Here is a 70,459-nt window from a genome sequence, read left to right on the forward strand (position 1 = left end):
CTATCATGCTTTAGTTACTGGAATATGTAAAACTTATAAGTTGAGTGTACTTAGCTCGAGAGGTGTGTGTTTTCTTCCTTCCTCAGCGTGGTTTTCCCATGTCTCAACTTCCCTTCGCTCTCCTTAGATAGCTTGCCTTTGTACGAACTTTATAGGTCTTAACCGCCTCCTAATTAAGGTCTTAATGTCTTCCCCACATAGAACTTTAAAGGACTTATGGTCGCCTTGGGTAGGGTCTTCAAAATGTTGGGCGACGAAATCTCAGTTCCATTTGGTCTTGCGAGTCATTGGACATTGATCTCGCCTTAACTGTGTTAGTATTCTTACCTCCTCAGGTTATTTCTGCGAAAATATACCAGGCCTAGATACTCCCGTGAGTAAAAAGCACCAACACATTGCCGTCTTTGACACAATTTAGCTCGGAAGATGTCGTCCATTTATATTCTCCCTGAATCGCCCCTTCAAGGAAGTCACCCCTAACCATTTCAGTTGGGCTCCTCCCATCCAGTTATTCAACGACCAGTATTGTCGCAACCCCATGCTTTTCGCCTAAGTGGCTTAATAGGCATGAGATCACACCCTAGGTGGGGTTTCTTTGGACCGAGTGTATCACATTCCAGGCCATCTTCTTCCCCACTGGTCTGCTTTTACACCCCATACCGGAGATCTTATTCGCTGAGTGGTTCGTTCTCAGTGGCCTCTAGTGGATGGGCTTTTCTTTCACCCCAATAAGTAACTTTCCCAGGATACACCAGCTATGACGCGCGTTAGGGCTTAAGGGTCGCCTCTTACACACTGTGCAGTCCTCCAGTCGCACATTAGTGCGAACTAAGTTGACACACCACAACTGTAATCCCATCCCCCCTATGTAGAGGTTTTAATAGTATCTTGCTGCCCCCTGTTGAGGTCTTACGAAAATTTTTGTAACTTTGTCGCATTGTTTTCGTTTCGCCTTTGGTTTGCTTGCTTGCTTATCAAAAGAACTTGCTTCATATTGAGTTTCTTTGAGTTGATACATAGCCTGCCTTCTTCATCGCACTGTGGTGCTTAATAACTTATTTTATCGCCTCCATCTTCAGTTGTTTGCCCCAGCACTAGTCTCGGTTTCTTGTAGTTGCCTAATGATTTCTCCCCTGTTTTCACGATTATCGGGCTTGTCTTCGCAATCATCAAAGTGTTCGTTATCAGTGCGGCACATATACTCATCGTATTGTATCCTCTACCTTGATACCAATTTTTTTAGGCTTTCACCCAGTTCTCTTCTTAGATTGAAGAGAATCCCCGTTCTTAGCAATCCGAGCTGTGCATGGTATTCAAAGAGATTGGTTATTTAGGCCTCGAATTTTGTCCAATTTCAATACGATTGTAGGATCAGAATCTCGCAGCAATAATGCCTCAGCGAAATTATCAACAACACAACACAACAGTGTCGCAGAACAATTTCAGAAATGACATAATAAACGACGTCAGCTAAAATCATGATAAAAATGTGATGGTCCTGCGAAAATTAGAGAGTTTGCGAGATTAACATTTGTAAGGTTGCGAGAATGTCGCAAGACATATCCGAAAATAAAGGACAGATTAGATGTCATCCACTATGTACTTCCCTATAAATAGTCGTTCAGTTGTAAAGGAAAGGGAGAGATCTTTTTCTGAGTGAGAAACAAGTAAATAGGAGAGAGAAAATCTAGAGCAGTGGTTATTCTTGATTTCTTTATATTTTCTTGTAAGATTGTTCAGAGATTGATCAATAAAATTAAGATTGTTAATCTAAAATGAGTTGAATATTAATGAAATCTTGTGAGGGGTGTAGTGTATGATTTCCTGCAACTACATAATGGCGCTAGAAACAGGGAAGCTGAAGATCGAAAGTTGAAGGTTTTTGTTGAGATTGTTCAAATGAAGAAAGTGATTAAATAAATCAGTGAACCAGTTAAAAGAAAAATGATTAGAGTCAATGAAGATGACAAAAGATTGGAGTGTAATATGATAACAAAAACAATGGTTAATGAATTCCATGAAAACATCAAAGGAAGAATATATAAACTAAATTTTGAAGGAAGGAAGGTTATGGCGGTAGAAAAGACATCACCCTTGAAATATTGGGAAAAGCAAAAAATCACATTCATAGCGGCAGAAATATCAAAAGAAAATTTGAACCACACATCCTCATTGGTTATTACAGTGCCTATTACGCGAAAAGAGAAGGGGACAACAACAAAATCCACGGAAGAATGGATATTGAACAGAACTTTAGTCGATACAGGAAGTTTAGTGGATATAATATTTTATCATGCGTTCAGGGGAATGGGATTTAAAAATGAAGAAATGTACAGTTCAACATATTTTGATCATGGCTTTGAAAAATCCACAATAAAACCTAAAGGAGAAATAGTGGTACGAATTCCACTAGGAGAGATCGAAACACACGTGACATTATGCGTGGTGGATATGGAATCGCCATATAATATGTTGCTAGGAAGACCATGTATACATGCGATAAAAGCTGTAGTATGAACGTTGCATCAATGTATTAAATTCCCCACACCAAATGGAATAGGTGAAATCAAAGGAGATGTTGACAATGCGAAATTATGTCATCAAGTTGAAGTAAAGCATTATGAAGGACAAGCAAAAAGGAAACAATTTCGCAGAAAGTTGGCAAAGGAGGCAAAAAAAAAAGAAGAAGAAGAATTTAGAGTATACATGATAAGGGCAAAAGAAGGCAGGGGAATACCCAGCGAAATTTCGGAAGAAGGAGAAGGACCTGTGAAAACAATAAAAGAACCAACACCAATGGGAGAACCCAAGTCCAGTTACACTGCCGTAGAACCAACAAAAGAATTAAACATTGGGACTATAGAATAACCTCTAATATTGAGAATTGGAACCAAGATGGATGTAGAAGAAGAAGAAAGAACTGTTAACATTTTGCGAGAATATAAAGACGTTTTCGCAGGGAGCATGGATGAGATACGGGGAATAGATCCATCAATTGCATGTCACAAGTTGGAGATTAACAAGAATGTGAGACCATTTAAACAAAGAATAAGAAAAATCGCAACAGCTTACCATTCCCAAATAGAAGAAGAACTACATAAAATGCTTGATGCAGGAATCATAAGAGAAGCTAAATACCCAGAGTGGATAGCGAATATGGTCATTGTCCCAAAGAAAAACAAAGGAATAAGGATTTGCATAGATTTCACTGATTTAAACAAAGCTTGCCCTAAAGATAGTTTTCCGTTACCAGATATTCCTCAAATGGTGGAATCCGCAGGGGAAATGATAGGGTATCGTCTTTAGATGGGTACAAAGGATATAACCAAATCCCTCTCGCTGAAGAAGATCAAGAGCATACTGCTTTCTTCGCCCCTAGAGGTTTATATTGTTACACGAAAATGCCATTTTGGTTTGCGAAATGCGGGAGCGACATACCAAAGAATGGTAGAGAAGGTGTTCGCGAAATGGATACACAAAACATTAGAAGTATACATGGACGACATGTTAGTAAAGAGTAAAGAAGCCAAAGACCATGTACAGGACCTGAGGGAGATTTTTGAACAAATGAGGCAGTATAACATTAAATTGAATCCCGAGAAGTGTACTATTGGAGTTGCTCGGGAAAAATTTTAGGCTACATTGTATCAAAGGAAGGAATACAGGTTGATCCATAAAAAGTGCAAGCAGTTCATGACATGCCAACACCAGCAACAATAAAAGATGTACATAAGTTGAATGGACTTTTAGCTTCGCTGGGGAGATTCATTTCGCGATCATCATACAAATGCAAATATTTTTTCGATATGCTCAAGAAGGGTGCGAAATTCAAATGGAATGATGAATGCGAAAAAGCTTTTCAAGGGATCAAAGAACATCTTATGAATACAACTATTTTACAAAAAGAAGAATCAGGAGAAGAATTATTGATCTATCTTGCGACGACTTCGCATGCATTAAGTGTCGTGTTATTGCGAATAGACGCAGGAGTGGAGAAACCCATCTATTACATTAGCAAAAATTTTAATACTGCCGAGAAGAATTACTCAAAGATTGAGAAGATAATATTAGCAATAGTTTATGCATCATTTAAGCTCCGCATATATTTTCAAGCGCACAAGATAAAGGTATTAACAAAAGTACCAATTGAATAAGTGATGAAGAATTCAAAAAGATCAGGAAGAGTGGAGATATGGAATGCACAAGTCGGCCACCTTGATATTAAATATGAAATTTTGTCTTCACCAAAATCACAAGTTGTTGCAGATTTCTTGGCAGAATTTCCTTTAGAAGAAGATGAAGCGGTAGAAGAAATGATGGATATAGAAGAAGAACACGGAGATCCAAAAGACTTATTAACAGAACCAAATAGATGGGAGATATTGGTAGATGGATCATCAAATGGAGAAGGCAATGGAGTTGGAATTGTTTTAATTTCGCCAGAAGGAGTGAAGATGGCTTTTTCATTCAGATTGGAATTCGCATCCACTAATAACGAAACGGAATATGAAGCTGTGATACATGCCTTAAAATTCGCAATAGAAATTAAACTAGACAATGCCAGGATCACTGGTGATTCACAGCTAGTTATTCGCCAAATAAAGGGAGAGTACACTACAAATGAACCATCCTTGAAGAAATACAAGAAGCTCGTTGAAGAATTGTCAGAGAAAATACCAAAAGTAAAATGGAGGCACATTTCAAGGAAGGATAACAGACTCGCAGACGCTTTTGCTTTCATCTCAAGCATGATGACAGATCCAACTGCGAGATGAATAAAAATACAAACACTTATGTCACCATCAACCAATAAAGAAGAAGAAGAAGTGAACGTGATGATAATAGACGGTGAAGAAGAAGACAAACGAACAATATCGCAGATTGGAGAACATAACTTCATGCATATTTGGCGAAAGGAGAAACACCAAGAAATAGATTGGAAGCACACAAGTTAAAAAGATGCGCAACGAATTATGAATTAAAAGATGGGCTGCTATACAAAAAATCTTTTAATGGACCATCACTCAGATGTTTGACACGAGAGGAAGGAGAAAAAGTGCTAAAAATATTACATAGTGGGGATGCTGGCAATCATAGCGGGGGAAGATCTTTGGCACATAGAGCAAAAAATGCAAGGCTATTACTGGCCATACATGAACGAAGATGCAAAACAAATATCAAGACGTTGCGAAGATTGTCCGCGGCATGGAAAGAAAATACATGCACCTGGAGTACCATTGTCATCTTCAACCAGTGTGTGGCCTTTTGGAAAGTGGGGCTTAGATATTGTGGGGCCATTTTTACCAGCGTCTGGACAAAGAAGATACTTAATAGTCGCAAAAGATTATTTCACATAATGGACAGAAGTGAAGGAAGTACAGCATATTCGCGACAAAGATATCTTTACATTCATATTCGAAAATATCATTTGCAGATTCAGAATTCCTGCGCAGTTGGTATCTGATAATGGGAAACAGTTTGAAGGACAGAACATAGAAATGTTACTTAATGCATTTAAGATAAAATGTGGAAAGTCTACTCCTTTGTATCCACAAGCTAATGGCAGGTAGAGGCAACAAACAAAATAATTGCAGATATATTAAAGAAGAAATTGGAAGGACATCATAGAGCATGGTGCTAACAAGTACATAATGCAGTATGGGCTTATAATACAACTAGAAGAGAAGCTACTGGAATGTCACCTTTTTGTTTAACATACGGAGTTGAAGCGGTGTTACCAACAGAAGTTGTTATTCCGACAACAAAGAGAGAAGCTTGGGAGAAAAATCTTAGTGCGGGTGTGATCTTAAACAAACTTGATGAATTAGAAGAAAAAAGAGAAACATCTTTACAACATATGGAGAATTATCGGCGAAGATTATCCCGAGAATATAATAAACGTGTCAAAGTACGCGAATTCCAACCAGGAGATTTAGTTCTGCGAGAGACACCAATATATCAGCGAGAAAATGGTGGAAAATTAGCGAAAAAATGGGATGGACCTTACATCATTAAGGAGATAGTTGGAACAAGAGCTTATAAATTAATGGATCCAGAACGTAGAGATGTTGGTCATAGACTTGACAGACCATGGAACAGGTTGTACTTAAAAAGATATTATCCGGTAAGAAGCTTTGAGAAGTTACGGATTCTGAAAGAATAATTGTGAGATTATTCATATCAAAACAAGATCATGATGTGCGAAACTTTCGCAGAGATAATCAAAGAAAAATGACATAAAAGAAAGGGGCGAACCTTTATGGCGTACATCCTAGTTCGCGAATAAAATTTCGCAAGAGGAAAATGTAAGACCTAAAGTACGTCATATAAGGGGGTACCTGTTGCATGGCTCAGGGAAAGGCTACACCGCCACCGGAACCTGAGTCATGGAGATTTGGGGTCAATAAAGCCCATCCGGGAGAGGCACCTTGGATTCTCAGCTTAAGCATATGACTTAAGTTGGGCGACTAAGGTAATAAGGACTCTCCCAAGGAGTGCAGAATATGATCAAGGCGCTGAGGTACACGGTTGAGTCAAGAGTGCCGGGGGCGTTTGAAGCGTACCTTGCCATTCTTGACAAGTCTTGGCTTATACTGCACTCGGCCCGAAGAAAACCCCACTTAGGGTGCAGTCTCTTAACCATAAGTCCTATAGGTAAAAGGGATAAGAGGCTGCGAAAACAACTGGTTGTTGTTAAGACTGGATGGGAGAAGCTAACCTTTTATGGTAGAAGTACGCCTCCTTTAAGGGGCAACCAGGGGGGAGATAAGGGCGGCACCCTCCATTAGGGAGATGATAAGTGTCTTAAGACGCAAATGTCATGAGGCTTTTTACTCGCAAGGGTATTAAGGCTTGTCATATTTATGCAACAATCCTGAAGAGGCGATAATACAAAAGAAAAAGATAAGACGAGATCAATTGGTTTTCGCATGAAAGTGCGAAGACGTCCTGCGATTTCGTCTCAAGACGGCAATGTCATGGGGATTTCTTTTCGCAAAAATATTTAGGCCTGTCATATTGTCGCAACATTCCTGAAGAGATCAATTGGTTCTTGCATGAAAGTGCAAGAACGTCCTGCGATTTTGTCGCAATGACAAGAGGTGGCATAATAAGATCTTTAATTAGGAAGGCAAAATAAGACCACATGACAAAACAAAATATTTATAAGTATTCATAACAGATCATTTCTCGCAAGAAAGATAATGAGAGGCAAGTATGGGAATTAATAAACAAGAGGCATTATCTTTCTCACCAGCAAAATACTAAAAGGAAAAATTGATTCCAAAGTTGGTTGAAGAATATTGTTCGCAAAAAATAATAAAGATGAGACAATTCAAGAAGATAGAACTAGATAAGAAGCTCATGCTTCAGTATTAATTCCAGTAGAAGGAGATAATAGACGTTCTTCGCCAATGTTCTCATTATCGCCAACCTCTCCTTCATTTCGATTCTGATCTTCACCTTGATTATCCCCAGCAATTACTTCTTCAGAAGAGATTTCTTTTTCATTTTCATCTTGATTAACACCAGCAGTTGCTTCCTTAGAAGGAATCTTTCTCATCTTCCAAAATATCCTCTGCACCACTTTCATAATCATAATCACTATCAGCAGGACGAGGAACTTCATCATCATCTACTTCCAAAGGTTCGATTGATGTAGGAGGAAGAGATTTAGACAATAAAATATCATTTACAAGGACTTCAGCCCGGAGATGAACTTGACGAAGAAGTGCTCTCTGATGATTCCTATCTTGAATATCCTTAAAATAAGCAAGATAATCAAGTCTTCTTTCTGCTCGGTCGCGAGAACCAGTAAGGACAGAGACGAGTAATGCATTTTCTTTGCGAATTTTGGCATATTTAGCCTCCAAAACAGAAATGGAGGAATGAAGATTTTCTCAGACTCTGCGAAAGGTAGAATACAAAATTTCAATAAGATGAAGAACTCAAAAAGATATGACAAAGAAAAGATAGTTAAGGCAGTCAAACTATTATGACTACCTTCCTTTTGCGAAATAAGGTGTTGAATCAAGGAGACAACTATTCTCCCAACGGTCCATTGCGCATCTCAAATTTATCTCCAACTAAACCTTTAAGTCGAGACTGAAGATTTTTCTCTTTAGAAATAAGAAAGGCATTTTTCTTCGCAAGAGAAAAAGATTCTTCTAATTTGGAATATTGTTCTTTAAGTTGATTCGCCTTTACACTTAAAGCTATTCTACCTTGAATGAGTGTATCTCTTTCAGCGATAGATGACTCTGTTACTTCTTTAAGTTCATTTCTCAAAGAGCGAAGAGATTGCTCTTGGTCATCACATACTTTCTGAAGAATGCTAAGTTGTTGCGAAGATATCGCCATCTTGTTTAAACAAGTTCGCTTCTCTTGAGATAAGGTTTTATTCTCATCTGATAAAGTTTCCATCCCTAAATTAGCTTTAGTTAAAGAATAAGAAAGAGATATTCATTACTTAATAAATCTTGCCTCCGAACTAATTGGGTATTTTCATTGGTAAGATTATTTATATGATCAACAGAGTATGAATAGAGGTTATCTAATTGGTTATATTGATCCATCAAAATCTCTTTATCAACACGGGCATCTTCAACAACAAATTCAAATTGATATCTCTCCATTATTCGTTTCTGGTTTAAGGCTTAACATGCGAAAGAGGGATTTCATGGATAATTAAATATGGAAAGGATAAAATCATTAGAAAGGCAAATTGAAGACACAGAGAATGAAATCATGCCTATCAGTTCATCATTCTTCTTGCGAAGGTTGTCACGATCCAGCGAAACATTCTGAAGCTTTTGATTTTCGAGACGAAGAGCATTACACTCTTTTTCCAAAGCTGTTTGCGAAGCAGCTCTGTCAGAACCGAAATACTTACTCAGAATTTCGCAAATACCAGACTTGACAGATCAATGGGAGACTTCTTGCCATCATCCAGGACTTCAGAAAAAACTTTGAAAGCAATATATATTCCTTCCACGGTTTCTTTCGTAAAGGGAAGAGGCTCATGTAGAGAACTGGCAATGATAAAAGGTTGAGAAACATTATCAATAGGAGGAGAAGAAGTTTCATTCACAGAAGGATCAATAATGGGGTTTCAATCATTGAAAGGTCAGTTGAAAAAATGAAATCTGAGGCAGCTTTTTCGCGAATTGGAGATAATGGTTTAACTTGCGAAGATGTCGCAGGAGATTTATAAGAGATAAGTAAGTGGAATGGAACAGAGGTTTCAACGGTTTTAAGGTGGCGAGATTTCTTGAGAGGTTTATTGACATCCTTATCACCATGCGAATTACAATCCAGCTAAGAAACATAGGCAACAATATTGTTATTAGAAAAGAATAATGTTTCTTACTACCTTCTGATTCACAGACTTTCTTTTGTGTACAACAATCTTATGATGCGGTTTAGGAATATTAGGGTTCCGAACCGTAAATTTGGTGTTCGAGGCGTTTTTGCTGAAATAACAACAATGTGGGAATCACATAAGAAACATCATTAAATAAAGCAGTAAACAAGATCAATTTCAGCAAAACCCATAAGAAAGAAAAAAGAAAACTAACCTCGACGAATCCATGGAAAACACCAGCAGGAAAATTAATTCGTAAAAATTAAGAAAGTTACTAACAGTGAAGATCTTTAGAGAGAACAATATGGAGATGAAGAAGAAAATACAAAGAGTAAAAGAAGAAGAAAGAAGAGAAGTTGCAATGGAAGAATTTACGGAAGAATAATAGAGTTGCAGAGATGAGAGAATAAAAAGAGAAGAGAAAGTAAAAAGAAAATGGAAAGAAGAGTAAGAAGAATATATATATAGAGGATTTTCTACTCGAAGAAATAAACACCATTAATACGAAAAGACGTGAGCGGTTAAAAAGCAACGGTTACAGAAGACGTGTCAAGAAATAGATGGAAAAAAGGATACGTGTGATAAATGCAGAATATGAAGAAATGACAGTTGCGGCATTTCTCACATCGTTCTCTACTTCGCAGAGAAGATATGAGAAGAGGCAAGATGTAGGATCAGAATCTCGCAGCAATAATGCCTCAGCGAAATTATCAACAACACAACACGATAGTGTCGCAAAACAATTTCAGAAATGACATAATAAACGACGTCATCTAAAATCATTAGAAAAATGTGATGGTCCTGCGAAAATTAGAGAGTTTGCGAGATTAACATTTGTAAGGTTGCGAGAATGTCGCAAGCCATATCCGAAAATAAAGCACAGATTAGCTGTCATCCACTATGTACTTCCCTATAAATAGTCGTTCAGTTGTAAAGGAAAGGGAGAGATCTTTTTCTGAGTAAGAAACAAGTAAATAGGAGAGAGAAAATCTAGAGCAGTGGTTATTCTTGATTTCTTTATCTTTTCTTGTAAGATTGTTCAGAGATTGATCAATAAAATTAAGATTGTTAATCTAAAATGAGTTGAATGTTAATGAAATCTTGTGAGGGGTATAGTGTAGGATTTCCTGCAACTACAACGATGGATTATGGCTGGTTGGGGTTGTGATGGTGCCCTTGGTAGCTCACTTTCTTCCAGGTATTGGTTCAACTTTCCTTTCTCGATTAGATCTAGTATGAACTTTCACACATTTCTATAGTTGGCGGTAGTATGACCGTGAAATCGATGGTATGTGCAGAATTCGCCAGTTCTTGCTCCGTGTATGGGTTCGTGCCCGAGATTAAATGGCACTGGTATTTATTGAGTTAATATAACCGCTTCCCATACCTTTTCTACCGGGGCGTTTAACTTGGGAAGCATTACGTCATCAAATAAGGGGTACTTTGGTCTTCGCTCAAATCTTGGGTTATGGTTATATCCAGCTCTTCGGTCATTGTTGAACCGACCTCCTTGATTATCATATTTTCTTACTGGATAGTTGTACCCGTGAAGTCTATCCTCGTATTCCCTATGAAACCATTCTTCATCCTAGCTTGATAGAGCTACTTTTTTCGCGGTTCCCTCTATGACTTGCTTTCTTTGTCCAGCATTAGGAGTATTGTTGATATTATTTGTTATTCGCGGTATTAGTGTCACACTTTCTCCTTTCACGGCTGTGATAGCTTTCAAGTTGGTGTTCATCTCTCTCTGTTTTTCTTCTAATGTTATAAATTCCTCCTGGTATTAACTTAACTCTTGCATATCAATCTCGTGTCTGATTCGGAATATCTCCACATATAAGAGATCGGTTGGGTACAAAGCGTTGACGAAGGCGAGGATTAAGTGTCGCTCCGATACTTCTCCTGCTGACTCGCTGCACATGGTCCTCCATCGCGCAACTAGGCTTCGCAAACTTTCTCCATGCGTTTTCTTTAGGGTGAACACATTTTCGATCCCTGCCTTAGTGTGATTACTGGCTATGTAATTCCCTAAGAATAATCTTTGCAGTTGTGCGAAAGAAGTTATAGATCCTTCGCTCAGATTATCGAACCATAGTGATGCCTCGCTTGTTAGACTTGCCGGGAAGTACTTGCATAATACCGCCTGGTGTTGGGCCCATGACATCAACGTCAGGTTGTACGCCTTCATATGTTGTACTGCATTGCCAGTCCCGTCAAAGATGCTGGAGAATATGGGTAAGGCACACTTCGCTGGGATGGGATCTTGTAATATATAACGCGAGAATGAAGATCGTGTTGCTTCCTCAATCGCCTCTGCCAGCTTCATTTTTCCTCCTCCTCGTCTATTATTATTCTTCATGGTCATTTTGAGCTCCTCAAGCTGTTGCAATATGGTCTGATTTGCGTTAGCTTGTTCTCTTTCTCTTTGTGCAACTGCCTCTAGTGTTATTTGTTCTATTGCACTTCTTTCTATAGTTATTCTAGTTTCCCGTTCTGAACTAGTTTATCTTATGCACCTTTGGCTCTCGCACTCTGAGATACTTCCCCTTCTCCCGTCATATCTCTCTGGTTTTAGGATCTCTTTCCTTCCACAATTCCTTTTCCTATCTCTTCGTTCTTTCACCATTCTTTCTAGGTCGCGTGCATATTCTCTCTCGTGTTCTCTTTTGCGTACCTCGCGTTAGTATTCATCATGATTGTTTTGTATTTCTCTCTCCTCACTATGACGTCTTCTCCTTCTTCTCGATGAACTTCTACTCGTTTGGGTTTCGGTTTCTCCAGTCTGAGTTCGCGTTTGTATGTTTTCATTGAGTCGGTGGTTTTCTTCCATTAACAAGGCGTTTTGTCTTGGTAAGTTTGCTCGCTCTTCTGCCAACTCTGTATCTCTTGCTCTACTTCGTTCTAACCCTTGCCTCAGTTCTCTTTCGATTCGCCTATCTTGTGCGAGGCGCTCTCTCAGATGTTGGATGGTTAGGTTATCTTCATTGCCAGGGTTTTCACTTCCTTCTTGTGTCGCCTGTTCTTCATCCTCCATAGTGTCAAGATCAGTTGTATGCATACTTCCTTCTTCATACATAGTTCTTTCTCCATGGTCGTTTTGTTGTACCAGATCTTGAGGAATGGTATCATTATTCTGCCGATCTGTTTTTATGATGGAGCGTAGATTGCGATTGCGATTCTGTCGCTCTACCCCTCGTCTCTCCCCATCATCTGAATTTTCAGCTTCACCTCTAGCTCTTCTTCTGTCTGCCACTCTGTTACTTCTTCGAGTAGCGATGACGCGGGCTGCTCTTGACGCGATTCACACCATCTTGTTAATCAGAGATGCTGGTAGGCAGGATTTTTTCAGAAACTTGACAGGGGTTTGATTGTTGTTTTAGCTTATCAGAGCTTTCTCTCCAAATGTTTCAGTGATTCTCAAGTTAGTGCTTTTTCAAACTAGACTGTGGTGTATCTGTTGAGACTTCATGATGATGAGGTTATTTCGATGTGATATCTCTGCTGAGAATGGTAAACTGTTTTTAGAGTTGGTGGTTTCCTAGCTAGTAGGTGAGGATAATGCTCCCTTTTTCTAGCGCCAAAATGTAGTTACGGAAAATCCCACAACTACACACAATGAAATTATAAGAACACGAAGCTTAAGTCATGGGGATAAACTTAAACATTAATGATATTATACACCTCTTGACGTTAGATATGATCTTCAAATGAGCTCTTGTATTGAAAGTATGGTGTTCTTACAAATATTACAAAGATTCAAACACATAACAATGGAAATGATAAGAAATAAGTGAAACTCTAATGACTCCTTTTCTCTCTTCTAGGAAGGGTTTAGCTCTGTTGCTTGACTGAATTCTTCTTCAACTTGCCTCTCTCTTCACTATCTGAATCCTTATATAGGAAAATACCATGGTAGAAGACAACCGGGTTCACGTGCAAAATCTCTGCTGATTGATTTCTGTTCATTCTGTCGTATTCGCCAGGCTTTGGGGAGATGTCGTTGTCTTTCGCGTTGTTGCTTCGCGCTCTTCTCGAGTGATATCGTGTTGTGCCTGTCGTACGGTTGTTCTTCGTGCTTCTTTCTCTTTGTCGCATAATTAGTCTTCGCTTAATTTCTCTCTTCTTCGTATTAACGATCGTCTTAACCAGGGCGAGGTTGTAATTTAGCTTTGTGCGATATTTCGCCCCTACATATGATAGGCCGGCATTTGGCTATAAACGAAGAGTTTAAAACTTTCAGTTTTCTTACATCTCCATAAAGAGCTGAACCAATTCCACCAAAATGCTGATGAGCAACACCACAGATAAGATAACCACCTTTGGGGAGAACCACGCTTGTCTTCTTGTTTTCTACGCAGATAACATTTCTATCTACACCGGTACTATTACACGCCTCGATTTCATATTCTACCTGTTATGAGAATTGCAATTTTGTATCAACGTACCCCAAATGCTAGTCTAATAAACAAGGACGACTGTGTTACCGTGTTAAAGTCGCATATACATACCTTACAGACTGCTTCTGAATTGTTCCCTTTGATCGCCGTGTAGGTGATATCAAAAATGTAAATCCTAACAGGAAAAATGCTCTCTTCCCAGTTCACCCACTTCACAGTATATCTCAGGTAGAACCCTCTCTTGTTGCTTGTGAAGCCTTCTCTTAACCTGCACGTGGTCTCATCATAGCAGCACTGCAGACCCCCAGCGTAACCCGGCGGCAGTGGTCGGCCGTACTCATCCTTTGTAACATTAAACAGATTACACCTGCACTCTGTGCATCCTAGCCGATCCTCCACACCGCGTGTATCAATTGCGTGTACATTAAGTAACCATCTCTCCTCGTACCCGTCTGGGATCTCCGCAGGATTACCAACCTCTATCCCGTAAGGATCTGGCACATGTAACGTGTTTTTGCGTGATTCTGACGGAGGTCCGAAGTACTGGCCGATATTATTACACACACCGCTGTTTTTCACGATAATGAGAGGAAGCTGGCCAGAATCATTTTCCTCGGGAATTTCTGCATCCTTGAGAGCATAGTATCTCACTGCTACCCAGTGGTGAAGATAAGTTTCATATAAAGGAACAGAATTTCCAGACTCGTCAACTACTTCAGCGCTGAAACCCTTAATAGCAATATGACCTCTTGGAAAATCGACATTAAAGTAATATTTGAAATTCACAGATCCTGGTCCTAGTACAAACTTAGGAGACAAGACGACAGCGGATATTTCCTCGTTCACTTTTCTGAACTCAAGTTGTGAAGCTTGAACATGCAGAATAAGTGTGAGTAACACACCAAGCGAAAGTAGCAGCGACATGAAATGCCGCGTCATTTTTTACTATCAGCAGTGCCTAAGAAATTATTCTGACTACAACAAGCAAGAAACTAGTAAGATTAAAACGCTAATTTTGGGAGATAAATAAGAAAATGATGAATTTCGTCATGGTTTCCATACCTGATTTGTTTTCCTCAGCTTCCTTCATTCATTCCTTGCTGCTGTGCCACTCCTTAAATAAGACCAGCTAACTTATCACAGGCAGACTAGGCCCAAAAAATCATGCACCCGGACAAGAACGTGTAACCATGTGCCAAAGATGGAATTGATAGTACTCCACTTTTTTTCCTGTAAAATCAAAGGTTTCTATAAATTTCTCTGACAGATATCATGCACCCAACTCCTCAAAGGAGATTAAAGTATAAAGGTGGGGGGTATTTGTACCCTTCTACTCATCCATTTTGAGTAATTCTACATTGTACATACACTGAGAAAATAGACTTATGATAAAGCGAGAGATACGCTATTTTAACGCACGACTCTACAGATACCGGGGATAAGTATATTCCTCTTTTTTATATGCTTCATACGGCCGGATACCCCTTAACCTAGGTAAACAACAAGCTAGGCACAAACTATTTCTTGTTAGCAGTTTTTCGGATAACTCATGCATGAAACGTACGGTACTGACCCAGAAACCCGATGAATGAAATTTCTCTACCAATGGCGACACTTGCCATATATATAGCTAGCTTTTATACGATTTCTCTGAGCTAAAAGAGAGGAAAAGCAAACCCTAGTTATTTTGTCTCTCAAAGCAGAAGGAGAGCAACCAGCAATGTCTACGCTTCCAAAAGAGCTCTACCATGACATCTTTTTAAGGCTACCAGTGAAATCTTTACTCAAATGTAAGTATGTTTCCAAGACTTGGTTTCAATTAATATCCGATCCTAGTTTTGTTAAATCCCACCTTAATCTCACTATTCAGAAAAACGACTTTAGTCTCATATTCGGATATTATGATAATAGGAAAGGTTAGGCAATCTGCTCCAAGAGTTATCGTTCATTAATATCATCATCGCATACAGAAAGTATGTATGATAATTCTGTTGAAGTGGAGCAACCGTTCAGGTTCGAACTGTTTTAAGTTCAACTCTGTTCAAGAAATTTGGTTGAGGGGTTCTTGTAACGGTTTGGTTTGCTTATGGTATAATAGTGTTTGTGAGTTAGTTCTTTGGAACCCAGCTACTGCAGAGTATAAAACAGTACCTGCTCCACCAAATAAGCAGGCTGGTGGTGTCCCTATTTTTGGTTATGATTATAAGATTGACGATTACATTTTTGTATTAATAAGCTATGAACGTCTTGTGATGGCTGTCTATACGTTAAGATCTAATTCATGGAAAAGCATTGAAGTCGGCCCTGGGGATGGGGTATTTGTCAATGGAACTTGTCATTGGTTAGTTGGAACTCGAGACAATTCCAAAGTTATAGTCTCTTTAGATATCAGCAACGAGAAATTTGTAGAATTGCAACTACCAAAAGAACCTTTGGAGAATAACCATTTGCTTAGGAATGTGTGGGTGTTGGAAGGGTGTCTTAGTGTTGTGAATGCAATTGGGGTTCATTCAGAAATATGGGTAATGCAGACTTATGGAGTTCGAGAATCATGGACTAAACGTTGTGTCATTACCCATTCCAGAATTATAAAAGAAATGTATTACTTGAGGTCGATGTGGGATTTCAAGAATGGTGAGATTTTATTAATGTCGGGCAGTAATTTAGTTTTATTTGATGCAATTTCTGGGGAGCCAAGACGTCTAGGGAAAATGCTTAAAGGAATAGAGAATTATGTCGAAAGCCTAGTTTCACTCAACTCTGGTACGTATGTGAAGAAAAGAGTAAACACCAAAAGAAAAATTAATGGTAGAACCATATAAATACGAAGAAGAAGATATTGATGATGCCTAAGAGTTGAACAACAAGGTATAAAATACTCTCAAGATACATTGTTAGGAAGACAGCTTTCCTTTGGTATTAGACTTCTAAACACCATCGTTTATGGGGTATTATGCTATCAGGTATCAAAATTGGCATTACAAATGGGATTTAGTAGTTAATAGGCATTAGTAAGTTTTTGTTTGATAGGTGTAGGATCTTGGGGTCTATTAACAAGATCAGCTACCAACAAAATTTGATTTGTTCTTTATTTCTTATGTTGGATTTTGCAGAATATATGTTGGTTACTCTATTTGGTGGTGCATGCCTGTCTTCTTATTTTCTAGCTAGTTTTGTCAAATCGCACCTTAATCTCACAGTACATGTCTATGTGAAAGCATACTCCCAATGGATTCATTTCATGGTTCTAAATATAAGTACTAGGAAATAAAGATTTATTGTTGGGATCTTGTTCATAGGAATGAATATGATGTGCACACTTGTGTCAACAAATTAACTGTGCACTCTTAATTGTGCATAGTAAAATAGCTTGGATGGTTCATGGATCGTACATAATGTAGTCCTTTGCTTGTCTAAACCACATATATTTTGTCTTTAGTAGTAGTGGGGTGATAACTGATTAGCTTGCGAAAATGACTACTCCATGCAAGTGACATCTGAACAGGAAAAAACAAGTAATATGGAGCGACTGTCTGAAGGCAAAAGACTGGAAGGGAATTTGAGCCCCAACTGCCAACTTGCAAATGAACACAATGAAAAGTAACGAAATTTTTTGGCTGTTTTCATGCCTGCATGATGCTTATTAAAATCTAAGAGGAGGTTATATTTATCGCATCGTTGAAAATTTTCTCAAATGCGTTTTCCATGCACGTGTTGAATAATTTGTGATTGATCAACTCTTTCTCTGCTCCCACAGCAATCCTCAGCTTTCCCATATAGCTCACCGCAGTTATAGTAAGGTTCTGCGATTATGTTTATGGCATACGAACAAAAACTATAGTCAGAAACTGTAATTTTCGCTTATAAAAAACCAAGCTGTAAGATGTGATTTCGATTAGGATATATACCTGAGGAACATTTACCACCATGAAGTAAAGGCCTTTAACTGGATAATCTGCCAAAGAAACTCGTTCCACTGGACCTATCACATTCGTAATCACCATGCTCGTCTTTCGTGATACACCGTGGATATACCTAGCTACTACCTGCAATGCTAAACAAAGACGCGTTATAACTTTTAAGCACTATTTTGCAGTAAATGTGGCATGAAGGTGTAAATCGAAATAACTTTCAGAGTTAAGAGTTTGCCTCTGAATCTCTAAATCTTCTCATCATCTCTAGTAAACTCCCAGTAAGAGAAACGGCAAGTGAGCTCTTCTTTTCTGTAAATATTTTCGTAGCTTCTAATACAAACTCTATTGGATCATCTGTCTCTGCGTTAATCATCTCAGGAATCGGCACATGTATAAAGCCAAAATTATTACCCCATGGAGCTTTAGAATCTGGTTTTGCCATCTCTTGAACTGTTTGATAAGTAGTTATTTCTCTAGTGTTGAATAACACTAACGCCGTTGAACGTGCATTCCCCGAACCCTTGCTTGATGCTTTCATGTATTGTCTAGTTCCATAAAATACAATACTGACGATCACATCAGTAATTGTCTGCGAGGAAGAAGAAAGTCGTATTATACATCGAAAACATATGTAACGGAACCGATAAGCTTGAGCGTACTTACCCCGCCGAGTTTTGCTTTGATTTGCTTGATTCGATCGAGCGAGAACGTAACAGTAGTGATTGAAACAGGTTTGAACTCGGCGCCCGAAGTACCTGATCTAATAGGGGTGACATCATCCTCCCAAACACTACTCTTCGCAAGACTCCATGTGAAATCTTTCACAGTATTCATGAAAACCGAGAAAAGCCTACCAACAGTACTATTATTCCTCTTCATGTAGCCTGCAGGTGACCTAATCTTCGGGAAAGTTAATGGAAGAGGAGTCGTCTGTTCTTTTCAAGCAACTAAACAATGCACCCATGAGTGAGTATCCATCGCCTAAGGCATGATGAAGTTTGAAAACTACTGTCCCAGCTGCATTTGTTGTTGGATATTTGAAAATATGAATCTCCCATAATGGCCTGCACTGTGGTAACGGTTCCAAAGCTAATTGGGTTAAGTATTCTTGAAAGTATTCATCGTGAGATTCTAACGGTAGGTCGTTCGGGATAACTGGAACTTTGACGTGATCTTCAAGTTTAATGTTAACCTTCTTCCAGTACTTCCCGCCATTTTCATTTGTGACCTGATGAATTCACCATTGATTAGTTAATTAATAGGTAACCATACTACTAGAAAATTAACAGACACATGCACAAACACGTATATATATGAGAGAGGGTGAGAGCGAACCATGATGGAGGAGAAACGTGGGTGAATGGGGAGAAAAACACTCTTGAGTAAAGGTAAAGCTGAAGAATCATCAACGGGAACTTCAGATTCTAAAACAGCAACAATGCTTATACAAAGAGCTTTACTATTGTAATATTGTCCGGTTGGCGAAGCTGGTTGGATTTCTTCTTCTTGTTGTTGTTGTTCTTCATCACAGATTGAGCTTTCGTGTTTAAGTTCCTCCATCGAAGTATTTGGTATAGAGATTTTGTTTAATCTTTATAAAATTATTGTACTATGGGATATTTTGACTTTGGGTCCCATAAAATGGTATACCTTTGCATTTGGAGCCTAACTTTGTCCAGCTTTGAGTTTGGGTCCCAGTCAAAGGTTGACTATTCTTGACCATCCAACAATCAGTTAAATATGGGTTATTTTAACGAAAATATTACTTTTTATTTATTTACTAACTCTACCAAGTTATCCAAGACAGTGAAATGACTAACGAAAACGTTTTATTTTTGTTAAAATATCTCATATTTAACTGATTGTTGGATGGTCGAGAATAGTCAATCTTTGACCGGGACCCAAACTCAAAGCTGGACAAAGTTAGGCTCCAAATGCAAAGGTATACCATTTTATGGGACCCAAAGTCAAAATGTCCCTTGTACTATTTATAGACCCACCAAAAGATACCACAAACTTTATAAATTCTTCATTCTTCGTTTTATTCATGCATGTTTCATTCCTTAGCATAATATCTATAAAATAAGTGGTTCCAAATGGAGCCACAATTAAATTAGAAATCCGTTCATATGGACCGTAATTAAAACCCATTCAATGTTAGTACTTAGTACCATTAGTGGTGCATTACCATCTCCGGCTCCACGATAGCTGCCTTGTTGGGACCAAAATGAACACATTCAATTCACATACATTTCTGCTAATTATAAAAACAAGTAACTGTCAGAATCACAACAACTTCGCGAGCACGTTATTTCCCGAGCACCGGCCAAAATAACATCATTGTATATATTTTCCTAAATTGATTGAATTCTTATCTCAAGCATTCCCCTTGAACAAAAAGAAGAGAGAATGTTTCATTTTAGAAACTTGACGGACAGATTGAATCATTCAAGAAGTAGCATGTGTATATACCTGATTTCTTTTCCGCTGCTTCCTTAATCCACTTCTTGCTGCTATTATATGCCCCTCCTTAATAAGGCCAGCTAGCTTATCACAAGCAGAGTTGGTCCCAAAAAATTTATGTACCCAGACAAGAAGATAACTATGCGCAGAAGATGGAATTGATGGTACTCCACCTTTTTATCGTAAAATCAAAGGTTTCTATAACAATTAATTTTGTTGTCGATATCAATAGTGATGCCATCCCTGACATCATCTATCTGTGACAGATATCATGCAGCTAACTCCTCAAAGGAGATTATTATATAGTCTAAAGGTGGGTATTTGTACCCTTTCACTCATTAATTCCATTTGGAGTAATTCTACATAGTACATAACTACATATACATAAAGAAAATAGACCTATGATAAACCGAAAATGATTTACAACCCGGGGACCCAATCCCGCGGTTGTACCGATGTGATATAAGGGGGCGGGACCCACACTAAACCCACCCCTATTTCAGATCAATGCAAGACTCCACAAATATTCGAGCATATAGTGTTACATATTTTCAATAATATCAATAAGTTACCAAGTTGTTTGTTTTATAAAATAGCCGGACCTTTTTTTTATCGGACAATTTCTGTTATGAAAGGTGGGACCTTCTTACTAGACAGTTTCTTTTATAAAATGGGTGGACTTGATTTGAATTTAAAATGGATTGAATTCCAACTGAAGGGTTCTTTCCCAAAGGCCACCGTTGATACGGATTGGAAGTACCTGTTGGTGATGAACAATCATCTTGAAAAGATGCAAATACCCTATAAATAGTGGTGATTGTTTTCCTTTTCATATCATTTGAAACAACATCAAATCTCTTTCTCTCTAAACATCTTCAGAATCAATTATTGTGTGTCCTTGGTTGGGTCAAGGGAGTACAACCTTTGAATCCAACAACGTTGTTAGGGCTTGTACTCGTCAATTATTTGGAAAGGTTGAAATAATTATTGAAAAGCATCGCAAGGCCTCGAAGCTCCAGTCATACAACATTCTTTTCTATTCTATGATTTCGTCCTCAAAATACCCATTTTCCAACATATAAGTGTTGTAATGAATGCAACAAAAGTTCGAAATCCATCCATGTTCTAAAAAAGAAAATAAAGGGCACAATCGACGGAAAACTAAGTGGACGATACATAGATTATTGTTGTGACATGCATGCTTCGAATTCATATGCGTTACAAGGCTGCATGATACAAAGATCCCATATATTGAATATAATCTCGTGCGTTTGCACAGATACAACACCTGTAGTTACTTAAATACAAACTGACATGAAATAAAACAGCGAACTCGCAGAACTGACACTACAAATACGTATATTTTATATATATCACAGTTTCACAAACCGTTCTTCCACACCGAGTAACGTAACTTATTTCCCCAGCACCCCGATAATATTAGCTATATATTTTCCTGAATCAATTGAATTTGGAACAGAGCTTTCTAATTTCTCCTTGAGTTCCAGTTTTCACTTCGATACTACTCATTTTGACCATGGCTTTTCGGAACTCCAAGTCGAATCTTATCCCCAGCAATCCCCTAAAAGTACCAGCATACTTCTGAACTATAGCACGAGTAGCATTATCACCCCAAAGTCTTTGATCCGATTCCAAAACTCCCTTTCCATCTCGAACATTTTTGAAGAAATTCACATCGAATTTGCTTGGGCTACCGTTGTCTAGTGCAACACGTTTATTACCATCACCATTAGCAGGGCATAGAGTCTGGAGTGTAGAAGTGAATGCTTGGTTTATTGTTGGGTCTGAATTTCCTGTTGTTGTAAAATTGTATAGACGGTATCTGAAAAATAAGCAATCTGTTTGCCCGATAGTATGCGCTCCTGAAAACAATTTTGGCATTTAATATTTATTTACACCATGTTACGAAATAGCAAAAAAAAAAAGCTAAAGAGAAGAATGAGATTGCAAATTTGCTTACCAACTAGAGTGACAAGATCTTGATCATCTAAACCTTTAGCTGCAAATTTCTGCCTCTGAACTGAAATGGCATCGGCCGGAGAAGGCAAATTTGAGGCTTCTGACGACGATGAAACTCTGCCATCACGTCTTCCCATGGGTACTGTCCAGGTCGGGCCGTCGCTCTACAAAATTTTGAACAATCAATTAGTTATCCCAAAAAATAAAATAAATTGTATGCTAAAAAGATGATTTCCATACTCTTCATGTACTTGCAAGTGCATATGCATGTAACTACTGACCAGGTCAACAGAATCACGAGCTGCCAAGGCCAATATATCAGCACAAGACACAACACCAGGACACTGACTCTCGAGTCGTTTTTTCGCATCCTCAATCACTTCAAAACCTCTCAACCCAAGGTTTGGCAGCGCATTCCTTTCCGCGGAAGATCCAGTTATCAGAACTGAACCATCACAACCCTGGTACAAGGATCAATAAAGACATTAATTAAGGAAAGCTCATGCATGATACCGATTAAGGGAAACCCACGAATGTTGATTATATGTATACCTGAACGAAGCAGTCGTGGAAATGCAACCTAAGCAAAGCAGGTGCAATGGTAGGATCAGACTTGAAATGAGTTTCAACACTAGACCTGACTATTGACTCAACTTTCGGACAACTAGTAGAGTAAAAATCTGATTTCAAGTCTCCTTGAGCTTGTACTAACAAACCCACCATCATTAGAGATAAAACCACCACAATGGATGCCATTGCCATGAAAAAAACCTTATTAATTCTTGCTTGAACTATTTTTTTTTTCTATCTTTTCAGTAGCAGTTGTAGTGTTGTAGTGTAATAAGCACTTGTACTTTGTCTGTTATTTATACTTGAGTTTTTCAGTATGAATTCGGTTTGACTCCACTGCAATATGGATACTGAGTTGAGTGGAGATGTGAAGCCATATTTTTTTGACTTTCATGTTTGAGTGCAATGAGTTATGCTTTTTTAAATCATTATATTCTTTTTTTTCTTTTCTTTTTGATGAATTTGAGGTGGATTTCACTTTGAATTTTAAAATATTTATTATCAGTACTTGTGTTTGTATTTGAAATGAACTTTGCACGAATTGTGAATAATGGCAACCACAATGGAAGTATCCAGTGTGTCTTTCATTTATTCCTTTCTTTTATCTTTCCCTTTACTCCACTAGTTTTTTCTTTTTTCATTTTTTTTCTTTTTTGATGTTCTTTTGTTCCACTGGCTTCTACGCGTCAAATTGTACTCATGTCTATGCTAAGTAGCTTTGTCTAAGGGCGGATCCAAATACAGTCGGTTGCCCCCACTTCTTAACTGATTTCAAGTTTTTTCCGGCTATACTTGGAAACTTCTCCTTACTTATAAATTTACATTTTCATCTTCTCTTTTCTGTACCCCTTGTACATATAATCCTGATTTCGACACTGGCACTCTGGCACCCTCAAGTGCACTTATGGTCAAAGGAAATTGACCATACCAATGGCTTCTGTCTCATTGTTTTGCCTAGCCATTTTTGCAAGATGCCTGATGATTAGATTATGAGTCATGGCAATGTGAAGTGTGAACAGAAGAAAAATCAGAAAAGCTACCCCGCGTGAGCTCCACTTGGACACCCCAAAAGAGATCATAGGTGCAAACAGCGAAGGAACTTCTTTTTATCACGTTTTTAATATCCAAATATCTAAGAGAAAGAATAAAGAAATTGTGAAGAAAAAAAATCACCAAATCTTTGGTTTTTACTTAAAGTTCAAGCAAGTGCAGAGTTGGTGACTTCTGAGAGCATGAGCAAAAAACACTATATTAAGAACTTAAAACGTTTCTAACCTAATTTAGTCCCACTAATCCACCACCAACTATATTTTGATCTATCAGTGGAAACTACTATAGTACTACTAATATACCCTGTGTTTAGGTACCAACTTAAAAGTAAAAAGTAACTCAAATTAAAGGATGTCTCTATTTCTTGTGAATTTTTACCAACAAGTAAAACCTGCATAGTAATATGCATGATGTCGACACGATGTGTTTGGGCAATTTCTATGACCTGACGGACAAATTTTAATTCAATCAATTAGCTGCAGACAGTAAAAACATGATAGGTTCGTGCTGATTTTTGAAGCATAATTAGGTACACACAGTTCACCATTAACAACAACGCAAAGGTTTTTAAATATCGATAAAATCAACAACAAAATTGCCTTTCTTTTTTGAGCGAGAATTAGCAAAGTTCACTAAAAGTCCAACCATTTCTTGAAGTAAACACAAGTGGTGGGAGAGATGATTCCATCAGGTGTGCACTCGTTCAGACGAGGACAAACTCCACATGGAATTGAAGCCAACGCCCCTGTTTTTGGAAGCGCTCTTTTATTTGAGCATTGGTAGCATTCTTCTCCCATTGGAATTTTTGCGAAGACCCCTTTACCAGTACTTTTTGACTCCACAATCTTCTTGTCCAAAATCAGACCCTGCAAAAGATCCTCGATTTGCTTACCAGTAAACTTAACATCCTCCTTGAATACTCCAGAGTTGTTGACAGCTTCAGTAATCTCCCCAACTGTTGCAATCTTCATTCTAGAGATATACAGCAAACACACAGCTTTTCCCTCCTCAATGAGTTCTGTCTCTAGTTTCCCATCCTTACCATACCATGCACCACCCGTGAGGTCATCCGAGGGTTCGAAGTCAGAACCCATTAACATTTTTTTTCCTTTGTTCTGTATGTTAACAACCTCTTTTATCAGTTGTTTGTCCTTGAGAGATTTGATAGACTTGTTAACAACGGTGTCAGGAATTACTTTGATTTTATACTTTATGTCCCTCGTCCATATTCCCGTATCTTCGGTACTTATGATAAGGTCATAGATTGTGCGCTCAGCCTCACTGAGCTTCGGAGTATCAGCTCGTTTTCTTTTGAGAGACAGTGAACTTTCTGCTACTCGTCCCATTTCTGTTAAAAGAAACACGTCCTAATAATTATTATTTGTTACAGCACGCAATTAAAAAGTGATTTTTATAAATACAGCAAAAAACTGCAAATGAATGATATTTCATTTAGTAATGCAAATATAAAAATTTCTCACTTCAACTATAATCCTGCTTGGTATGCAGTTCATGTTTGAATTCTGCAAACCTCGCAGTTACAATTTAACACCAACTACATGGAAGTGATAAGGGAAGTATCTAAAGGAAAATCTTGCTGACTCTGAACACAGCCTCATTCCAGAATAACCAATCAGACAAAAAAGAAACAGAAGTACCAAATTATCACTTATATGGGGATCAATTATTTCTAGAAGATATCTAGTTATTCTGCCTCCAGATTACGACCACGAACTCTACATTCAATTTGATGAAATTCCCAAAATATAAACTTCAAGTTCTTAATTCTGCAAATACACGAGTATGAACTACGAACCACATGTATGTTGAGATAACTTAGATTTCATACACGTTGTATATATGTAAAACTTACTTACTAAAACAACAATGACTGAATTTTTAGCCATGTCATGAATTCCCAATTTTTCACATTTTAATATGCCAACCATAATGGTAGTTTTGTGCAAAAAATGGCAACTCAAGTAGACAACCCGACACCTTAATACCAGACGCACATTCTAATCAGAAAATTTAAAAGATAAAAGTTCACTTATAGTTTCTTTCATAAGAACCATAAACAGTTCATAAGAGTAACGTAGATGGCTAGAGAAAAGATCAATGCAAATAGAACTTATAAACTTTTGCCATCATTTAGAGGCAAACGGATGGATGCATGGCCACAATCATCTGCAAATGTCATATCAAGCAACAGGGCCTAAGTGTATTCTAATGTCATAAAGAAGGATCAGTTTTGGCAAGTACGGATAAAATTTATGCACATTTGAGCTGGGTTTGGGTAGTTACTATAAACCTTTTTATGGGTTTATGCAGGTTTCCTGATTCTCATCTCCCTACAAATCTAATCATACAAGTGGACCAGATCAGCTTTTATGTGCACAAGGTATTGTTGGTTCTGGAAGTAGATTTAATTATGACCATTTTAACTGCAATATCAGCATATTTAACCCTGACTATCACATAGACCGAAAGTATGCAGCCGCTGGATGCTTAGCTGAACCTAACTGGCTATTCAATGTTCTACATCCACTATGAACGATTTATTTGATACACTATGATGAATCATAAATGTTATTTAGACACAAAATTGATAGTTTAACCATGGTGTTTAACCAGAGAATGAAACTATACAGAAAAGTTCACAACAGTTACATCAAGCTGTCATTGAATTCATAGTTGTTAGGAAAATATTAAGTCATTCAGTATTGTTTAGTGTGCAGTATACCCTGATATCCCAATGTGAGTACTTGAGTCAGATCAACATTCAGACTCCAGACTCAGATTTCAGCTATGATCTAAAGCTTGATAACTTCCCTGGTGGATCAGATACGTTCGAGACTGTTCCAAAGTTTTGTTATGGTCTCCCTCTAGAACTAACTCCGACAAATCTAGCTCCATCAAGATGTGCATCTGAAAAGTACGACAAAGGAAACTTAATCTCAAAATCAGAAGCTTGTCACAATTGTAGTTCTATCTCCCTGGAAAGACACAATAACAGTTCCAAAATCCTGTGAATTTCAGCTCTGACCTAAAGCTTGATATTTCCCTGGTGGATCAGATACGTTCGAGACTGTTCTAAGGTTTTGTTATGGTCTCCCTCTAGAACTAACTCCGACAAATCTAGCTCCATTAAGATGTGCATCTGAAAAGTATGACGAAGTATACTTAATCTCAAAAACAGAAGCATTTGTCACATTTGAAGTTCTATCTCCCTGGAAAGATACAATAACAGTTCTGAAATCCTGTGAATTTCAGCTATGACCTAAAGCTTGATATCCCTGGTGGATCAGACATCGTTCTAGACTGTTCTAAAGTTTTGTCATGGTCTCCCTCTAGAATTAACTCCGACAAATCTAGCTCCATTAAAATGTGCATCTGAAAAGTACGACTAAGGAAACTTAATCTCAAAAACAGAAGCTTTTGTCACATTTGAAGTTCTATCTCCCTGGAAAGACACAATAACAGTTCTGAAATGCTGTGAATTTCTTTCTCCATCTTTCTCCATGAGTGGTGGTTGACGATGTTTTGACTCTTCCAATTGAACATTTTGTTCGTACTATAACAGGAACCAGGGTAAAAGGACTGGAAGCAGAATTCTAAATAACCCAAAAGGTCCAGTACCAAAATAGGAGTCCGTAGTTTACAATGTTACCATTGTAGGATCTGGCATAGAGAGAGGGCAGAGAGGATCGAACAATGAAAACACAGAGAGACTACATTGTGTAAACTTACTTGACAATTTTCATTAATGTAAACAGTGCCTTTAAATAGGCTGCAATATACAAGATTTGTTCTACTGAAACTCCACTAATCGCTACACGATGGCACAACTGACTCCTAGATAATAGGCATTACAACCATGACTGGTACTCTCCTAAAGACTAGGACTTATAGTTACCTACTAAAACATACTCTATAAACAGCAATAGGTGGGTGCAGCACCTGCACACCATTAACCCAAGATCAAGTCCTACGACCCCTGTCAGCCAATGTAGTTTGAGTTTAGTTAAAACTCCAACATCCTCCCTTAAACTCAAACTGCAAACAAACCATTTTTCCAGTGTCCCGTATCTTGAACATACTTAACCTATTAAATTGCTTAACTGCAACACTTCGAGCATCTGGTTGATATTGCTTTACTATTACTCCTGGCTTCAACTGATCTTTAAACTCCACCTGAAAGACATACTGATACTGCGGATCAAACTGTATGTCCCATAGAAACCGAATCTATCTCCATAGACTCTGAATAGTATCCTAAGCCAATGTCAACACCTCGATTAACGACGAAATACCTGGTTGAACTTACTTCACTGTTACTCCTACCCTTCTAACTCTCTACCCGAGAAACATACTGATACTGCTGATCAAACTGTATGCGCCACACAAGCCGAACCTATTTATAGATCCCTAACAGTTTCCTAAATAAGCTTCAACACCTCGTCTTTCACCAACGACTCACAAAACTCTTGTAAGTCATACTTGAACACAACTGGATCTACACTGCCGCATCTAACCACTACTAGGTTTGCAATAAATCCATCTATCATGAACAAGAAAGAAGGGATAAAATTAATTACCCACATGAAAACCCACCAATACCGAACTTCTCCACTTTCGTGACTTCGGGTACTAGTAAAACGGCATACACAACTTGCACACCTAAGTTAACAAATTCACTTGACCACTACTCCTGGATCAATGCTAACACAGTTCTGATCATCAAATGATCTTCACATCTGAATATTTAACTGATGAAGTTAAGACCCCACATCCAACTCTTCATTGGAGTTTGAACAGCGCAGAAACATTACTTCAGAACTTGATGTAAAACCATCAAGGAACTAAACCATTAACAGCCATGTATAAAACCATGCTACACAAAAAATTTGGGCCACCAGATATCATACAGTTTCGGCTTGGGAACATCACCGCTATGTGAAGGAGACCTTGCAAACACTGTGAAACATCACTGTACCAATGGTACTGTACCACACCCAATCATTTTTAACACCACATGTATAACCACAATCCAGTGGTTATAATAAGTAATCAGACCTCCCAGAATATTGATTTGGCTTTCCCACTTCTAAACCCAAAAAAAGAACTCCAACGAAAAACAACGAATTTTAACAAGAAGAATGGAGAAATCTAAACAACTTCTATGAAACTTTCCTCCAACAGGAAATAGTAACTAGAAAAACCAAATGAAGCAAACAAATCTCTATCTCTACCTTCACTTTGCAGGCATACTGGACAGTAAATAACCTTGAAGAAATAGCTACTGTAACCAATACCTTTACTGAGAACCATCATAATACCTCATGATGTTACATATACAAGACAATGCATTCACCTTGTGTAAATCCCATGATAAATTAATACTACGCAGAATTAAGAACCATGAAAATAAGCCTTCTCAGTAACTAACCTAGCATTCTGATGGAGGTGGAAATATCCATCACTGAGATCATTCCGGCTAGACTGTTATAGAGACTACTGTGGATCAATTTAGTGACTCGAATCAACCAAGTAGTGATCAAACTCTAACTACTGATCAACAAGACATCCACAACTTTTGGTGCAACCAATTCATTAACCCTAAATATTAGAATAGAATAAATAAAAAATGCAACCAATTCATTTTTTTCTTACCCCACAACTGCAACGAGTTTGGTTTCTTTCACAGAGTCTAAAGCCCCAACAGACAGACCTTTAACCTTGGCCTTCCTGTGATATACATGTATGTATATATCACAAAATCTCTTTGTCACAAGCTAGAGCTCCGGCTCATACCATGCTTGTCAGAGAAATTACGAAACCACATCAAAGCAATCCTACTTTACTCATAGGAATACCTTCACACAGTTGTAAGCAATTCTGAAAGGGGGAAAAAAAAACCCTTGTTTCTGTCGGGCTTTTCATCGAATGCCTTTTCGGCACCACTCCAAACCTCCAACTCTGCCGGAATACTTCACTAGCATATCACCATCAGCTCTTGATGCTAAGATTAGCAAAACTCCGAATCAAACCAGCAATGTCTGATTTAAACCAATTACCATATACAACTCTCACTATTTTTTTTATCCTCTCTTTCACTATAACCTCTCTCCCTCTACCCTAGCTCTGATACCAAATGTAGGATCTGGCATAGAGAGAGAGAGCAGAGAGGATCGAACAATGAAAACACAGAGAGACTACATTGTGTAAACTTACTTGACAATTTTCATTAATGTAAACGATGCCTTTATATAGGCAGACTCCACTAAACGCTGCACGATGGCATTACAACCATGACTGGTACTCTCCTAAAGACTAGGACTAATAGAAAACATACTCGGAAAACAGTAATAGGTGGGCATTAACCCAAGATCAAATCCTACGACCCCTGTCAGCCAATGTAGTTTGAGTTTAGTTTAAACTCCAACAACCATGATTTGCAACTTGTATCCAGTCCTACTGATATGTGACATAAGGAATTTCAAAGTTATGTTATTGGTATTTGTTAGTTGCTAATTTGATCATGGCTATGTGTATTATTGATTATAATTTGATACAACAGTTCAGGTAGGTGAAAATCAACCAGTGGCACAAAAAGTTCTCATTCAGGAATTCCATCAAACACAATCAAAACCAAAAAAAAAAAAACAATTCTTAAAACATATCTAACCTGACTGTGAAAACCCTAACCATGTCTAAGAAATTGTAATAAGAAAACAGAATCATACCTTTAGAATCCTTCGTATCACCGATCAGAAGAGAAAATGAAGCGCCTTTGGAAGTCTAGTGAAGTGAAAGATGCGGGAGGAGGAAGAAGTTTGGGGGGTTTTGTTTCTAGAGGAGACAGTAAAAATGGGTTTCGAATGTTGTCTGGTGTTTCTATCGGGCGCCGGCTAAGAAGGGTTTGTTTTAGTTAAGTGGTGTTTGGATGCACCACTTAAAAAAAATATTTAAGTGATGATGCTGTAAAACTATTTGGCGACTGCTTGAATATGTACCAGTCCCATATGCTGCATGAAAACCAAAATAGAGAGGCTAGGGAATATATCAGTGGATGTCGAAATCCCAAGGAAGAGGTCCAATATGTCTGAAATGAGGTGGACGAGAAGCCCGAGCACTGAGTTTTCTAGGACAGATCTAATCAAATTTCGAGATATAAGATAGCCGCGAGATCAACATCTTTGTTGAACAAGAGATGATCTAAACCGGAGTTATTAGCAGTATCTTTAAAAGGAAAGGGCATGCATATACTGCATTGATGTAGAAAGGTTAATGGGATTTCTCATCTTAACTGCAGAGTTCAATGTACTGTATAGGAACTTAAAATAATCATGTTTTTATGACAAAAATCTGAGATAGGATGTAAAGTCTAAAAAGTTACTACTACTTTACATTGCTACTCATATCCTATGTTATTACTACACAATGGGGTTTTGTCAAATCATAAAAATTAGAAAACACTAAAAGTCCAACCATTTCTTGAAGTAAACACAAGTGGTGGGAGAGATGATTCCATCAGGTGTGCACTCATTCATACGAGGACAAACTCCACATGGAATTGAAGCCAAGGCCCCTGTTTTTGGAAGCCCTCTTCTATTTGTACATCGGTAGCATTGTTCGTCCGGCGAAATTTTGGCAAAGTCCCCTTTACCAGTACTTATTTCCTGCATAATCTTCTTGTCCAAAACCAAACTCTGCACAAGTTCTTCAATTTGCCTACCAGTAAACTTAACAGTAAATACTGGCATATTGTTGAGAGCTTCAGCAATCTCCGCAACTGTTGCAACCTTCGATCTAGAGAGAAACTGCAAACACCGTTCTTGTGCCAACTCAATAAGCGCTGTATCTAATCTCCCTTCCGAATACCAGTCACCACCAGTGAGTTCAACCGAGGGTTGGAAGTCAGAACCCATTAACATTTTTTTTCCTTTGTTCTGAATGCTAACAACCTCTTTTATCAGTAATTTCTCCTTGAGAGATTTGATAGACTTGTTAACAACGGTGTCAGGAATTACTTTGATTTTAAACTTTATTTCCCTCGTCCATATTCCCATATCTTCTGTACTTATGATAAGGTCATAGATTGTGCGCTCAGCCTCACTGAGCTTCGGAGTATCAGCTCGTTTTCTTTTGAGAGCCGGTGAACTTTCTGCTACTCGGCCCATTTCTGTTAAAAGAAACACGTCCTAATAATTATTATTTGTTACAGCACGCAATTAAAAAGTGTTTCTTATAAATACAGCAAAAAACTGCAAATGAATGATGTTTCTTTTGGTAATGCAAATAAAAAAAAAATCTGACTTCAACTAAAATCCTGCTTGGTATGCAGTTCATGTTTAAAGTCTGCAAACCTTGCAGCTACAATTAACACCAAACACATAAAAGTGATAAGGGAAGTATCTAAAGGAAAATCTTGCTGACTCTGAACACAGCCTCATTCCCAAGTCACCAATCAAACAAAAAAGAAGCAGAAGTACCAAATTATCACTTATATGGGGGATCAATTATTTCTAGAAGATATACTACTTAATCTGCCTCCAGATTACGACCACGAACTCCAAATTCAATTTGTTGGAATGCCCAAATATGAACCTTAAGGTCTTAATTCAAGAGTATGAACTATGAAACACGTATGTTGAGATATATCTGAAGCTAACTTTGATTTCATACACGTTGACCAATGAAAACTTACTAAAACAACACAAACGACTGAATTTTTAGCAATGTAGTGAGTTCCCAATTTTACACATTTTAATATGTGAACCTCGTGTACTTTTGTGTGAACCAGACATACAATATAATCAGAAAATCTAAAAGAGAAAAGTTCACTTATAATTTCTTTAATAAGAACCAATTGAAGCTGAATGATCCGAATTACTATCTTTTTGAAATTAACCCATCTTTTTCTTCTGCAATAATAATGTCAAAATCCAAAATTACTTTTTGCTTCTAGTTTCTACTATAAATCAATCACGTTTGAGAGATTCGTTTAACCCTCGTATACCATTCGGAGAGACAAATCCTCGAGTTAATCAGATTATAAAGGATAATGAAAACCTAAATAGTTTATAATAAGAGTAACGTAGATGGCTAGATAAAGAACTCGGGAAGAAAAAACAAGGAGAACAGAATTTTCAAAGTTTTGACATCACTTCGACTTCGGGGCAAACGGATTTATGACCACAATAATTTGCAAATGGCGTACCAAGCAGCGGCGGCTAATTGTATTCTAATGGAACAAGATAACATCAAAAGAAACAAATAGCAAAACAACCCAAAATCTGAAGTACCAAAATGGTTGTAATTAGGGTTTACAATCTTTGCCCAGCTTAGAAACAACAGCAATAACAAAAATTACAGTTTCATTTAATCACAAACATGAAATATGTTACCATGGTTTGCAATTTATATAGGGACCATATATGTGATAAAGAGATTTCCAAGCAAGGTTATCTTCGTTAGCTGCTAACTTGATCATGGCAATTTGGGTATTTGATTATAATTTATTACGACTACTCATGTAGGTGAAAATCAAGGAGTGGCACAAAAAGTTCTCATTCAGGAGTTTCATCAAACACAATCAAAACAAAATCAATTCTTAATATATCTAACGAAAACCCTAACCATGTCTAAGAAATTGTAATAAGAAAAAAAAATCATACCTTTGGAATCTTTCGTATCACCGGAAAGATGGAAGAGCTTTTGGAATTTTGGAAGTCTAGAAAAGAACTGAAAGCCGCTGAGAAGAAGAAGAAGAAGTTGGGGGTTTTGACAGTAAAAATAGGTATCGCATGTTGTTGTCTGGACGGACTCTGGTCTTTCTGTCGAGCGTTTGGCTAAAAGGGTCCGATTGTTTAAAGAGAGTGTTTGGATTTGGGATCACGGGACGCATAGATTTGACTAAAGGTTTGAACAAAATTTCTTAACCGTCCATCTCTATCTATCCAACGGTTGTTAATTCAGATGAGAAAGAAGACTTTGCATCGGAGAATACAGATAAGAGCATCTCCAACGGGAGATGTTACGCTCCTTTTTTTATGGCTTGTGCTATTTTTTCCTATAAATCATCTCCAATTGGAATGTGAAGAGATATCGTGAAGATGATTTAGCAGGTATTTAGATTAACATCCTCTAACAGAATTTTTGGTTTCAGACGATCACCTAAAGGATGTGAAGATATCTTTCCAGATTTTAAAAGGTAAAATTAGTTATTTGTTCCCAAAATATATTTTTCAAATTAAAAGAATATGTTGGTAGCCAATAAAATTGTCCCAACTAGATTCCCATATAAAACTAGACTCCATATCAATTGGAGATGATTTTCTTGAACGTCATGTATCTAAGGAAATTCTCAACACAAATCAGCAAATGATGTATACTTTATCCTTTCATATACATAGGACAAGGGTGTGTCATTGGAGATGATGTTCCCTGCGAATAAAAGTGTCGTTTAAATAACTACAAGTGGTGTTTTGGAGGGAAAAACAACTCTCAATCGAAATTAACCTCCAGTATTGAACCTTTAATTCCAAGGAGATGGGTTTTACTTACTCAGGCAGCCCAAGCGGGTAGATACAATTCACAGACTGGAATCGGCCCTTCCGTCTTAATCTGAAAAGTTTGATCTTTTTTCTTTTTACTTACGAAAATGCTATATTACCAGCTTAATCTAACGGCTAGTTGACCGCATATCGGACGTGGAGGGCTAATTTGTCTTTTAAAATCCATGATTGATGATGTGGCTACTCCAGCCTGTATAATATGACAAACAATCAAATAGAAACGAAAATTGAAGTTCGCATTTTCCTCACCCTGGGAACTGAAGTTACCGGCACCTTATTCCTATATGGCTATATACTATTGTTGATTTGGTTCTTTTGAATAGATTTTCCTTATTCATCCTCTTATTTATACTAATTATCTCGTCATTAAAAATTTATCTTTTGAACTAAAGCTTCTCTGATTATCGATCTTGCTGGTTTGGTTTGGTTCGATATTAAAGTTGAATCAATAGATAAAGTTTCAGAAGCTTCGTCAACCTGTAACTGAATTACGTTAGCAAGTTCTCAAATAACCAAACCATTTCTATGATTTAAATACTAAATAGTTTGGAAATTAAGGACCTTAGACGTTTCATAGAGATCAATGATCCACTTTAAAACATGTATGTGATGTTTGCAGGGTGGATTCAATATCTTATATCTATCCAGTTCACCTTGCTAGTCTTCTTTCTTCTTCTTTTAGTTCGATTACATGAAAACTTAAAAAGTTTACCTCTCACCTACATGTACTCTCCACGTATGCAAAGCTGTAGCTGTTACGCAGCTGGTCATGTAGCAGAATCGACTTACTTCTTTACCCGAAACCAACCGAACAAGCTACAACGGGAGGAGAAAGAGAGGGATGATGGAAAGGGGAAATGGTAAAGCAGAAAAACCGGAACAAGAGTAAAGAGATCCGGGGGAGGTGGGAATTGGGAGTCACTACTGGCTCTGGGAGATGACATCGAACTGACAGAACACTTGCTGGCTGGTTAAAACTTTAAAATACGGAACATTAAATTATTAGGGACTAACCCCATTATTTATGTAAATTTTGCAAGTACAACTGCTTGCTTAGGCCTATTTCTATGTCCATGTCAAGCAGTTGATTTTGACTTGATTTTTGTCATTTTAACGCCCGCTGTGGGTATGCCAAAGTGCAAAACATATATGCCTATGTGCCAGGAATAGCAGTTAGGCATACATGACAAAGTTTCTAACAAGCGACAGAGTTTCCATCGCCATATGGTCACAATATCGCTCGTTGGTCATTCTAGCGCCAGCGACAGTCATGTTGTTGCTCGCTGGTTTGATCATCGCTCATCGGTTCCTCATCCAACGGCTACAATTTCCCCTCTCTATAAAACCCCAATTTCAAACTCATTTCAACGCACAACAAATTTTTTAAATCTCTCTAGCTTCTTAATCTTCTTCAGATCTAAAACATTCTTTCTGCAGTACTACGACTTCACAAACTATCACACGTCCTTGAATAGCAGTTGGAATCTAGGTATTCTTTCAGGTGGAAGAGGGCAACCCACAATCAGTTTACCTTTCATAGCCCCCCTAAATATTGCCTGCACAAATAACAAATTATCTGAAAATATCAACCTATCTGGAAAAAGAAAACAATATCAAACTATCTGAAAATTCTAGCCAAGGTCAAAGTAATTCTAGTCACGGTGCTGTCTAGTTAACGAATGTGTGGTGACTATGCACAATAAAGAGCACTTATATCCACAGTAGAGTACTATCACTAAAGCAACATACCTCAACAACATCAATGAAGTCTTGTTTCCTATGGAATTCCCCTATCCATTTTGTATGATCTGCAGTCCTGTATAAACGAAGCCATATCAGTCTCGGTCAGAATGCTGATTTAGTTAAGACATGGAATAAGATTTCCAACTCAATGCTAATCTACTTTAACGAGAAACGACATCAATCGTCAGTCCTATTGAAGTTGAAACAGTATAAAGAACAACACAACCTAAACAATCAAAGACATATTATTTGGGTGGAGAAAAAGCCGTAGATACCCTGAATCCATCTTCATATGATGGGCATTAAAGAAAAAAATGGTTGACGGTACCAAAGTAATATCAAAATATTTGACATAAACTTGAATCTCTTCTGCTTCAGTATCAACCAAAGCTATGGTACAAAACTTGGAAACTTCCCCAGCTGATTTCGCAAGCTGATACAAACAAGTGGAAAAGGGAAGTGAATTCAATTGATTATGAATATCAATTCAGCTGTGCATATACTAAGTTATTTCAAAGCACTCACAATATCATCGAGTTGCAGACATTTGGCATCGGAAGCTTTCCCAAAACGAAGGACAAGAACTTTGTCAATAGTGTCTCTAATAATCGAGTCCACTTCTCGCTTCTTTGTCAGCGTTGTTAATAAGTAACTCATCTTCTCTTCCTAATTGATCCAAGAAAAAAACATAAACCTGTTGGAAACCCTAGAAACAAATAAATTCAGGGTGTGTACGAGAGATGGGTTTTACTTACTCAGGCAGCTCAAGCGGGTAGATACAATTTACAGACTGGAATCGGCCCTTCGGTCTTAATCTGAAAAGTTTGATCTTTTTTCTTTTTACTTCTTTACCCGAAACCAACCGAACAAGCTACAACGTGAGGAGAAAGAGAGGGATGACGGAAAGGGGAAATGGTAAAGCAGAAAAACCGGAACAAGAGTAAAGAGATCCGGGGGAGGTGGGAATTGGGAGTCACTACTGGCTCTGCAAACCTCGCAGTTACAATTTAACACCAACTACATGGAAGTGATAAAGGAAGTATCTAAAGGAAAATCTTGTTGACTCTGGACACAGCCTCATTCCCGAGTCACCAATCAAACAAAAAATAAGCAGAAGTACCAATTTATCACTTATATGGGGATCAGTTATTTCTAGAAGATATACTAGTTAACCTGCCTCCAGATTACGACCACGAACTCCAAATTCAATTTGTTGGAATGCCCTAAGTATGAACTTTAAGGTCTTAATTCAAGAGTATGAACTATGAAACATTGGGATATATCTGAAGCTAACTTTGATTTCATACACGTTGTATATATGACCAATGAAAACTTACTAAAACAACACAAACGACTGAATTTAGCAATGTAGTGAGTTCCAATTTTACACATTTTATGTGAACCTCGTGTACTTTTGTGCGAACCAGACATACAATATAATCAGAAACTCTAAAAGAGAAAAGTTAACTTATAATTTCTTTAATAAGAACCAGTTGAAGCTGAATGATCCAAATTACTATCTTTTTGAAATTAACACATCTTTTTCTTCTGCCATAATAATGTCGAAGTCCGAAATTACTTTTTTGCTTTTTCTTCTATAAATCAATCACGTTTGAGAGGTTCATTTAACCCTCGTATACCACTAGGAAAGACAAATCCTCGAGTTAATCAGATTAAAAAGGATAAAGAAAACCTAAATAGTTCATGAGTAAAGTAGATGGCTAGATAAAGAACTCAGAAAAGATCAATGAGAATAGAATTTACAAACTTAGAGGCAAACGGATTTATGACCACAATAATTTGCAAATGGCATACCAAGCAGCAGGGGCTACAGTGATAACAAAAACTAGAGTTTCATTTAATCACAAACATGAAATATGTTACCACGGATTGCAATTTGTATACCATACATGTGATAAAGAGATTTACAAGTAATGTTATTTGTTAGCTGATCATAGCTATGTGTAATATTGATTATAATTTGTTTTGATTTTTCAGGTAGGTGAATATCAATCAAGGGAGTGGCACAAAAAGTTCTCACTTAGGAAATTCATCAAACACACTCGAGACAAAAAAACAATTTCTTAATATATCTAATCTGACTGTGAAAACCCTAACCATATCTCAGAAATTGTAATAATAAAACAGAATCATACCTTTGGAACCTTTCGTATCAAACCGAAAAGATGAGAAAAATGAAGCGCTTTTATAAGTATGTCTTGTGAAGTGAAAGATGCGGGAGGAAGAAGAAGAAGTTTGGGGTTTTTGTTTTCTCAAGTAGACAGTAAAAATGGGTTTCCAATGCTGTCTGGTGTTTCTGTCGGGCGTCGGCTAATAAGGGTTTGTTTAGTTAACTCAAAAGTGGTCTGAAAGGCTTACAAAAAGATGGAGTGACCGAACTTACTCTCAAAATTTTGCAACCTTTCTCTAAATCTGTATATTAGATTTAGAGAGCTCAATCTCTAAATCTAATAACCTTATTGATAAGGTTATTAGATTCATACCCCTGGAATTTGAGAGGCTGGTTCATGCAGTCACTTCAGCGGACACCAGTGTTTGTTATTTTCTGTTCTGAGAGAGCTCAATCTCTACAGAAGACAGATTTGAGACACTACAGAAATTGGTTAAGCAATTCTACAGAACAAATTTTCTTGATAGAGAACACAATTTTCTGTTTTGCAATTTCAGTTGCCAGGAACATTGTACACCGTTAACCAACCAACTAATGGGCAAAAACGGCTTTTTATAGCTCAAGACCAATGCACTGGCAATTCATCCACACAACAAATTACAGTGGAAAACTACAGATAGGAACATAGAAAAGTTGAATTCAGCAGAGACAATCTCATAATAATCAAAGAACGAACAAACTGTAAAACACAAACGGTACTCCATTTTCTGCAACAATATCTATCCAGTAATCTGTGCAAGAGTTACAAGAAACCCAATACCAACAAACAGAATGCTTATTTGCAATTTCAAGCCATATGAAACAAGAAGTTCTATAATAACCTTATCAATAACAGGACCACAGAGAACTTGATCTTTAGTTTTTGTTGTTGCGAAACTTCGGATACTAATAGGAGTGACACTCGAATCTGCTTTAATATGCCATCCAAAACTCGTCCCCCAAACCTTTCCATTTCTTTCTATTGTGAAATTCTGAACTGTTGATCCTGCTTGAACACCCACTTCGAAATCACCAATACATGCTTCATTATTTTCATAAATGGAAACATCCAAGATATATGTGAAACCTTTTTCTAGTGTAACTGTTGTTTGTACTCCACTTAATTTCCCCGACACAAGCTCGATTGCAGCAACTCCTTCAGGAACAGAATAGTTTTTGTTTGTGGTTATGTATTTCACCGTTCCAAATATTTCCCACCGGTTTAATGACGATTGAGTTGAATTTGATTCCGCACCAATAAGAACGCCACCAAAGGAGTTGTTGGGAAATGCTGGCCCAACTTCGAACCCGCCATTTAGCACCAGGTTTTTCTTTTGTCTGTTGATTACTGGCCCATTATCAAACTCATCCAACATGTTATAACCTGTGTAGATCAAAGTTTTGAGTGAAATGTTGATAAATGAGGTACTATAATCCTAAACTACTACAGAAAAAAAGGAAATCGAGGAAGTTTATTTTGTACATACCATAACTTACAGGATTTGGGATTAGCTTGAGAATGAATGAATCCAAAATCACACCACATTTAGTGGTGTTAGTACTTTGATTTTCAATCATAAGTTTAATCAACTCTTTATTTCCATGAACACCCAAATAACAAGCATGAGTTTGCCAACTACTTGAATTCCCAAATTTCTTGTCGAATGAGACAACAACTGATCTATTTGGGACAGAAATGGTAACACTAGTAGGACTAGTACAATTTGGTTGAGCTGGTTTAAGACTAAATGTCAGCAAATAATCATAATTTAGATCATCTTTAAATGTTTGATTACCATTTTGATTAATCTTTCCATTTTGGCCCAAGTATATTGCATTTCCTCCCTGACCTGAGGAAATGACATACTGTACAGTGCCTTGGTATGACCATCCTGGCAGGGTATTGATCGTTGAATTCAGTGGTATAAATTGGTTTGTTGAGTTTTTTGGTATGTTTGTTGGTGGTGTTTCAAAGTCAAGGTTTTGAAGATCTGCGGCTCATTCAATAAGAGAAGAAGGAAAAATTGTTAGTTTTTGGAACTTGTAAATTTTGGGAGAAGAATTAATGAGAGAAACTTAAGTTTTTGTTTCCATTACCTGCTGCAAATGCACTTGCTAGTAAGAGCTGAAGGAGTAGTAGTCCTGCAGCTTCTGCTTGCCATATCCCCATTAATCTTTTTGTCTGAAAGAGATTGAAGTTACTTGTAAAGAGGCAAATGGTTGACTTTGAATACAGCAACTCAGTAAGTTGACTCTGAGTATGGAAGGAAGTTCCCACCCTATCCCTTCTCCAAAATGTAGGAAAATGGCCAACCATAGGGAAACATCAGAATTTTTTTGCTGAGCTACCCTGTGTAAATGACAAACATGCAGTAGACAGACGGTGGATTGACACTTTCTAGCCCACAAAACACCACATTTTAAGTCAGAGGCACACTTATTTCTGTTTCAAGATCTTTCATTAAAAGTCCTGTGTGTATGGATTTTACCTTTCACCATGAGTTATCGTTCTCGGCATTCCGCCACCAAAGAAGATATTCCTGAAAATCTGTTCAGCATCAATATCAGCTTCACAGAAAACCATTAAAACCTTGATGATTATAAGAAAGTAGAAAGAAATTCCTGAAAATCTCTTCAGCGTCAATATCAGTTTCACAGAAAACCATTAAAACCTTGATGATTATAAGTAAGTAGAAAGAAATTCCTGAAAATCTCTTCAGCGTCAATATCAGCTTCACAGAAAACCATTAAAACCTTGATGATTATAAGAAAGTAGAACTCGTAAAGTAAGCCAAAATATGGTAAAGCTATAAGAAAGTAGAACTCTTGCTCAGAATTTCATAGAGTTAACTCTTAAATTTACCTGTACCTTACTGGTCCTGCTGAAGCATAAAGCAAGCTATATGCCTATACCAGGCAAACAAACCAGAAGATTACAGAAAGCTGAAACTCGTATCAGTGCCTTGCGAATACAATGTGGAAACTATTATAACTTTTTAGGAAATGGAGAACCAATACCTTACTGAACACAGATTGTAATACGCCTTAAGCAAATATACTACAAGTTGTGTATCTCAACCGTGCACAGTGTCATACCCCCTATATAGGCTAACATACGGCAACAGCAACTTCCCTAGATTTAAACATAACTTTTAAGTTAAAAGCAATGAACAGCCTAAGTGAGACGTGACATTCTCAGTTCCTAAGGCTACAGATAAGCTTGTAAATAATCACATTCTATATATTCTGCAATTGTGATTGCTATCATCCAAATAAGCAATGTGAACAGAATCAAAAACCTGTTTAAGCATATTGGCAATTGCAGTGTCAATTCAGTCTTCAATATAGATCTTCAAGAAATTAATATACAGATAAGCAATATGTAAAATAAAAAAATAGTAGTCTGAATAGAAAAAATTAGTAGTCTGAATAGAAAAACTGAAATAGCACCAAAAAAAAATACTAAAAGAAAGAATAAAAAGTATGTTTTTTTCTTCCCGTAGTCAGCCGTCCTGTCGTTAGGTTGTAATCAAAAGGGAGCATCAGCTCATCAGGACGATCAGATTCACTAATTTTAGCTTCTTTGGGAATGAAGGTTTTCAGAGAAACGATGTTCTCCACTTGTGGGTGTAAATTGACCTCGCAGTGCGGATAAGGTGCTCTTCATGTACAAGTTCAAACAAAATTGTCCGTTTTTTTTTTCTCTTTTTTTTCGTTTTTTTGAGTAAGAACTAGCAAAGTTTACTAAAAGTCTAACCATTTCTTGAAGTAAACACAAGTGGTGGGAGAGATGATTCCATCAGGCGTGCACTCATTCAGACAAGGACAGACTCCACAAGGAATTGAACCCAAGGCCCCTGTTTTTGGAAGCCCTCTTCTATTTGTACATCGGTAGCATTGTTCGCCCAGCGAAATTTTTGCAAAGTCCCCTTTACCAGTACTTATTTCCTGCATAATCTTTTTGTCCAAAACCAAACTCTGCACAAGTTCTTCAATTTGCCTACCAGTAAACTTAACAGTAAATACTGGCATATTGTTGAGAGCTTCAGCAATCTCCGCAACTGTTGCAACCTTCGATCTAGAGAGAAACTGCAAACACCGTTCTTGTGCCAACTCAATAAGCGCTGTATCTAATCTCCCTTCCGAATACCAGTCACCACCAGTGAGTTCAACCGAGGGTTGGAAGTCGGAACCCATTAACATTTTTTTTCCTTTGTTCTGAATGCTAACAACCTCTTTTATCAGTCTTTTGTCCTTGAGAGATTTGATAGACTTGTTAACAACGGTGTCAGGAATTACTTTGATTTTAAACTTTATTTCCCTCGTCCATATTCCCATATCTTCTGTACTTATGATAAGGTCATAGATTGTGCGCTCAGCCTCACTGAGCTTCGGAGTATCAGCTCGTTATCTTTTGAGAGCCGGTGAACTTTCTGCTACTCGGCCCATTTCTGTTAAAAGAAACACGTCCTAATAATTATTTATTTGTTACAGCACGCAATCAAAAAGTGTTTCTTACAAATACAGCAAAAAACTGCAAATGAATGATGTTTCTTTTGGTAATGCAAATAAAAAAAAAATCTGACTTCAACTGAAATCCTGCTTGGTATGCAGTTCGTGTTTAAAGTCTGCAAACCTTGCAGCTACAATTAACACCAAATACATGAAAGTGATAAGGGAAGTATCTAAAGGAAAATCTTGCTGACTCTGAACACAGCCTCATTCCCAAGTCACCAATCAAACAAAAAAGAAGCAGAAGTACCAAATCATCACTTATATGGGGGATCAATTATTTCTAGAAGATATACTAGTTAATCTGCCTCCAGATTACGACCACGAACTCCAAATTCAATTAGTTGGAATGCCCTAACTATGAACTTTAAGGTCTTAATTCAAGAGTATGAACTATGAAACACGTATGTTGAGATATATCTGAAGCTTAACTTTGATTTCATACACGTTGACCAATGAAAACTTACTAAAACAACACAAACGACTGAATTTTTAGCAATGTATTCCCAATTTTACACATTTTAATATGTGAACCTCGTTTACTTTTGTGTGAACCAGACATACAATATAATCAGAAAATCTAAAAGAGAAAAGTTCACTTATAATTTCTTTAATAAGAACCAGTTGAAGCTGAATGATCCTAATTACTATCTTTTTGAAATTAACCCATCTTCTTCTTCTGCCATAATAATGTCAAAGTCCAAAATTACTTTTTGCTTCTAGTTTCTACTATAAATCAATCACGTTTGAGAGATTCATTTAACCCTCGTATACCAGTAGGAGAGACAAATCCTCGAGTTAATCCGATTATAAAGGATAATGAAAACCTAAATAGTTTATAATTAGAGTAACGTAGATGGCTAGATAAAGAAATAGAGAAAAAACAACAAGAACAGAATTTGTAAACTTTTGACATCACTTCGACTACGGGGCAAACGGATTTATGACTGCAATGGTTTACAAATGGCATATCAAATAGCAGTGGATGATTGTATTCTAACGGACCAAGATAACATCACAAGAAACAAATAGCAAGAAAACCCAAAATCTCCAGCACCAAAATGGTTGTAATTAAGGTTTACAATCTTTGCGCAGCTTAGAAACAAGAGCAATAACAAAAATTACAGTTTCAATTTAATCACAAACATGAAATATGTTACCATGGTCTGCAATTTATATACCATATATGTGATGAAGAGATTTCCAAGCAAGGTTATTTGTTAGCTGCTAACTTGATCATGGCAATTTGGGTATTTGATTATAATTCGTTACGACTACTCATGTAGGTGAAAATCAAGGAGTGGCACAAAAAGTTGTCATTCGGGAATTTCATCAAACACAATAAAAACAAAATCAATTCTTAATATATCTAATGAAAACCCTAACCATGTCTAAGAAATTGTAATAAGATAACAAAATCATACCTTTGGAATCTTTCGTATCACCGAAAAGATGAAAAAAAGGAAGAGCCTTTGGAAGTCTAGAGAACGCTGGAAGAAGAAGAAGTTGGGGGGTTTTGTTTTTGACGGTAAAAATAGGTTTCGAAGTCTGGACTCTGGTCTTTCTGTCGGGCGTCTGGCTAAAAGGGTCGGAGGTTTATTCTTCCACATATGCCCCTCCGTGTTTTTGTTGGGCGCTCAACGTATTTCCGTAGATTTGGTAAACACGAAGAGCAATGACAAAATCTTTGTGAAGAACAATTCGAGGTAATGGCAATTATTTTTGAAGCCTATTATTGGGGTCATATTTCATTCGAGGGGCGTCACCTAATATGACAAAAACGGATCACCCATAAGTAATATCAAAAATCCCTTATCTCAAATAATTTTATAATGACTAAACAACCTTTATTTAGTTAATTTTAATTTAATTTAATTAGATAAAAATTAAATTAATGAATTTTGTTGTATACTTGGTGATTCTGGGACAAAGTTTTTGTGGGAAGAAAAACTGGCCGTAAAATAAACTTCTACGGTTGGAAATAATCCAAATCTAGACGAAAAATAACTTCTATGGTTGGAAATATTCCAAACCTGGACATAAAATCACTTCTACGGTTAGAATTAAAAGGAACCTGGACGTAAAATGAGCTTCTATGGTTGGAACTAATTCAAACCTGGACGTAAAACTACATGTAAAAAAAAATTTACGATTGGAATTAATCCAAAACTGGACGTAAAGTCGGACTCTACGGTTGGAATTAAAAGAAAAATGGACGTAAAATCGGATTCTACGGTTGGAATTAAAAGAAACCTGGACGTAAAATGAGCTTCTACTGTTGGAATTAATCCAAACCTGGACATAAAATCACTTCTAGTTAAAGGATAATCTAGACATTTTGTATATGTGTTAGGATATCCCATAACCACTGTTTTGGACATTAAGAATCCAAATAAAACCCTTCTATTGGAGTGTGACGCCCCAATAATAGCGCTCTTATTTTTTGAGTTTTGTATTTTACTTCTTATCCTTATCATGTAAATTTAGTTTTTGGTGTGATCTCCACATTTTTTACACTATTCCTGATATGAGTCTTAGTTGGACTGCTAAACCCTATTAGTTTCTCCAATGTTGAAGCTTGAAAGGGTAATCTATGTTTTAACTTGCTCATTACAGAGTGAATTTTATATGGAAATTTGAATTTGTGTTTATATAATGTAATTTTTATGGTTAAATTAAATGTTTAACTACAAATTTTGTGTTGGAATATTTTCAACGCCGCTAACCAAAGGGGGGTCCTGGGGGGCATCGCCCCCCAGGCTGTGGTCGACCTGACAGGTCAGGTCGTGGGGGTCCAGGGGAGACCGCCCCTGGTGGGGGTTTCAAGGGGGCAACTCCCCCGGAAGAATTTTTTGAACTGAAGGTTTTATTTGGCCGATAAAAGCCTGTTCGAAAATTTCGAATCCAAAAGACACCATTGATGTCTGTTGATGAAGGAACCTGACGTTTCGTGAATAGAAACCTGTTGGCGAATAAAAAACCTATTCCCAACAGGTGCAAAACCCTTTATAAATAGCTTCTCCCAGTTTCGTTTAACATATAAGAAAAATCAATCTATTTTCTCTATTTTAAAAAAAAGCATCATCAGAAATCAGAAATCTCTTTGTGTGTTCTTGATTGAATCAAGGGGTACAAACCTTGAATTCAGTTTTCGTTGCAGGGCTTTCATTGTATCCTGAAGGCAATATTTCGCATACCTGTTGTAATCGCCAATTGTTATTGGGAGGGTAGAAATATTTGTCTAAAAGAAATTTATACAAGCCTTGAAAGTTTTGGAGTGCAACAATTTCTTCTCTGTGTCATTCATCCTTCGTGAAACCCATTTATTTTCCAACATTTTGAATTCACAAGTTCCAACTGTTATTGATGGTTTGTTTTCATGATGATTTTTCGTTGATGCTTTTCGTTGGAGTGGAGTTGAATTGTTTTGGAATAGATGATGTACAATGTTTATGCATGGGGTGGTGAAGATAGAAATTGAAGTGCACCAGATCCCAACCTGGGTAAGATTGTAGTTTATGTCGCTTCTTATCCTGCCATCTCCAAGGTACGTACTTCTTTTTCTTTAGGTTTCGAGCATATTTAGCACATTGGGTTCTTAAAGAAAATGTTGTATCTTTTATTTTGTTTTACCTCTTATAGTGTGTTAACTTGAATTTAGCTATTTATGTTAAGTCATCTGTCCCAAAGATTGTAAGGCTAACCTCTATGGGCTAGATTGAGCTACTAGATTGGACAAAAAGTATTGCAATCAAGAAAAAAGTGTGGGAAAAAGTTAACACTACTTCTGTCTACTTCTCTCTCCTAGCAAGTGCTCGCAGTTCAACTAGCAGCGAGATTGAAACGCTGAATTATTCAACGCTCAAAAAATGGTCCCGACGCTGAATGGTTCAGCGCTCACAAAAATCACACGGATCACAAAATCATAAAATTTGATCTGATGGCTGAAATTTAAAGCGTTGAATGGTTCAACGCTCAAAAAGTGGTCCCAGCGTCGAATGGTTCAGCGCTCAAAGAAATCACAAAAATCACACGGATCACAAAAATCACAAAATTTGATCTGCCGGCTGAAATTTAAAACGCTGAACCAAACAGCGTTGGACAGTGGTCCCAGATGATGTGGACTGCTAATCTAGCTGCTAGATTAGAAATACCATATGACTTAGGTAGTTGCCCTAGCTGACGTGGATGGCTAATCTAGCTGCTAGATTAGAAGACCATAGGGGTTAGCCTAAGAATTAGTGTATGTGTATTACAGGGTTCATTGCCAAAACCCCCCCCTTATTCCCCAGAGTTTTCCTTAGAGAAATATTTTGTTTTTTTTCCTGAAAGGAGGTTAAAATGTAACAAGGTCAGAAAGACCCCCATTTTGAGCTTACAGAAGACAGTATTACAAGCAGTCTATAATTACTTTCCAATGGGTGATTAAATCCCTGAAAGAGGTTGTTCTAAACCAATTTCCAGCTGAGCCCCATAAGTAAATGAGAGACTTGACTTCATTAATGACTACTGCTTCAGGTCTTGGTGCTTTGGATGCCATAGTTCTTCTGTTTCTTTCTTTCCAGACTGCCCAGCAAATTGAAAAAATTAACAATGGCCAAATTCTCCTACCTCTGTTTCTTCCTCTCCTAAATCCAAGCCTCTAATTGCCCATTTATGGATCCAGATTGTACCCATTTTACATTGTACCCTGCAGTGAAATAGCTCCAGATCTTGTGTACATAGTTGCCATGGAGAAAGAGATGATTGACTGTTTCAGGGCAAAGATTGCAGAGAGAGCAGGTGGCATTCTGTATTGTACATCCTCTTCTCAATAGATTGTCCATAGTCGGCATAGCATTGTAGGAGATTGACCACATGTGAAATTGGACTTTTGGGGGGACAAATTGCACCCAGATGCAATGAAAAGGTATAGCATCCTGTAGAGTTTGAGTTTGAGATTGCTGTACCAGCCACTTGTAGCAAGACTTTGTTGTAAAACCTCCGGTATTAGTGATGTTGACTTCATCTTCCTGATCAGTTAAAGTAGGAGGAGTTCCTAGAACTGCAAATAAGTCCAGCATTTCCTGCATCTCAATAACCTTTAAGTTTCTGCTTAGCCTTAGATTCCATTCGCCATTCTCAACCACTTCCCATATAGATGCATTTTTCTGAGATGAAATCATGAATATTTTAGGAAACCTTTCTTTGAGTGTGAGGTTGTCCTTCCATTTATCCCACCAAAAATATAATGAAGAGCCATTCCTTAACTCAGTTGTTGCCAATTCTTCTATTATGTGTTTTTGTTTCTGTATGCCAGACCAAATACCTCTTGCCTTGAGGTAAAGTTGTGTTTTTAACCCATAAATCTTCTTCTCTACCCTTTCTTTTATTGAGTATAACTTTTCAGAGATGGTATTTTTATTTAGTGAATCTCCAGGTCCACTTTGCTAATAGGGAATTATTTGTGAGTCTTAGTTCTCTAATTCCCAAGCCCCCTTATTCTTTCTTTTGGCCTGCAACACTAGTGCTCCTTAAAGAAATATAATGTTCGTATACCCCGACATGAATTACCAGATGATTGATACCATATCATTGGATCTCGCACTCGAGATAAAAGAGATATCAGTAATCTAATCGAAGTTTATTGTGATACTCTTAACATGTTTCCTGTGTTGGATGTCATCCACTTAATATTTGAAAGTTAGAAGAAGCATGAAATTGAAGAGAGAGAAAATTCTTATTTCATTTAGCATGGATGAATAAGTTGATAGTTAAGATATTTTGGTGTGGATGTGTATGTATAGGCTGTCAGTGAATCCGAAGCCAACGTAATTCGCCAGTGTGTCAATATTTAAAGATCTTTTTGATAGATTAGTAATCAAGTATTATTCCCTCCGTTCTTTTTTAATAGGCCAGTTTCTATAAATAAAAGTTTCAAAAAAATAGGTCAGTTTCCTAATTGGGAAAGTCAAATGTTATTTTATTTTTTGGGACCACTTTTCTCTTAACTTCTTTTGATGACAAGTGTCATGTGGACCACTTCACTTTACTTCTTTTGCTAATAAGTGTCATGGGGACCATTTCACTTCACTTCTTTTATTGACAAGTGTCATGAGGACCACTTTCAATGATTAGTTCTCTTAATTTCCTTAAATTTCGCTAAAAACAAAACTGGCCTATTAAAAAAGAACGGAGGGAATAGAAAATTGAAGTTTACTAATATATTTTGCAGGGGTCTTGAAACGGAAAAGCACACGCATCAAAGTTTATTTGAAATTCACTGGGATACATTTTGTAGGGGTCTTGAAATGGAATGGCTCGCACATTGCGGTGGTCCTCTTTGCTAAGACTGTACATATTCTCTCCGGAGTATTCTGCTAAAGTAGAAAGAATTAATATTGTTTGATTCTGAACATTTTCGACTGAACGTAATTGCGTAAGATACTACTGCATTCTTTTGTTAGTTTTCTGTTTATTTTTTGTGGCCATTAGATACTTGCTTTGGCGGAGAGATAAGAGTCTGAAATTTGGAAGATATTTGTTTTGTATTACAACAATGTTGTTGCATTATGTTTTGCGTCTACAGGTTACCATCTAAAACAAGAATTTTTCTTCACATTCACAATAAAATTTATGCAAGCGCCACCACAACCAGCACCGCCGCCCCAGCACCAACGCTTCGGCAACAAAAATGCAGAACTTGGAGTACAAGTTTGGAAATGTGCAATCTTCGGTTCAAGCAGCAGGCGCATCACGCGTGTGGTTTCACTAGTATACCATAAAAAAGGAAATTAGTTTGAGAACACCAGAAACATAAGTCAATCCTAGAAGCCAAAAACACTTTTTTTTTCTTCGCAAAAAGTAAATATTTTTGATTCTGGAAACGATATCAGAAGTTGACTTCTGAATACTGAACGTATAACCAAACATGCTAGAAATTTAGTTCTAGCTTTTGTTACTTCTAGAAGTTAAAATCATGTATTTACACTACCCCCTGACTGTATTGTCGAGGCTAGTAGTCTTGACAGTCAGTCATGTCTTGTGTTCGAGATGTATCTTCGAATGGTTCTTTTCGTGAAGCCCCCAGCTAGTCCTTATGATTTCCTCTTCCGTGAAGCCCCCTGTCAGTCATAATTCCTGTTTCTCCAAATATTCCTTGTCCCAATGTTTTCCTCCGTCCTCCACGCGTCTTTCTTTCCTTGGTACTAGCCCTCTTTATTGCTTATTTCGAAAGTTCTTCCCTGTTAGTATAAATACCTGTCTTGGTAATTGTCTTGACACTTTGATTCTTTCCAATTCCTCTTTCTTTACTCAACACTCTCGTGATCTCAATGACGTATCATCGGGAAGGTCATTCAGTGTTCCTCGGGTCGACACCTGGTTTGGTGATTAGAAAAGACCATGTAAAAGAGGCTCGTCGTTTACCGTTGGTTCGAGAGGAAGTAGATTGTTTAGTGACTCATCGTCGGGCAGTGCATGCTCGTCTTTGGTCCGAGAGGATAGAACAATCAAAGAAGCATGAAATGGCTGTTCGGGCAAAGGTTTCTCCAGAAGCACTAGGTCGTACTTATTAACTGTTGGTAGATATGGATACCGAATGTGTGGTGGCACGTCGTTCCCTAGATGAGGCTCGCTCTTTCTTGGCGGAGATTGATCAAGTTATTTCCCGTCATCGTGCATCTTAACCATAGGAATTTCATTTATGCTTTCCCTTTGTGTTTTTATTTTTTAAGTCTTGCATTTCGAATGGGTGGCAGTTGGACTCATTAATGGCCGTAATTAATTACCCTTCTATAAAAGGGAGCTTCATTATCTTTTTAAGTCTTAATCCATTTTTTTTTGCAATGTCTCGTGTCCGTCTGGTTTTGGAGATAGTTCGTCTTGAACACCTTTCCCGGGTCCTTCCCATTGTTTTTAATCAACTCACCTATTGCCATGATCATTGGGATATTCATATAGCAAACTCGGAGCATTTGATGGATGAAGCTCGGGATGAAGGTTTCCTGCTGCCTCCTCTATTTTTCTTGTACTACCGCTATTACCAAAGGAAGCATTTGATAACATTCTTCCGGATACTTTCGGCGCTTCGTGGTAAGGACACAGTTGTCATTGCTCTGGCACGGGCGCGGGAGGAGCTTCGCTTGCTTCCTTGATAGTTTGGCTTCGAGTTTTATTTCCTTGTTTCAGATGTAAGACTTCTTTGACAATTTGGTTTTTATTTTCTTGTTTCTGATGTAAGATTATGACTTGTTCCTTTATCGTTTTGTGTGTTATTTTGTTTGTCAATGTCGTGGATGTAGTTATTTGGATTTCATATTTCTTGCTATGTTTTATGAGTTTCCTCCCCTTTTTATTTTGATTCTGGAGAGTGAGCTCTTTATGTAATGGCGGGGATTTCCGAGGTAGGGTGGTGTATGATTGTCGAGTTTGTCCATGTTCGAGGGTATGTAAATGAATCTAGCGATGGCGTATTGGGTAGCGATGTCGAGTTTATGAGTTTATACTATGTGGGGCAAACCCGTGTTTGGCATGTCCGGGGTTCAATCCCAGTGCCTTTTGAGTAGAGTTTGTACCGAGTATGTGGTTGCGTCAATCTAATTTGACGAGTTAGGGTATGATGAAGTAGATGAAGACTTAGAGTAGTAAAAGATGCATTGTTTTATTCAAAACAAAGGGTAGAAATGGGTGTTTCCCTTGTGTTGGGCGTTTTAAATACAGTTCATTTAGGCATAGAACTTCTTTAACCAGGTCCCGTTGATTTTAGAGTTTCGTTTGCCTTTGATTTTGGTGTCGTCGGCATGTTCGAGTTTGTAGTATCCGGGATCGTGGTTTTTCCGGTTTCATGTTTGCAATGTATTGGCATCGAGGACTAGTACCCAGTGAAGTCGCCAAATGTAAACACTCTTAAATTATCATAGGGTAATGAGGAGACTAATCCCAATACACAATACAATTATCTGGACAACCCTATCTCTCTCTGGGAGGATTCTCTCCTTTTATATGCAAAGCCTGACATACATATACCGTACACGTGTACCCTAATACCTTTTCTAGTAAGTCTCCTATTATTATTCGTACACATGTATTATCACAACTGGGATTATTTAGGCGCCCGCTAGTCATCATCTTCGGGACAACCCGCCTATGGGGCAACCCATTCATACCGCGTCATCGTACAGAGTGACCCCGGCCCTGTCAATGGCGGCTTTGGCTTATACCCGGAGACCCCATTGCCGTCCTCGGCTCTTGGTCAAAATCATGTATTAACACATATAAAGCGATTTCTTTTGCTTCTGACTTCTGAAAATGCAGGCTCTTTTAGGTTGTTTCCTACCAATAAAAAAGTCGTTTAAACTAATTACCGGTGGGGTTTTGTGAATTGCATCGGAGAGAAAAACAACTCCCAAAATAATGGAAATTAACCTCAAGAATTGAACCTTTAATTCCAATGAAGAAGTTTACAATTGAGTTATGGCCCCTCGCAGTGCGAATAAAGTGCTCTTCATGTACAAACTCGAAAAAAAACTGTCCTTTTTCTTTCTTTCTTTTTTGAGTAAAAATTAGCAAAGTTTACTCAAAATCCAACCATTTCTTGAAGTAAACACAAGTGGTGGGAGAGATGATTCCATCAGGTGTGCACTCATTCAGACGAGGATAAACTCCGCAAGGAATGGAAGCCAACGCCCCTGTTTTTGAAAGCCCTCTCGTATTTGCACATCGGTAGCATTGTTCGCCCGGTGGAATTTTCGCAAAGTCCCCTTTTCCAGTACTTTCCGCCTCCACAATCTTCTTGTCAAGAATCAGACTCTGCATAAGTCCTTCAATTTCCTGACCAGTTAACTTCTGGGTAAATAAGTCGCGACAGTCCACAGTTAGATTGTTCAGATATTCAGTAATCTCCCCAACTGTTGCAGCCTTCGATTTAGAAATAAACTTCAACACACTAATGTTGCCTTATCAATAAGATTTGTATCCAGTTTCCCTACCTCATTGTACCATACACCACCAGCTACGTCAACCGAGGGTTCAAATCCATTTCCAATAAGATATTTCTTCTTGTTCTGAATGCTAACAACCTCTTTTATCAGTTTGTCCTTGAGAGATTTGATAGACTTGTTAAGAACGGTGTCAGGAATTACTTTGATTTTAAACTTTATTTCCCTCGTCATTATTCCCCTGTCCTCTGTACTTATGATAAGGTCATAGATTATGCGCTCAGCCTCACTGAGTTTCCGAGTATCAGCTCGTTTTCTTTTGAGAGCCCTGCTACTCGGCCCATTTCTGTCAATAGAAACGGGTCAGTAGAATTTTTATAGAGGGATTTACTGTTTAGTCCAGAAAACACGATCTGGACTCCCTAACCCTAGTATATAACATTACGTATAATAATACATATGTTACTACATATTACATACGTAGTATACTAATATATACTAGTAGTAACTAGTATTACTACTAGTATATACTAGTAGTAACTAGTATACTAGTAGTAATTAGTAGTATGTAGTATGTAGTAATAACATATGTAGTATGTAGTATACTAGTAGTAACTAGTATACTAGTAGTAATATGTTATGTATCGATACTACATACTGATATGTAGTATGTTATGTATTGATACTACATATTGACATGTAGTATGTTATATATTGATATGTAGTATGTTATGTATTGATACTACATATTGATATGTAGTATGTTATATATTGATATGTAGTATGTTTGATATGTAGTATGTTATATATTGATACTACATATTGATATATAGTATGTTATGTATTGATACTACATATCAAAAAGAATTGTTATGTATTGATACTACATATTTTACTACTAGTACTAGTTACTACTAGTTTACTAGTATACTATACTATAGTGGTATAATAGTATAATAGTTTAGTATAGTAAAGTAGTTACATAATTTACTAGTAACAATAAGATATTTTTGTTACTACTAGTACAGTACATATTAATATATAGTATCGCCGTATTGATACTACTAGTATGTAGTAACATACTACTAGTAACATTTACATGTGTTGATACTAATTAGACCTGGAAGGGTGTTTTAGAAATTTATAAAATACACTTTATAGTCTCCACGAAGTTTTTGGACTAGAGAGTAAATCTTTTCCACGGATGGACTAGCCATTAACTGGGTCTGCTAGAACTGGACTAGCCAGTCTACATTTTTATATATATTGCATGCAATTAAAATCGTGATTCTTATATATACAGCAAAAAACTGCAAACAAAGGATGCTTCACCTAGTAATTCAAATAAAACTATTTCTCACTTAGTTCGACTAAAACTGAATGGGGAATACAAAGTACCAACATCTGGTAATAACGTTTAATGGGCAGACGATATGCCTAACACTCATTCTGCAACTCTCGTGAAGTTAAAACAGGTGTTAGTCCAGAATTCGTATCGGAAAACAATCGAAATAGCATCATTCAGGAACTCGATTGGACACAATAAAAATAAAACAACCTAACCATGTCTATGAAATTGTAATACAAAGCAGAATCATACCTTTGGAATCTCTTGGTATCGCCGGAAAGATGAAAAATGAACCGCCTTTATTTGGAAGAGTAGGAAAGTGAATGATACTGGAAGAGAAGCTTGGGGTCTATTTATGGTTTTACAAGTAGACGGTAAAAACTACAGTTGAACCTCGATAAATGGATGTTCTTGGGACCAAGAAAAAATACTTGTTTTGGCGGGGTTATTTATTTATCGATAAATGAATATTTATTCATTTAGACAATATTTTCTTAATTAAGAAGTTAAATTGTATAGAAGAAAATGTACAAGTATACTTAAAAATATTGGTCAAAATTCTTATTAATAATTCAATTGACATCCATTTTCTTTTGAATTAATGAATGTCATTTCTAATTTACTTTATAGAAATGTAATGAGCGTCGAACATCTTTTGAACTATCCTAACGAGAATGATCCATTTATGGTGTCTCCAACAGACGAAGAAATTATTGAGTCAGTAATAAATGATGAGAATGATCCTGAACCAGATGATAGTAGCGTCGTACCAAATGTGTCATCTAAAGATTTTTCAAGCGCTAGTCACTTTAAAAATTACTTGCTACAACGCGAGCAAAATATTCCAGAAATTGTGCAAGCATTGCATAAAATTAAGGATACTGTGTATTTTGGTTTGGGTGGAAGAAAAAGACAATCAACCAAAGATAAATTTTTTTGAGTTCATTCCTACATATATTTTTATAAAAATGGTTCAGATTATGTATTTTGGTTTATTTTTATATATATTTTTTATATATAATTCAGTGATTATTCGTTTATATTTCTATAGGGCCTTTAAGGATCCTGTTCTTTTTATTCATTAATGCATTAAGCGAGGTTATTCATTTATCACCTTGGCCCAAGTAGAGACTGGAGAAAATTATTCATTTGGCGAGGTTATTCATTTATCGAGGTTGACCGTAGGTTTGGAATGTTGTTGGGTGGGCTTTGTTATACATTGTTTCCTATTCCTGCCGATGGTCAAGATCCTCAATTTCCAAATATAAGTCAAGCGCGCCGCACACACATTCTGCCGGATATGCCTCCATGAAGTCCACAAGGCCCAATTAGTATTTGGCTTGTCAGTCTGTGGAACCGACAGCCTATCCTCTTGTTCTTTTCATCACTCCCTGTAGCTCATTCACAGTCCATACAACCCATTGCTCCATTCATCTCTTGCTTCAGTTTAGCTACACAAGCCAAGGAATAAAAACCATTATATGTCTGAGCAACACTTCTTCTCTGCCATCTTTCAGCTTAAGCCATTCTCAATTTCAGTTTCCCTACAATGCACAACTCTCTCAGTACCTCCAACTATCAAACCATTTCAGGCGTTCTTATCATCACCATCACCACATCTTGCCATTCCCGATCCTGCAGTTCATCTCAACCAATATTAACAGCACGTGAATCTTCTACAGCTTAGCAATCTCCTGCAATTGCTCCAAACAACAACTAGCAACAGCATCTTTACCCTTCTTTGCTCATGATACTCCAGCCATACTTCAACTGCTGCTGCACAACCAACTTTCTGTGCCAACAGTTCAGCTCAAGCAATCCCTAAGCATTCATCTATTCCATAGGGCTGCACATAGGGTAGGGTGGCGAAATAGGCTGTAAGAAATAGGCCGCTGAATGGCGGGTAAGGAAACAATTACCCGCCACCCTACCCGCCGTTAAACGGGTAAGATCCTACCCGACCCACCAAATGGCGGGTAGGGTGGGTGGCGGGTATAACCGGGTTTTTTCCTTCATTTTTTTTGTGGTACAAGTCTTTCTCAAATATCAGAGATGTGCTTTAAGACTAATATACTCTGTATATAACATAGAAATTGGAACAAAAAAGAATTGTGCACTGAAGATAGTCTGCTTTTGTCCACAGCAGATGACCATTTGGAACCAGCAAGACTAGCATGCAAGGCAGCTGCTTCTTCTCCAAGTTCATCGTCACCAGATATGAACCCACCAAATTGCCTTACTGCTGTGTATTTCATGTTCCATTATTGAACGTGTGAGTCTTTTGCTGGAGGTACATTAGCTAGGTTCTCTTTAGGGACATAAAAGCTAACAACGAATGATGATGCAGAGAATGGCCAGTCGCTTGGGGAGATTTGGGTGATAACTGGAGCAGTCATTTCAATTTTCTTCCTGTATTCGTTCTTCCCTTGAATGTAGTCGAAAAGCCTGCATGTAGCCACACACTCATATTAGTAACACTAGCAGGATGCACAAGTTATACACCAATTACAACAATTTAGACAATTACGCGTTCATTTTTAGTTTCCCCTAGATGTTATAAATTCCGTCCCAACATCTTGGAACCAGGCTGTTAAAGAACACTCTATATTACAGTGTGTTTTTGACCGTCATAGAAACATGATTCCCAGCAATTCCCTGAACATGACCACTATAACATAGCCAAGCACTATCTAACTTGCTGGAAAACATAACAAGTAACCAACTAGATATAAATTTTGGGAACGCAATTTGGGTGTCATAACATAAGTTCTCTGTTTAAATTCATTTTGGAAAATGAAACAGTACTGCTGGTTCGGACTCAAGCCAAACAGACTCCATAGAGACAATCACACCCTTACAAGTTACAACCGTCACACACACCTTTACAAACGTATTCTATAAATGAAGAAACCGTAACATGTTTAATGTTAATAAACCTGCCACACACCGTTCTGTTTATTTCTAAACATCCTCAAAAAAGAAGAAAAAAGAAATCACACAAAGAGAGGGATAGAACGATGAAGACAAAGACGATCAAAAAAAGAATGAAGAAACGGAATGTTCTCGGAAGGCTTTATTCCTGCGGAATCTTCTCTCAAGAGAGATAGAATCCACTTCTGGCAATCGTACACTACGAAATAGATCTGCAACTCGCCAAACTCGAACATGCATTCCATGACTTGGGAAGCACTTCTTCGAGCAAGGCCAGTGTTTCAAAGCTAAAAAGCTTTGCATGATGCTCATAATTGCAGTAGAACACAATCATCATTTATGTGTTTCAAAGCCTACCCCTATGAATGTTGTTATGGTATAATAGAATGTCATCAAAATTACCTAAAAATGTGCTCCACAGATTATGAAATAACTACACTCAGACATACAAAATTAAGGACAGAAAAGAAACAAAATATACCTGAAGCAAACCAGTGGCTACTGTGAACCCATCAGAAAAAGACAAACTTGTCCTATTGTTTTCAATTACAAACAGGAAAATCCTATGACAATCAATTTCGATGGATATGACCACTCGAATATACTATCACGTATTAATACAATATTTTCAAACTCAAGAGTCAAACCTAATCAAAGAATTAAGATTTTACTTGGTTACTCAATTACATGAAAACATTAACATATGCCAAATGTCATATTATAACTTGACTATTACTATCCTACTACATTACACTTGCAATACGTTTATGGTTTCATTCCATGAAACCCATACTACTAGATTAGCTGGGAAAGGCTAGATGAAGCAAATCCATTCCGTACAGCAGAAGCACATTATCATTCAGATCATCAATTGAACATAAATAAGTCAGTATGCTTATTAATCAAGACTCGACAATTAGAAATAATCGCCTTATTTGTCAAACAGCTCTTCACTTTCATAGTAGAAAGATTCAGATGTAGGATAAGGAAAAGCTTCACTTACCCTCATTCTTTGTTGGTTTAGCCCTCCACGTTGCAATAAGCAGAGATCCATTCGTCTTGCGCTCACTCACAAAACCTAAAATTCATACCAAAAGTCCAAAATGTGAATACAAAAATACTAGACAACTGAAGAGCAGCAATTTCCTTTAAAGACATGGGTTCAGAGTCACATAATCAAAATCTCACTGAAATTGTTTGAAATATTGAAAATCTATACATTTAAATACATGGGTTTTAGCTAGAAATCATGAAGAGACAATCCATCAATCACTTTACATATGACCAGAGATTTTAAATCCCATTCAATTGCATTTTGCTCCCATCCCAAACAGAATCCCATTGAAACTCGTCCTCCATGGGGAAAAAACTAAATTCCTAAGAGAAATTACATCAATCAGTTAACATGCATGTTAATTTCACACAATGGCAATCATATTACTCAATTGGTTTCAACTATTTTTATCAAATACACGACAGATTTCAGATATAAAAAGAAAAACCCATTCAGATTATCAAAAAACAAATGATATTTATGTGATCATGAGCTTACCTAAGATTGGAACAATGTATTCTCCATCAGATTTTGGTGAAGGAGGGCCGGAATTGGACTATTAGAGTGTCAACGAACCAACGGAGTAAAGGGTTTTAAACGAGACCCTGAAAGATGAACATGAGATTGATAAGAGTAACGGTCTACGGTTTGAACTTAGAACTGTGAAGAAAGGGGCTGGGAATCTGGGATTTTCTGTGTTCGATTTGAGGTGAAGAAGAAAGAATAAAGGGGTTGGGGGTTTTCTCTGATTTTTATGTGTTCGATTTGAATAAACAGGTAGAGGAATTAACGAAAATGCTATATGACCAGCTCTTTAACCGCCGAGTAACAGCTATTCTGAGGTGGTCATTCATGTGGCAGTTGACGTGGTGGAGAGAAGTTGCCTAACCTTCACACGTCACGTAAAGAAAGAACAAACCCTGGAGAATTTTTGTTGGAGAATTTTTCAGTATTTTTTTTTGGGATTACAAATTTTATCAATGATTCCTCGATCATCATTATAAATCTATGATCTCTCTTAACATAGCAGTCTACCGGAATCGGTTTTAAGGATTGAAGAATAAAAATATCAAAAAATAATAATTCACCGAATTAGGTTACAATATTCAATTTTAATCTGTGCTTCTGCGTTTGTCAGTCAATCATATCTCAAAAATTGGTTGTCACTTAAATAAAGATTTTGTTCAAATTCTAAATTTTACTATGGATTATCCCGTCGAAGGTTGCGATATGTTTCTTTGGCAGCAATAACCATTAATGGCAGACATATTCTACGACAAAGGAAGTGGGGTTTTAGCAGAGAAGAGAAATGGAAAACAGTAGAAAGAAAAATGATTGCTTGAACTTGCTTTATGATTTTGTTTTGTATTCTTCTAGAATTGTGTTTAGTAAACAACATAATCTCAATCGAGAGGAATCGGATCTGCTCACCGAGGAAAATATGGTTTAGGGCGACCTGCCAAAGATAAAAGCTATCTCTCTCCTCCTCGTAACTGACCACATCACAAACGCTGTTATTCCGTTGTCATTGAGCGGGTCGTGTAGCAGGGTTGGCAAATTAAGCTGGAAATGAAAACAATGCAAGGACTATCAAGTCATTTTATTTTATTAGCTTAGCGGGTAGGCGGATAGGATAGGCTAATTTCAAGCTTCACTCGTCATCCTACCCATTTAACGGTGGGTAAGAAATCTCTAACCGTCACCCTATCCGCCATAGGATACGGATAAAACAGTGACGGATAGGGTAAAAATGCGGATACGTGTAGGATATGTGCACCCCTATTTCCGTCTGCATCATTCTTCCAACCTCACTCACTTCAATACCTCTCAATCCTTGTCCAGACATTGCATCACTACATATCATTCTATCTTAGGCACTCAAGCAGCAACACCTACTTTCTTCCATATACTTTCGGCCATCGATTTTTACCCATTAACCAATCATCAAACTCAACCGAACCATTACAAACTCATCTCTCTTGCTTTCATGCAGTATCAATTCCAAAAACCCATTTCTCATAACCTCATTAAAACCCAGGAAATCGATTCAACACCAGAACACCCTAACTTCAACTTCTTCTGTAAATTCCATCATCATCTTCTTCCTATTTTGTAAATTCCCCTAATTTAGAGAATGTGACTGGTGTTGTAATAGACTCTATATGACTATTTTGTGTAACCACTTTTAAAACAGTATAAGCTTGCTAGATGTGACTAGATTTTTCTCTACAAGAGGTAAAAGCTTATATAAATGCAAAATGAGACATTTTATACCAATAGTATAATTACAACCTTTATTAATTTAATCATGACATGAGAGAAATTGATATAAATTTTAAGTTAATTAATACTAATTTCAAGTAGCGTGGTCTCCCCTGATTATGGCGGAGAATAATTCATCTCATATATGAAAACTTCAAGTTTCGTAAAGTATGTCGGATTAATTCGAATAAATTGCTCGTGGTAATTTATGGATTTCAACAAAATCAGGTTGTACCACATATGTTGATTTCAAGGACCATACAAAAATCATGTCCATTAACATAAAAAATATTTTGTAGTCTTATAGACATACATAATTACCATTAACCGTGGGATATCTTTAAAAACAAATATCTTGTTGATTACATCCAACAAATATATAAAACTATGCAATCAAATCTACAATAGAATAAAGTTATGGACACTTACATTATCAAAAGAAATTTAAGCCAAGATCAATTCATTAAGTCATTTGAAGGACTAATTATATCCACCATGTGGGGTGCAGACCCACTTACCTTTAGTGTCCTGGAATGTCCCATATACAAGTGGAATGAAACCAAATTTTCTAGATTATTACCACGAAAAAATATATCAAAATTGCTCAATATCCCTCAATGCAATAATTCCTTGTTTTATTGGTATTTGCAATTGTTAGAACGGTATTTCATCCTTTTACGATTGTAAGAGAAAGAAAAATCTCTTTAACAATATAAGAATTCATTATTGCTATTTTCTTTTTAGAGAAAAACCACTTCTTTGTTTGATGGATGGTTTCTTGTAAGGAATAGAAACCGATGGTTCGTTATGAATGGTTTCTTGTAAGATATACAATCGACCAGTGAAGAAAACCATATATATAGTAATAAAGGTTACTTTGTTTTAAACGATCTGTGTGATTCTTTCAGAGTCAACGAAAGAATCTCACTATATTAACAAAAAATTAGAAAATATGTCAAAATAGTTTTTCTCATCTTGTGAAAAATACGGAGAAAAACCAACAGAAATGGTTTGTATATTTTACTAAAATCTAATCGACCAAAAATAATTTGTTTATATCATCATATATGGAAAATCTATTTTTTGGTAGACGGATGGTTTCTTGTAAATAAATAGAAACCATATACATAAATCGCACGATCTCCGTCCAATGAACAAATATATCAAACTTAACTAGAATCATGAGAGTGATTAGCTTATCATATAAGGTAATCAAGTCCACGATGACACCACATTTTTTTGATTATAATTTATTTTAGTGGTATAGAAACCATAAAACATCATCTTTCGACGGTTTTTCTTTCTTTTGCTATAAAAGGAATCAAACAAGAAATGATAATCAAACTTATCGTCGAAGTTAATTACCCATTGCATTTAATAGTGAATCAAAAAATCAATCACATCGTATTAAAAAAACCATTGAAATTTTTTGTATGGTGAGTAAAACACATGCTCGTGCCTCCGTTGTGCATCACAATAATGGTGTCTTTTGCTTGTTAAATCATGTATAACATTAAGGAAAAACTTAAATCAAAATAGCATATATGAATAAAATAAAATAAAAAAATACTTGATGTATTCAACAGAAACTTCTAACTGTTTACTTGATTTTCAAACAAGCAACTCACATCTTATTATTAGCCAGTCCGATTTAATTTCCAGACGTGACAAGTCTTGTTGTAATAGGAACAAAAACCTTATTTAGCTAATAAGGATACTATAATATTAATACGACAAATATGAAATTTATACAAGTGATGTAAAGGTGTACAAGTGATTAACAAACAAGAAAATGATATAGTGTCATCGTAATTAATGAATTTTGATATGATAAAAAAAAATCAAAATTGTATTGTTTTCATATACATAATTATAATCACTAAGCAATTTATTTTTTACGATCGATTTATCTAATTTTTTTTTGTTATTTTAAGAATATAATTGATCATTTTTTTTGGTTTTGTACAAATTAAATCCTTTGTTTTTAACGAAGTTTAACATTTTTATTCTTTACATCTAAATTTAAAGCTAAATCATATGATATGATATGATATTCACAATGTATTATTATTATTATTATTATAAGAGCCACTCAGGGCATTTTATTAGCAAGACGACAGTGTGTATATTACAAGTCGGTAGAAGGCAACCAAGCAACAAGCTGGGCGCCAACACCTATTATTATTATTATTATTTTATTTTTTTTTATTTTTTTTTATAAATTATTTTCTAAATTCATTAATATTGATTCATTATTATTATTATTATTATCAAATAAAGAAAAGACAAAAATAGGAAGAAAAAAAAAGACGAAGATGTAATTATATTCAGTATAATAATTACATAGTTTCCACCCCTTATTTATATAGAACTATGTGGAAACCTCAATTTTATACACAAGGAATCTTAGTTATTAATTTCAAATTATTATCTTATTGAAATTAATCCATCTTTTCTTCTACCATGAATATACCAAGATCCACAATTTTCCTATCTTATTAAAATATGTAACCATGGTTTTCTACAAATAAAAATTGCACTGGAAATGGTTATAGCCGTTTACAAACCAGTAAGTGATGTTGCTAATATTGGTTTCTATAGATAATTTCAGCTGAATGGGGAACACAAAGTGTCAAGCTAGTTGCAGACCTCTCGGGATTTAAATATTTCCTATGGCGGCCACAAACAATTTAGCTGACAAACTTTGATCGTGATGTTGGAACTTCTAACCAATGGGCAGACTGTATCTCCGGTGAAGCTAAAATAGGTGTTAGTCCATAATTCACATGGACGAACAAAACAAAAACAAAAATAATTCCTAATATATTTAATCTGACTTCCAGACCCTAAGTATGTTTACAAAATTGAAAATAGCAAAACAAGATCAATTCCTTTCGATGCTATCGAAGCACCTTTGGAAGACTAGAGAAGCGAAAAACCACGCTGGAAGAAGAAGTTTAGGGGTGTATTTATAGTGAACTTTAAATAGGTTTCCCAATGTTGAGGTGTGGCCTTCGGTCTTTTTTTTTTCTTCCTTTTTTGTATAAGAAAAGAAAAGAGAAAAACATCTAGTTGGCAGCAGTGGCTTAGGTGAGAAATACAACTCAAAAGGCAGACCAATGGGCTATCTACACAATTTGTGGCCATTATCAAGCGAATGGGCTTTCAGGATCGGGCTATCATTCGAGTCAACTCAGTAAGATTTTTTGCTATTGATTTCCTTTGTTTTAATCTTAAAAACAGCTTATGTTCCAAGTCTTTTGATGTTATTTTCATTTCCTTAATCTCTCTTTCTACCTTTAGTTACCATATTTATCTTGTTTTCATTTCACGTATTCTTTTATCCTTTAAAGGTTCATGGCTAACTAAATAACTTTCTCCTCCATAATGCGTTTGCGGATTGATTTTTCTCTAATAACTTTTTTCTCTGTTGTTGTTGTGATCATATCATTTGCTGAGTTTTTCTACAAGATATTCATCTTGAAGCAGTTTTGATATCATCAATTATCTTCCAGGTCCTCCATGGTGGTGAGAGATTCCTTTCAGAGTGTTGACGATGATATGACTATCTCCCTCAATAATGGTAGAACTATTTTTGTTGGACTAAATAGTTTTGGGCCCCAGGTAGTAACCCAATTTGTTACCCAATAGTCGTACATCACAAACGGCCCTGAATACAAACATAGACTGACAGGGTCTTACTTACCATGAAAATTCAAGGCAATTTTTGCAACTTGCAACGAAAAATATGAACAACCAATGCAGCATAGAATGTTGCAACTAAATTACACGAGGAAACAAATTCTCTTAGATCAAGCATAAATACTATATGTCAAAGATATTTTTAAAGGATCTGGAAAATAAATTAGGGATAAATTTGATTACATGAGTTTTTAATATCTTGTCAAAAAGTGACTTGCGTTATATAAAATGGTTGTCATAAGTCAAGGTGATGTTGGTTGTGTGGTAGTGATTCAAAGTCATCTGATATGTTATTTTAGTTTTAAAACTCAGAGTTATCCAGACAATATAATACCATGTTCTAATAAGAAATTATTTTGAAAGATCAATTTCTTCCAACACACTTCACAACTTGCTAGTCGTATTAATTTGCTTGGATAAATCTCGTTCATTAAGATTGATTATTTTGATAATCATTATCTTGGTTTAATTTTTCGGCCAAAGGAGTTTATTGATATAACTGGAAGATGATTCACTCTGTTTTATAACTAATATGAAGATTGATTTGGGTGATCGATAAGTGAGTTGGTCACTAGAGTAGATTTAGTCCTTTGTTATTTCGGGCTATGATCCAAATGAGTTAAAAGCAGGAGTCTTCAAAGCGGTGAAGCAACTCAAGATAGTAGACTTTGTATTGGCCAGATTGGTTGTAGGCGCAAGGATACCGAAGGACTGCGTAACAAAGGAGTGTTTACTTGGTCTAAACTAACGAAGTTGTGGTAATCAATTTTATAACATCTTAATTCTGAGAGTATTCAAAGCACTAGATCTGAGGTTTTCTGCCAATCAATTTTCCTCGTTAACAAAATCTTGTGCGCCTATGTTATTTACTTTACTTCTGCATTACATTTTTTATAGTTAAAGTAAATACACTTGTACGTTAATCATATTGGTAAAGATCACATAGTTAGTTCGTTTTAAACTTTGACTATTACCAATAATACCTTTTTGAAATAATCTTTTCGTCGTTATTGTTTCGATAAGATTATACAAGGTGTATCTTTATAGGTTGATATCTAAAGGATTATGGTGTACTCGGTACCTCATCATCTAGCTGAAACAAATTCTCGTAAGACTCTAAAACTTATGTGCACTTTCAACAAGTTTTTTGTACCTTATTAATATGTGGACCCTTGTTGTGCTCTTTTCTGGGAGATCCTTCTGTTTGACACTTATTCCTTTATTGACATTATTTGGTACCCATTTACTTTTTCTTCCCAACATCATTTCAAAATTTTCTTGGGGGAATAGTGAAAGAATTGATATCATGCAAGTCAAATTTTTTCCAGTTAGGAGCATCAGATCTTTTCTTCTTATTAACAGAAACCGATCTTGTCTCATATCTTTTACGAAATATGCATCCCCTTTGCAACTGACCTGGTTTTCCACAGTATAAACATTTTTTAGTAGAATGAGAAAAGTGGTGTTTAATGTTGTCTGGATTTGTATGCTTGTTTTAGAGATTGATAAAATTTTCTCTTTATGGCATTAGCTGGTGGCGGAGATACTTCACTTTTGTGAACGTACTTGCAAACATGTTTAATTTGGTTGAGAAGAATCTTTATCCTTGACAAATTTTTACGTATTTGCAAGTACTATGAGCATTTATTCCTTCATAGCCTAATCCCCGTGTATCACAATTGTTGATACATGAAAAATAATACCCCTTTGTGGTATAAGGATGTCGTTAAGAGGATAGGTAAGCCTAGTATGAAATATGGGAACTTTGGGACTAAGCCCAACTCCAATAAGAAAAGACCCATGAGGAAAGAATGACAAGGAAGGGATTAATGAATAAGGAGGAGGTTATGCTAAGAAATGGCATTAGAGGTAATTAAGGAGGTTTAAGACATGTGTCATGATAACATAAAATGAGGGACTTTAGGAAAGTCTATATAAGAAAGGACAAGGTATAATGGAAAGACAATTCTCTCTCTTACTATTTCTAAAAAGCTGAGGTCACTTGGTGTAACTAGGACGGGTAGGACCAGAACTAAATTCACCCCTCAACATTTGGCGACCACACCCGGAGGCTCGTGCCTAGATCACCATGACACACTTAGAAAGCACTAGCTTGGGCACGATGGGAAACCAGACGACCAATCAACCTATCAACCTCGATGAGGTGACAATAGAGGACGACGACAGCGAAGAAGAAACATCGGCCCAGGACACTATCAAACAAGCGGCGGGACATGGATCCCAAAACAGAGAGTTAATAGCGACACAAGAGAAGAACGCGCGGGTGATCCATCTACCAAAACCCATGTCACCAGCTCTGCAGGACATGCAAAAGGAACTGGACGAGCGCTCACGAAGAAGACAGGAGCTTGAAGACTGGATAGCACAGGCGGTAATAGTAGGGAAAAACACTCCCAAAGAAATGACAAAAGGCGAAGAGCACCAGAGCAACAAGACAACGACAATGTCACAGGAAGAAATTGCAAAGTACTTGGAGCAAAATTATCATGTGGTAAGACAAAACAATCATTGTCGCGTAAGCAGTCCATACCCGGCGAACATCCGAGAATACCAGTACCCCGAGGACTACACTTCTCCTAAATTCAAGACATATGACGGGCAGGGGAACGCGCAAGAGAATCTTAGCCGATTCATATCAACAATGAATGATAGAGCCTCCGATGGAAAATTGTGCCTAAAAGAATTCCCCAAATCGCTCACAGGCACAACATTCACCTGGTATGACAACTTAAAAGCAGAAAGTGTGGATTCCTAGACAACTATGTCCACACTTTTTCTCGGGAAATTCTATTCATCTAAGAGGAAATTCACGGAAATAGACTTGATCAAGAGCGGACATCGGATGGGAAAAGAAATAGGAAAGTACATCTTACGGTTCCGGCACTTGGCACTAGATTGTCACGAAGACATCAATGAGGGAACGCTCGTTGAAACTTGTGTGCGAGGAATGATCCCTGCTTTCAAGGGAAGCTTGATCAATTTCAGATTCCAGACCTTCGTTGAGCTAGAAGAAGCAACTGAGAGGATCGCCGACTGCGTAGAATAAACACTCATAGACACTGCTTGGCGCTACACAGTTAATACCGTATCCGAGGCACCACGCAACGTAAGACCCAACACTAACAGGGAGAAGAGAGAACAATTCTAAACCGGCAGTGGGATCCAGGGAAGAAACGGATGGACTAGGCGATACTCAAACCCACCACCACCCCTGCCTTGCAGCAGGGAACACGCAATCGAACTACTGCATCAGTGGGTTATTGGAAAGGAAATCCATCTTCCCCCGACAGTGGTAGACGTTAACAAGATGGACAAGAGCGCGACCAAGTATTGTCACTATCATCGGAGGTTGGGACACCCGACGGAAGAATGTTTCGCTATAAGGAGCATATTCGAACGAAAGCGCGCCTCTGGAGAGCTCGAGGCAACTAGGCAAGCGATTGAGCGTGACCCCTTTCCTCGTCACTAAAGCAAGGGGAATGGGAGGAGTAGAGAGTGTGAAATATAAACTACAAATTGTAAACAGTCTTCCCCTTTTTCTACTGTAAGAATAAATTCTTTCTTTTGGAATTCGTATGCAATGTGATGAAAAAGGTCACAGGAATGCCAAAGGCGCTTGATCGACTGGAAAATCTACAAAAGGCTACGGGTATTCCCGCGGGATCATTAACGGTTAGTGCCACGTGGGATGAGGACCCACTAAAAACTGACCGGTTGGACCCAGATGGGATCATTGATTGCAGAACGACACTGGGAAACACCAGAGGTTAGACCCTAACACAGACAGTCTCATCCCGAAGAGGATGAAATGACAATACGTGAAGGCGCAGAGATACCCAACTAGTCCCATGGAAATACTGGCCCCAAGGTCCCCCAATTGGTGTACAAACGAGGGAGTCAGACTGCTACTCACACTCCTAGGAGGTTGTGACGCGCTTCTCCGATGACCCTGCTGAGGTTGTAAGGACAAGATGTTAGCAGAAGAACAAGGGAGCGGTGTAGACAACCTAGGTGTCTCTCGCTTAGCCTTATTTGCAAGGCTCTTCTCAGTCCAATCACTATTAGGCATATTCAAGTACTCTTCCATTACATAAGAAGGGGCCTTCCACCCCACGCGATTAGAATGGGGAGCTTCCTGAGAAAGTAATTCCCGCCAGGGGAGATGATAAATAACGGACGAATGTAAAGCAAACGAAACAACAAGTACCTGCGGTGCCAAAGGATTAGCAGATGGTCTTACTTCCATCCGCAGAGTCTTACGATCGGAAAACGACTTTAACCCCTTCTTTGGCCTCGTGGGCTCGTGACCCTCAGGAGGAGCCCAAGAAGTCACCAAAGGCACCAAAGGGTGACCTTTAGTAGCTGGAACGAGACGGTCTTGAGAAGATAGGTCACGAGGAGGAGACAATTCGCGCAAAAGAAAATTCAGAGCCCGACGACGTAAGAAATCATGGTACTCATGGGCTCCTTCAATAACTGCCAAAGGGCGCGCGGGGACAAGATGCTTGAACGAAAAGTTGATCCCTCGATCAGACAGACGTGTCGGCCCCTTGAAGACAAAACAATCAAAACTGGCGACGATATCCCCAATATCAGAGCTTTCCCAATGAGGGAACCTACAAGGAACCTCTTGATCAAACCCAACTTACCGAGATGCACCATCAGGGTTGTAAGACATGGAGATAAACTTGTCAGCGTGGAAACCAGGAAGATAGCCAGGCAACACGGTCATTGCAGAATCAAAATCCTCCTCTACCAAAATCTTTGTATCTCTGTGTCAAAAGGCGCAGTGAAGTCATAATGTGCTGGACCCGATCGACCATCTTGATAAGGAAATGGTATAAAGTCTTTAGCCACGTCCAAATGCTTGGCAATATCTCCCTTGGGAATTTTCCTCTTGAGATTCCAAAGAGCCATCTGCATGTATCCGTAAACAACTGGAACCCTCTTAACCGAGCCATCATCTTGTCTAACATCTTCCTCGTGGTGAATCGCTAGTTCATTAGGATCAGGCGCGTATGGGGAAACATGCTCCCAAGACCATGCTTGCATGAAAGAGGCCGGATGTAAGTCTCAATCTTGTGGGACGAACCTACTGTCTGAAGGTCTTAACAGAACAAATCTAAATGGCGATACAAGCCGCCTAAGAAAATCGGCGCAAACAGGAAAGAAACGCCGCGAGACAGTGGTTGACCCGGGAAAGCGTATAAAATTGAAGCGAAATGAAACGGGCCTACAGTAATACCGCAAGTGCACGGTCGTCAGTTGTAGCTCGTGCAAGTACGGGTCGATCCACAGAGACTGGGGGTGTTTTGTAGTGTTTAGCTATTTTGGGTTCTAGTTGGCTATTGGGCTTTAGGTATCAAAGGGTTGTGGTACCAATGGGTTATGAATACCCTTTGGAACTGTTGGGCTTTGAATACCCTTTGAGTAAATTGGGCTTAATGGGTTTGTTGTAATGATGAAGTGCTTTAGGACTTGGGCCTTTGAATGATTTGGGCCTTAGCTGGAGCTAGGCTTTTTAGCCTTTGGTTCTAAGAATAACTAAGCCTTTTGAGTTAACTGTGGGCTGAACTGGCTTGCGCTGTGAGCCAAACTCAGTTGCAGCAGCAGCAGTGGCTGTAGCACAGGGCAAGAGAAGCAAGCTGGAGCAGCAGCAGGAGAAGTTGAAATAGCAGTGGAAAATAGCAAACAAAATGAAGGACAAGTGAAAGTAAAACAGTGGCAGTGAGGGAATGAGGGAAAGTGACAGTGAAACAAAGGTAACAAAGATATAAATCAAGGCCTAAGCCAAGGGCAGGAGTGTGGAGATAAGCTGACAATGAAGTAAAAAAAAGAAAGAAAAAAAAACAAAGCCAAGGCAATGGCTTTAGGCATTCATCTAGAGTGGGAAGAGAACCAGCTTGCTCACAGTCACTAGTGAGCACTAGTTTTTCCCCACTGCTCAATCAACTCAATGCTCCAAAGGCTTTAGCCTAACATTCACACAAAACAGTAAACTAATCCTAACATTTGAGAAGCTAACAGTTGACAAAACAAGAGAGCCTAGGCATACAACTAGAGTGGGAAGAGAACCAGTTTGCTCACAGTCACTAGTGAGCACTAGTTTCTCCCCACTGCTCAATCAATCCAATGCTTCAAAGGCTTTAGCCTAACATTCACACAAAACAGTAAACATCACAGAGATAACATAGTAACATACACAAATCAGGAGCATTTACAGTGAAATTAAACAGTGCAACATTCTAATTAAACTATCCTAACATAGATTAAACAATGAAACATTAACAAAATTTACAAAATAAAATTAACAGTAACACAGACAATTAACAGCAAACACTAAGAATAAAATTGAAAATTGAAATTAACTGAATTTGAAATTAAAACTAACCTAAACATGGAATTAAACAATAAAGTATGGAATTGAAATTTGGACAGTGGCAGCAAATGAAGAACCCTAAATTAACAGAACCCTAACTGTTTA

The 70,459-nt window shown here is 37.4% G+C and overlaps 7 protein-coding genes, 1 long non-coding RNA gene and 1 pseudogene across 16 annotated transcripts; 1 reads left to right on the forward strand and 8 right to left on the reverse strand.

Annotated features, from left to right (window-relative positions):
• Window positions 1–13,057: 13,057 nt before the first annotated feature.
• Window positions 13,058–14,834, reverse strand: LOC113341090. Of its 2 annotated transcripts, XM_026586116.1 has the most exons (4): window positions 14,821–14,834; window positions 13,870–14,733; window positions 13,679–13,772; window positions 13,058–13,573 (listed from the first exon to the last, which is right to left on the reverse strand). In XM_026586116.1, the coding sequence occupies exons 2-4, from the start codon at window positions 14,695–14,697 to the stop codon at window positions 13,503–13,505; spliced, it is 993 nt and encodes a 330-aa protein (XP_026441901.1). In that variant the 5' UTR covers window positions 14,698–14,733; window positions 14,821–14,834; the 3' UTR covers window positions 13,058–13,502. The 2 variants fall into 2 exon arrangements, with proteins under 2 accessions (XP_026441901.1, XP_026441900.1); XM_026586115.1 differs by having other exon boundaries at window positions 13,058–13,772.
• Window positions 14,835–15,733: 899 nt separating this feature from the next.
• LOC113340966 (F-box/kelch-repeat protein At3g06240-like) lies at window positions 15,734–16,580 on the forward strand. The gene is made up of 2 exons (XM_026586010.1): window positions 15,734–15,771; window positions 15,857–16,580. Exons 1-2 carry the CDS (start codon window positions 15,734–15,736, stop codon window positions 16,578–16,580), a joined length of 762 nt encoding a protein of 253 aa, XP_026441795.1.
• Window positions 16,581–17,032: 452 nt separating this feature from the next.
• On the reverse strand, window positions 17,033–20,275 carry LOC113340893 (annotated as a pseudogene).
• Window positions 20,276–21,291: 1,016 nt separating this feature from the next.
• On the reverse strand, window positions 21,292–22,964 carry LOC113340924 (peroxidase 25-like). Its single transcript, XM_026585973.1, has 4 exons — window positions 22,668–22,964; window positions 22,397–22,576; window positions 22,117–22,279; window positions 21,292–22,018 (listed from the first exon to the last, which is right to left on the reverse strand). Exons 1-4 carry the CDS (start codon window positions 22,875–22,877, stop codon window positions 21,597–21,599), a joined length of 975 nt encoding a protein of 324 aa, XP_026441758.1. The 5' UTR covers window positions 22,878–22,964; the 3' UTR covers window positions 21,292–21,596.
• Window positions 22,965–24,181: 1,217 nt separating this feature from the next.
• Window positions 24,182–33,603, reverse strand: LOC113340925 (DNA-directed RNA polymerase III subunit RPC6-like). Of its 2 annotated transcripts, XM_026585975.1 has the most exons (3): window positions 33,416–33,603; window positions 30,482–31,920; window positions 24,182–25,083 (listed from the first exon to the last, which is right to left on the reverse strand). In XM_026585975.1, exon 2 carries the CDS (start codon window positions 31,916–31,918, stop codon window positions 31,214–31,216), a length of 705 nt encoding a protein of 234 aa, XP_026441760.1. In that variant the 5' UTR covers window positions 31,919–31,920; window positions 33,416–33,603; the 3' UTR covers window positions 24,182–25,083; window positions 30,482–31,213. The 2 variants fall into 2 exon arrangements, with proteins under 2 accessions (XP_026441760.1, XP_026441759.1); XM_026585974.1 differs by lacking the exon at window positions 33,416–33,603 and having other exon boundaries at window positions 30,482–30,883.
• A 1,682-nt stretch (window positions 33,604–35,285) lies between these two features.
• Window positions 35,286–38,781, reverse strand: LOC113340931 (thioredoxin-like protein 4B). 2 transcript variants are annotated; one of them, XM_026585984.1, is made up of 6 exons: window positions 38,215–38,781; window positions 36,814–36,873; window positions 36,584–36,724; window positions 36,334–36,491; window positions 36,065–36,131; window positions 35,286–35,871 (listed from the first exon to the last, which is right to left on the reverse strand). In XM_026585984.1, exons 3-6 carry the CDS (start codon window positions 36,713–36,715, stop codon window positions 35,773–35,775), a joined length of 456 nt encoding a protein of 151 aa, XP_026441769.1. In that variant the 5' UTR covers window positions 36,716–36,724; window positions 36,814–36,873; window positions 38,215–38,781; the 3' UTR covers window positions 35,286–35,772. The 2 variants fall into 2 exon arrangements, with proteins under 2 accessions (XP_026441769.1, XP_026441768.1); XM_026585983.1 differs by having other exon boundaries at window positions 36,814–36,929.
• Window positions 38,782–38,929: 148 nt separating this feature from the next.
• On the reverse strand, window positions 38,930–44,328 carry LOC113340930. Of its 5 annotated transcripts, none has more exons than XM_026585980.1 (6): window positions 44,165–44,328; window positions 41,092–42,679; window positions 40,718–40,776; window positions 40,326–40,578; window positions 39,716–40,219; window positions 38,930–39,612 (listed from the first exon to the last, which is right to left on the reverse strand). In XM_026585980.1, the coding sequence occupies exons 4-6, from the start codon at window positions 40,543–40,545 to the stop codon at window positions 38,969–38,971; spliced, it is 1,368 nt and encodes a 455-aa protein (XP_026441765.1). In that variant the 5' UTR covers window positions 40,546–40,578; window positions 40,718–40,776; window positions 41,092–42,679; window positions 44,165–44,328; the 3' UTR covers window positions 38,930–38,968. The 5 variants fall into 5 exon arrangements, with proteins under 5 accessions (XP_026441765.1, XP_026441764.1, XP_026441766.1 ...); XM_026585979.1 differs by having other exon boundaries at window positions 40,326–40,626; XM_026585981.1 differs by having other exon boundaries at window positions 40,326–40,410; window positions 40,507–40,626; window positions 40,718–42,679.
• Window positions 44,329–52,292: 7,964 nt separating this feature from the next.
• Window positions 52,293–56,260, reverse strand: LOC113340967 (DNA-directed RNA polymerase III subunit RPC6-like). The gene is made up of 3 exons (XM_026586011.1): window positions 56,106–56,260; window positions 52,709–53,003; window positions 52,293–52,637 (listed from the first exon to the last, which is right to left on the reverse strand). Exons 1-3 carry the CDS (start codon window positions 56,258–56,260, stop codon window positions 52,293–52,295), a joined length of 795 nt encoding a protein of 264 aa, XP_026441796.1.
• Window positions 56,261–56,278: 18 nt separating this feature from the next.
• Window positions 56,279–59,529, reverse strand: LOC113341089. Of its 2 annotated transcripts, XR_003355775.1 has the most exons (4): window positions 59,422–59,529; window positions 58,489–58,595; window positions 57,940–58,014; window positions 56,279–56,450 (listed from the first exon to the last, which is right to left on the reverse strand). It is a non-coding gene; the product is annotated as an uncharacterized LOC113341089 (long non-coding RNA). The 2 variants fall into 2 exon arrangements; XR_003355774.1 differs by lacking the exon at window positions 59,422–59,529 and having other exon boundaries at window positions 58,489–59,405.
• Window positions 59,530–70,459: the final 10,930 nt, after the last annotated feature.

This window comes from Papaver somniferum, unplaced genomic scaffold, assembly GCF_003573695.1.
Source record: "Papaver somniferum cultivar HN1 unplaced genomic scaffold, ASM357369v1 unplaced-scaffold_24, whole genome shotgun sequence".
Taxonomy (NCBI): domain Eukaryota; kingdom Viridiplantae; phylum Streptophyta; class Magnoliopsida; order Ranunculales; family Papaveraceae; genus Papaver; species Papaver somniferum.

Coding starts and splice junctions, on each gene's coding strand:
- LOC113340925 (XM_026585974.1), bottom strand. CDS start 25,081: ATGGGACGAGTAGCAGAAAGTTCACTGTCTCTCAAAAGAAAACGAGCT.
- LOC113340930 (XM_026585980.1), bottom strand. CDS start 40,545: ATGGTTGGCCATTTTCCTACATTTTGGAGAAGGGATAGGGTGGGAACT. Junction 40,220..40,325: donor AGCAAGTGCATTTGCAGCAG/GTAATGGAAACA, acceptor AATGAGCCGCAG/ATCTTCAAAACCTTGACTTT. Junction 39,613..39,715: donor CCCAAATCCTGTAAGTTATG/GTATGTACAAAA, acceptor TGATCTACACAG/GTTATAACATGTTGGATGAG.
- LOC113340924 (XM_026585973.1), bottom strand. CDS start 22,877: ATGGCAATGGCATCCATTGTGGTGGTTTTATCTCTAATGATGGTGGGT. Junction 22,280..22,396: donor CTCGTGATTCTGTTGACCTG/GTCAGTAGTTAC, acceptor AAAATTTTGTAG/AGCGACGGCCCGACCTGGAC. Junction 22,019..22,116: donor AGATCTTGTCACTCTAGTTG/GTAAGCAAATTT, acceptor AATTGTTTTCAG/GAGCGCATACTATCGGGCAA.
- LOC113341090 (XM_026586115.1), bottom strand. CDS start 14,697: ATGACGCGGCATTTCATGTCGCTGCTACTTTCGCTTGGTGTGTTACTC. Junction 13,773..13,869: donor ATTCAGAAGCAGTCTGTAAG/GTATGTATATGC, acceptor TTCTCATAACAG/GTAGAATATGAAATCGAGGC.
- LOC113340967 (XM_026586011.1), bottom strand. CDS start 56,260: ATGAAATACACAGCAGTAAGGCAATTTGGTGGGTTCATATCTGGTGAC. Junction 53,004..56,105: donor TCAGTGCACAATTCTTTTTT/GTTCCAATTTCT, acceptor TTCTATTGACAG/AAATGGGCCGAGTAGCAGGG. Junction 52,638..52,708: donor GTGGTGTATGGTACAATGAG/GTAGGGAAACTG, acceptor TCTAAATCGAAG/GCTGCAACAGTTGGGGAGAT.
- LOC113340966 (XM_026586010.1), top strand. CDS start 15,734: ATGTATGATAATTCTGTTGAAGTGGAGCAACCGTTCAG. Junction 15,772..15,856: donor GAAGTGGAGCAACCGTTCAG/GTTCGAACTGTT, acceptor ATGGTATAATAG/TGTTTGTGAGTTAGTTCTTT.
- LOC113340931 (XM_026585984.1), bottom strand. CDS start 36,715: ATGAGTTACTTATTAACAACGCTGACAAAGAAGCGAGAAGTGGACTCG. Junction 36,132..36,333: donor CATATGAAGATGGATTCAGG/GTATCTACGGCT, acceptor TCGTTTATACAG/GACTGCAGATCATACAAAAT. Junction 35,872..36,064: donor ACTTCATTGATGTTGTTGAG/GTATGTTGCTTT, acceptor TTATTTGTGCAG/GCAATATTTAGGGGGGCTAT.